Here is a 72089-nt window from a genome sequence, read left to right on the forward strand (position 1 = left end):
TCTATTCAGTTCGTGATCCCTTCATTCTCATGTATCTAGTTTGTCTCAAGCACTTTCGTTCATTTGCTAATTCTTACCGGTGATTCACCCCTACTTCCATCATTTTAATTCTTACGGTGGTTCGTTCAAGAGTTTTCTTCCTTCGTGTATCATATCTATGCATTCGTGCTTTTCAAATTCTACCGGTGGTTCTTGGAAGACCTTCTCAAGTTGGCGCTATATCTCTCTTAATCCTTGATACGAGAATAAGTAGTGTGCCAAATCCGTTGATTGTCATCAATTTAATTGGTGAAGGATAAGCATAATGTAATTATTATTCTTGTTTCATCGAGTTTGTTCAATTCCTGCTTTCCGGAGTGGTTCATCATATCACATTCTCGGTTCGAGATGCTTTATCTTTTCTTTCCCGGAGTTCCTAGCCCTCGCAATTTTATCACCACAGAGATCCATCTAAATCATTGCGAGGCTTCAATCTCATTCTTTCTACCAGTCAATTATTTTGGAGCATTCTTTTATTACCGGAGTTTTTCATAGATGTTCTACATGATGGATTCATCAAGGATTTAATTCCTTCTCAAAGTGTTCATTGAGATTCTTTTCTAAGGAGCTCAAGCTTTCTTCATATTGTAATAGGGAGTGCAATTCTCTCTTCCGTATCATTTGAGGTGATAATATATCATTCTTCTTTCACAAGAATGGGATATTTTAAATCCATCAATCTTGTCATTGGAGTTATCTGGAGTTATATTTCACCTAAAGCTTTTCCTAAGGATTAATGCTATTAAAGGTGATAATATATGATCCAAGTTCTTCATTTATTCTCCCGGTGCGATAGTTTCTCGTATCCTTCTTGATATCAAGCCAATTTATTGTTTCGTTAGTGGCAGAATTTCACCTCATAATTTTGAGATGTCTTCCATAAGCCCACTACCAGCTTACTCTTTTCGTTGTTGGTTTTTCCAACAATTCCATTCGACCCTTCTCCTAAAAGATGCCTTGTCAAGCTCTTTTGTGACAGAACTTGGCATTTTCTTCTCCATTCCTTTCTTTCAATTATCTATCTTCTATTATTTTGTTCCGGAGGCCTTGTGTTGTTACCCTTTTCAGTCATCATCTCGAGTTGTGAAGATCATGATCTTTTCATGCTTATCCTTGTAACCGGAGTGTCGTGTCCTCTGCTCAAGTTCTTTTCATCTTATCAAGTCTTGTATCACTTTTCAACCGGAGTGCTGACCGAAGTTGTTCTTCCTTGTTCCTCTTTGCTAACGGAGTGCTTTCAACTTCATTTATCTCCGTTGTATTCTTTTCTCGAAGTGGCTTAACCTCTTCAAGGTTCGTGGTTTCACTCGTTTGTCAAAGAAGCAACTTAGTTTTACCTCTCCTCTTCCTCTTCCGTTTCCCTCTGGTGCCATTCTAGATCTCGGGACGAGATCCTCTCGTAGTGGTGGAGTGTTGTAACACCCCAAGACCGGAGCTTCAGATGCCTTCCATGTTTCCGGGTTTCGTCGTGTGATTTGTTTGGTTCATCATTTTCATCTTTGCATCATGAGCATTTGCATCATGTCATCATGTCTTTAATCTTTGCATCTCAAATCAAATAAATAAATCATATGGAGTTTCAGTCCATTTAAATCAAGGGAGTTCACCTGGTGATTTCTCTATATAACATATACTCCCAATATTATTAGGGAGCTATAATAAATATTCCATTCTTTTGGAATTCACCTTAACACACTTGCAAAATCTGTTGGGAATATGCCCTAGAGGCAATAACAAAAGCATTATTATTATATTTCCTTGTTCATGATAATTGTCTTTATTCATGCTATAATTGTGTTATCCGGAAATCGTAATACATGTGTGAATAAAAGACACCAACATGTCCCTAGTAAGCCTCTAGTTGACTAGCTCGTTGATCAACAGATAGTCATGGTTTCCTGACTATGGACACTGGATGTCATTGATAACGAGATCACATCATTAGGAGAATGATGTGATGGACAAGACCCAATTCTAAACATAGCACAAGGTCGTATAGTTCGTTTGCTAGAGTTTTCCAATGTCAAGTATCCTTTCCTTAGACCATGAGATCGTGTAACTCCCGGATACCGTAGGAGTGCTTTGGGTATACCAAACGTCACAACGTAACTGGGTGACTATAAAGGTATACTATGGGTATCTCCGAAAGTGTCTGTTGGGTTGACACGGATCAAGACTGGGATTTGTCACTCCGTATGACGGAGAGGTATCACTGGGCCCACTCGGTAATGCATCATCATAATGAGCTCAAAGTGACCAAGTGTCTGGTCACGGGATCATGCATTACGGTACGAGTAAAGTGACTTGCCGGTAACGATATTGAACGAGGTATTGGGATACCGATGATCGAATCTCGGGCAAGTAACATACCGATTGACGAAGGGAATTGTATACGGGGTTGCTTGAATCCTCGACATCGTGGTTCATCCGATGAGATCATCAAGGAGCATGTGGGAGCCAACATGGGTATCCAGATCCCGCTGTTGGTTATTGGCCGGAGAGTCGTCTCGGTCATGTCTACATGTCTCCCGAACCCGTAGGGTCTACACACTTAAGGTTCGGTGATGCTAGGGTTGTAGGGATATGTATATGCAGTAACCCGAATGTTGTTCGGAGTCCCGGATGAGATCTCGGATGTCACGAGGAGTTCCGGAATGGTCCGGGGGTAAAGAATTATATATAGTAAGTGCTATTTCGGCCATCGGGACAAGTTTCGAGGTCACCGGTATTGTACCGGGACCACCGGAAGGGTCCCGGGGGTCCACCGGGTGGGGCCACCTATCCCGGAGGGCCCCATGGGCTGAAGTGGGAAGGGATCCAGCCCAAAGTGGGCTGGGGTGCCACTTCCCCCTAGGGCCCATGCGCCTAGGGTGGGGGAAAACCCTAAAGGAAGAGTCCTAGGAGGGGAAGGCACCCCCTAGGTGCCTTGGGGAGGAGGGATTCCTCCCCTTGGCCGCACCCCCTAGGAGATTCGATCTCCTAGGCCCCCCCCCCCTTGGCCCTCCTATATATAGTGGGGAGATGGAGGACTTCTCACCCCACGCCTTGGTGCCTCCCTCTCCCTCTCCAGCACATCCTCCTCCTCCATAGTGCTTAGCGAAGCCCTGCCGGAGTACTGCAGCTCCATCACCACCACGCCGTCGTGCTGCTGCTGGAGCCATCTTCCTCAACCTCTCCTTCCTCCTTGCTGGATCAAGAAGAAGGAGACGTCACGCTGACCGTACGTGTGTTGAACGCGGAGGTGCCGTCCGTTCGGCGCTAGGATCTCCGGTGATTTGGATCACGTCGAGTACGCCTTCCTCATCCCCGTTCTTTGAACGCTTCCGCGCGTGATCTACAAAGGTATGTAGATGCAATCCGATCACTCATTGCTAGATGAACTCCTAGATGGATCTTGGTGAAACCGTAGGAAAATTTTTGTTTTCTGCAACGTTCCCCAACAGTGGCATCATGAGCTAGGTCTATGCGTAGTTCTCTTGCACGAGTAGAACACAATTTGTTGTGGGTGTTGATGTTGTCAACTTTCTTGCCGCTACTAGTCTTATCTTGCTTCAACGGTATTGTGGGATGAAGCGGCCCGGACCAACCTTACACGTACGCTTACGTGAGACCGGTTCCACCGACTAACATGCACTAGTTGCATAAGGTGGCTGGCGGGTGTCTGTCTCTCCCACTTTAGTTGGAGTGGATTCGATGAAAAGGGTCCTTATGAAGGGTAAATAGAAGTTGACATATCACGTTGTGGCTTTCACGTAGGTAAGAAAACGTTCTTGCTAGAACCCTGTTTCGGCCACGTAAAACTTGCAACAACAATTAGAGGACGTCTAACTTGTTTTTGCAGCAAGTGCTTTGTGATATGATATGGCCAAAGTTGTGATGAATGATGAATGATCTATATGTGATGTATGAGATGTTCATGCTATTGTAATAGGAATCACGACTTGCATGTCGATGAGTATGACAACCGGCAGGAGCCATAGGAGTTGTCTATATTTTTTGTATGACCCGCGTGTCATTAAGAAACGCCATGTAAATTACTTTACTTTATTGCTAAATGCGTTAGCCATAGTAGTAGAAGTAATAGTTGGCGAGCAACTTCATGGAGACACAATGATGGAGATCATGGTGTCATGCCGGTGACAAGATGATCATGGAGCCCCAAGATGGAGATCAAAGGAGCTATGTGATATTGGCCATATCATGTCACTATTATTATTTGATTGCATGTGATGTTTATCATGTTTTTGCATCTTGTTTGCTTAGAACGACGGTAGTAAATAAGATGATCCCTCATAATAATTTCAAGAAAGTGTTCCCCCTAACTGTGCACCATTGCGACAGTTTGTTGTTTCGAAGCACCACGTGATGATCGGGTGTGATAGATTCTAACATTCACATACAACGGGTGTAAGACAGATTTACACATGCAAAACACTTAGGTTGACTTGACGAGCCTAGCATGTACAGACATGGCCTCGGAACACAGAAGACCAAAAGGTCGAGCATGAGTCGTATAGAAGATACGATCAACATGAAGATGTTCACCGATGTTGACTAGTCCGTCTCACGTGATGATCGGACACGGCCTAGTTAACTCAGATCATGTTATACTTAGATGACTGGAGGGATGTCTATCTAAGTGGGAGTTCATTATAATTTGATTAGATGAACTTAATTATCATGAACTTAGTCTAAAATATTTACAATATGTCTTGTAGATCAAATGGCCAACGTAGTCCTCAACTTCAACGCGTTCCTAGAGAAAACCAAGCTGAAAGACGATGGCAGCAACTACACGGACTGGGTCCGGAACCTGAGGATCATCCTCATAGCTGCCAAGAAAGATTATGTCCTACAAGCACCGCTAGGTGACGCACCTGTTCTCCCTGCAGAACAAGACGTTATGAACGCTTGGCAGGCACGTACCGATGACTACTCCCTCGTTCAGTGCGGCATGCTTTATAGCTTAGAGCCGGGGCTCCAAAAGCGTTTTGAGAGACACGGAGCATATGAGATGTTCGAAGAGCTGAAAATGGTTTTCCAGGCTCATGCCCGGGTCGAGAGATATCAAGTCTCCGACAAGTTCTTCAGCTGTAAGATGGAGGAAAATAGTTCTGTCAGTGAGCACATACTCACTATGTCTGGGTTACATAACCGCTTGACTCAGCTGGGAGTTAATCTCCCGAATGACGCGGTCATTGACAGAATCCTCCAGTCGCTTCCACCGAGCTACAAGAGCTTTGTGATGAACTTCAATATGCAGGGGATGGAAAAGACCATTCCTGAAGTATTTGCAATGCTGAAATCAGCAAAGGTAGAAGTCAAAAAGGAGCATCAAGTGTTGATGGTGAATAAAACCACTAAGTTCAAGAAGGGCAAGGGTAAGAAAGCCTTCAAGAAGGATGGCAAGGGAGTTGCCGCGCCCGGCAAGCAAGCTGCCGGGAAGAAGCCAAAGAATGGACCCAAGCCCGAGACTGAGTGCTTTTATTGCAAGGAAAGTGGTCACTGGAAGCGGAACTGCCCCAAATACTTAGCGGACAAGAAGGCCGGCAAAACGAAAGGTATATGTGATATACATGTAATTGATGTGTACCTTACCAGTACTCGTAGTAGCTCCTGGGTATTTGATACCGGTGCGGTTGCTCACATCTGTAACTCAAAACAGGAGCTGCGGAATAAGCGGAGACTGGCAGAGGACGAGGTGACGATGCGCGTCGGGAATGGTTCCAAGGTCGATGTGATCGCCGTCGGCATGCTGCCTCTTCATTTACCTACGGGATTAGTTTTAAACCTCAATAATTGTTATTTAGTACCAGCTTTGAGCATGAACATTGTATCAGGATCTCGTTTAATACGAGATGGCTACTCATTTAAATCCGAGAATAATGGTTGTTCTATTTATATGAGAGATATGTTTTATGGTCATGCTCCGATGGTGAATGGTTTATTCTTAATGAATCTCGAGCGTAATGCTACACATATTCATAGTGTGAGTACCAAGAGATGTAAGATTGATAATGATAGTCCCACATACTTGTGGCACTGCCGCCTTGGTCACATAGGTGTCAAACGCATGAAGAAGCTCCATGCTGATGGACTTTTAGAGTCTCTTGATTATGAATCATTTGACACGTGCGAACCATGCCTCATGGGTAAAATGACCAAGACTTCGTTCTCAGGAACAATGGAGCGAGCAACCAACTTATTGGAAATCATACATACTGATGTGTGCGGTCCAATGAGTGTTGAGGCTCGCGGTGGCTATCGTTATGTTCTCACCCTCACTGATGACTTAAGTAGATATGGGTATGTCTACTTAATGAAACACAAGTCTGAGACCTTTGAAAAGTTCAAGGAATTTCAGAGTGAGGTTGAGAATCAACGTGACAGAAAAATCAAGTTCCTACGATCAGATCGTGGAGGAGAATACTTGAGTCACGAGTTTGGCACACACTTAAGAAAATGTGGAATAGTTTCACAGCTCACGCCGCCTGGAACACCTCAGCGTAATGGTGTGTCCGAACGTCGTAATCGCACTCTATTAGATATGGTGCGATCTATGATGTCGCCGATTTACCGTTATCTTTTTGGGGCTATGCTTTAGAAACTGCTGCATTCACTTTAAATAGGGCTCCGTCGAAATCCGTTGAGACGACACCGTTTGAATTATGGTTTGGGAAGAAACCTAAGCTGTCGTTTCTAAAAGTTTGGGGATGCGATGCTTATGTCAAGAAACTTCAACCTGAAAAGCTCGAACCCAAGTCGGAAAAATGCGTCTTCATAGGATACCCTAAAGAAACTATTGGGTATACCTTCTACCTCAGATCCGAAGGCAAGATCTTTGTTGCCAAGAATGGATCCTTTCTAGAGAAAGAGTTTCTCTCGAAAGAAGTAAGTGGGAGGAAAGTGGAACTTGATGAAGTATTACCTCTTGAACCGTAAAATGGCGCAACTCAGGAAAATGTTCCTGAGGTGCCTGCACCGACTAGAGAGGAAGTTAATGATGATGATCAAGATACTTCTGATCAAGCTCCTACTGAAATTCGAAGGTCCACAAGGACACGTTCCGCACCAGAGTGGTATGGCAACCCTGTCTTGGAAATCATGTTGTTAGACAACGGTGAACCTTCGAACTATGAAGAAGCGATGACGGGCCCGGATTCCGACAAATGGCTAGAAGCCATGAAATCCGAGATAGGATCCATGTATGAAAACGAAGTATGGACTTTGACTGACTTGCCCGTTGAGCGGCGAGCCATAGAAAATAAATGGATCTTTAAGAAGAAGACAGACGCGGATGGTAATGTGACCATCTATAAAGCTCGGCTTGTCGCTAAGGGTTATCGACAAGTTCAAGGGATTGACTACGATGAGACTTTCTCACCGGTAGCGAAGCTAAAGTCCGTCCGAATCATGTTAGCAATTGCCGCATTCTATGATTATGAAATATGGCAAATGGACGTCAAAACGTCATTCCTTAATGGTTTCCTTAAGGAAGAATTGTATATGATGCAGCCGGAAGGTTTTGTCGATCCTAAGAATGCTGACAAGGTATGCAAGCTCCAACGCTCGATTTATGGGCTGGTGCAAGCGTCTCGGAGTTGGAACATTCGCTTTGATGAGATGATCAAAGCGTTTGGGTTTATGCAGACTTATGGAGAAGCCTGCGTTTACAAGAAAGTGAGTGGGAGCTCTATAGCATTTCTCATATTATATGTAGATGACATACTTTTGATGGGAAATGATATAGAACTCTTGGACAGCATTAAGGCCTACTTGAATAAAAGTTTTTCAATGAAGGACCTTGGAGAAGCTGCTTATATATTAGGCACCAAGATCTACAGAGATAGATCAAGACGCCTCATAGGTCTTTCACAAAGCACATACCTTGATAAGATATTGAAGAAGTTCAATATGGATCAGTCTAAGAAGGGTTCTTGCCTGTGTTGCGAGGTGTGAAATTGAGCTCAGCTCAATGTCCGACCACGGCAGAAGATATAGAAGAGATGAGTGTCATCCCCTATGCCTCAGCCATAGGTTCTATTATGTACATGCTGTGTACCAGACCTGATGTAAACCTTGCCGTAAGTTTGGTAGGAAGGTACCAAAGTAATCCCGGCAAGGAACACTGGACAGCGGTCAAGAATATCCTGAAGTACCTGAAAAGGACTAAGGAAATGTTTCTCGTTTATGGAGGTGACGAAGAGCTCGTCGTAAAAGGTTACGTCGATGCTAGCTTCGACACAGATCTGGATGACTCTAAGTCACAAACCGGATACGTGTATATTTCGAATGGTGGGGCAGTAAGCTGGTGCAGTTGCAAGCAGAGCGTCGTGGCGGGATCTACATGTGAAGCGGAGTACATGGCAGCCTCGGAGGCAGCGCATGAAGCAATTTGGGTGAAGGAGTTCATCACCGACCTAGGAGTCATACCCAATGCGTCGGGGCCGATCAAGCTCTTCTGTGACAACACTGGAGCTATTGCACTTGCCAAGGAGCCCAGGTTTCACAAGAAGACCAGGCACATCAAGCGTCACTTCAACTCCATTTGTGAAAATGTTCAAGATGGAGACATAGGTATTTGTAAAGTACATACGGACCTGAATGTAGCAGATCCGTTGACTAAACCTCTCCCTAGAGCAAAACATGATCAACACCAGAATTCCATTGGTGTTCGATTCATCACAATGTAACTAGATTATTGACTCTAGTGCAAGTGGGAGACTGTTGGAAATATGCCCTAGAGGCAATAATAAAAGCATTATTACTATATTTCCTTGTTCATGATAATTGTCTTCATTCATGCCATAATTGTGTTATCCGGAAATCGTAATACATGTGTGAATAAAAGACACCAATATGTCCCTAGTAAGCCTCTAGTTGACTAGCTCGTTGATCAACAGATAGTCATGGTTTCCTGACTATGGACACTGGATGTCATTGATAACGAGATCACATCATTAGGAGAATGATGTGATGGACAAGACCCAATTCTAAACATAGCACAAGGTCGTATAGTTCGTTTGCTAGAGTTTTCCAATGTCAAGTATCCTTTCCTTAGACCATGAGATCGTGTAACTCCCGGATACCGTAGGAGTGCTTTGGGTATACCAAACGTCACAATGTAACTGGGTGACTATAAAGGTATACTATGGGTATCTCCGAAAGTGTCTGTTGGGTTGACACGGATCAAGACTGGGATTTGTCACTCCGTATGACGGAGAGGTATCACTAGGCCCACTTGGTAATGCATCATCATAATGAGCTCAAAGTGACCAAGTGTCTGGTCACGGGATCATGCATTACGGTACGAGTAAAGTGACTTGCCGGTAACGAGATTGAACGAGGTATTGGGATACCGACGACCGAATCTCGGGCAAGTAACATACCGATTGACGAAAGGAATTGTATACGGGGTTGCTTGAATCCTCGACATCGTGGTTCATCCGATGAGATCATCAAGGAGCATGTGGGAGCCAACATGGGTATCCAGATCCCGCTGTTGGTTATTGGCCGGAGAGTCGTCTCGGTCATGTCTACATGTCTCCCGAACCCGTAGGGTCTACACACTTAAGGTTCGGTGATGCTAGGGTTGTAGGGATATGTATATGCAGTAACCCGAATGTTGTTCGAAGTCCCGGATGAGATCCCGGACGTCACGAGGAGTTCCGGAATGGTCCAGAGGTAAAGAATTATATATAGGAAGTGCTATTTCGGCCATCGGGACAAGTTTCGGGGTCACCGGTATTGTACCGGGACCACCGGAAGGGTCCCGGGGGTCCACCGGGTGGGGCCACCTATCCCGGAGGGCCCCATGGGCTGAAGTGGGAAGGTATCCAGCCCAAAGTGGGCTGGGGCGCCACTTCCCCCTAGGGCCCATGCGCCTAGGGTGGGGGAAACCCTAAAGGAAGAGTCCTAGGAGGGGAAGGCACCCCCTAGGTGCCTTGGGGAGGAGGGATTCCTCCCCTTGGCCGCACCCCCCTAGGAGATTGGATCTCCTAGGGCCAGCACCCCCCCCCTTGGCCCTCCTATATATAGTGGGGAGATGGAGGACTTCTCACCCCACGCCTTGGTGCCTCCCTCTCCCTCTCCAACACATCCTCCTCCTCCATAGTGCTTAGCGAAGCCCTGCCGGAGTACTGCAGCTCCATCACCACCACGCCGTCGTGCTGCTGTTGGAGCCATCTTCCTCAACCTCTCCTTCCTCCTTGCTGGATCAAGAAGAAGGAGACGTCACGCTGACCGTACGTGTGTTGAACGCGGAGGTGCCGTCCGTTCGGCGCTAGGATCTCCGGTGATTTGGATCACATCGAGTACGCCTTCCTCATCCCCGTTCTTTGAACGGTTCCGCGCGTGATCTACAAAGGTATGTAGATGCAATCCGATCACTCGTTGCTAGATGAACTCCTAGATGGATCTTGGTGAGACCGTAGGAAAATTTTTGTTTTCTGCAATGTTCCCCAACAAAATCCCAATGCTTTAGTCATCACATCTCTTGGCCTTTAACTTTGCCATATGTCTTTTCGTCATTTTCCGGAGCTCCACCTAAATTCTCAATATTTTTGGGCACTTTGAAAAACCTGTCCTAGTTCAAACCTTTTGAATTAAATTCAAAGGAATTTGAATTTAATCTTTCAAACTTGACCTTTTCTATTTTCCCGGACCGCGCACATTTTTCCGAGTCCGTGAAAATTATCCCCATGTCCAAATTCTTGTCCACTCATTTTGCTTTTCTGTTTTTGGAAGAGATTTGAAGAAGGGAGAGAAGAAGCCCATCAACCGCATGCCACTAGGCCCATCCAGCACCGGCCCACCTAACTGCTCTAACCCTAGCCCAACCCCCACTCTCCCTCGCCTCCTCCTCTAGCACCGCCAACGCACGCGCCCTCTGCCCGATCCCATCTCCCTCTCCTCGATCTCCCTCTCGATTCCCAGGACCACGCCATCCCCATCTCCCTCGACCCCTCTGCTCGATACCTCTCCCTCTCATCCTCCCTCCAGCGCCGTCAAGGAGGAGCCCTCACTTGCCTCTCCTTGCGCCGCCCTCTCTCTCTCGTTCTCCTCCCTCACGCCGCCAGCGAGCGCCCTCGCTCAGCCCAGCCTCCTTGCTAGCTCCCCATCTCTTCCTCCTGGCCAGTCGTGCCCCTCCATGGCGCTGCCTTGCTACTCCCTCCGGCGAGCACCGTGTCGTCTCCCTGCCTTGCCTGCTCTTGCGGCGTCACCAACAACAGCGGTCCGGCGCCCAAGCTCCTCTGCCGCCCCGCCCATTCCCGGCCGGATCCCGCCGGCAGGGCCTCGTGCCCCCGCTTCAGACGACCGTCGCTGCGTCACGACCTCAGCTCCACCTGCGAAGCCCGGTGCCCCTCGGCGCGTCAGCTTCGACCTCGATCAGATGCGCCCGAGGAGCTCCCCGAGCGAGCTCGCCGGCGGCCCCTGCGTTCCCCGTGACCTCTACTGCCTGCCGGCCCCTTCTCCGCCTCGCCGTCGTTTTGCTGCAGGAGTCGAGGTGTCGCCTCCTTCAGTTCATCAGCCGACATCGCGGCCTCAACCTCCATGGACGGCCTCCTGTACTTCGAACGGGAGGAGAACTGCTGCGTTGACTGGATCGGTGCCGCTCCAGGCCACTGCACTGTACAACTGCTTTGAGAGAACACGGATACGCCAAGACCCGGGCCGACAAGTACCACGACGTCCGTCGATCGCCAAGTACCCCTTCGGATACGCAAGTCCCTCGAAGGTCCACCGATGCCTAGTACGACTATAGGACCGGAACGAAGTACCATGATGACCATTGACATGTACCACTACACCGCACCGAAACGTCAAGACCGTCCCGGATATTGTCAAGTACCACTTCGGTTTCGGAACGCGACGAGTACCACGACTACCCTCGTGGACTTTGATTCCATCAAGTTCGACTACAACGTGTGACAACTACCGCCGCCGTGATTTTCGACAAGACGTCGTGTGCCTCTACTTCCACTACCGAACGTCCCAAGAACGTCTACATCCCCGACACCGCTTTGAACTCGAACCGCTCCGATAACGCACGCTTCGAAGGTATAACCCCGAGACGATGCCCGTGAACGAATGCTTGTGATGTTTGAAATGCTCGTTTTTGCTCCGTGTCGGAGCTGTTCGGTGCACGTTCCCCTCTTTTGCCTTGCCACCGACATGTGGGAACCCCGTAATCGGGAGCACCCCACCATCCTTGCATGACACGCCCCCGTCACTTCCTTTTGCACCGGTATCCCCGTGGGCTACCGGAGAACCGATATGTTGTCGTGGCATCATTTTCGGATTCGTCGTCGTGGCACCCTTTTCCTTTCCACCATGATGTCAAATGCTTCATAATAATGCTCTTGTCAAGTTTTAATAAAAATTGCATAAACTTGTTCATGTCATCTGCATCATGATAACAACAATTAAAAATATTTAAATTGTTGTTTGCATTAATTTACTAATGCATATGGGGATTTACCGGATTTGTTGTTTGCTATATCCGGCCCCATTTAAATTGTTTAGATAGACAATCCCTTTATGTTTCACCTCTTGACATGCTTAACAACATTTAATATTGTTGGGTACATAAACAAGATCGAACTAAATAACTTGTCGTGGTGTTTCGTCAATATGCACCGTTGCATATTGAGCTCCACTTAATTTGTAGGATTGTTTGTGCACTTTGCCATGCCATGCTTCATTAAACCGGACATGCATCATACTTGATTGTGCATCATGCCATGTTTATGTGGTGGTTGTTTACCATGATTGTTTGCTTCTTTCTGGTGTTGCTTCTTCGGGTTGGTTCCGATAACGTCGCGTTTGTGAGGATCCGTTCAACTTCGTCCGTTTGTCTTCTTCATGGACTCGTTCTTCTTCCTTGCGGGATCTCAGGCAAGATGATCATACCCTCGAAATCACTACTATCTTTGCTTTGCTAGATGCTCGCTCTTTTGCTATGCCAATGCTACGATGCCTACCATTTGCTTTCAAGCCTCCCAAATTGCCATGTCAAACCTCTAACCCACCATGTTCCTAGCAAACCCTTGATTGGCTATGTTACTGCTTTGCTCAGCCCCTCTTATAGCGTTGTTAGTTGCAGGTGAAGATTGAAGTTTGTTCCATGTTGGAACATGGAGATGGTGTTCCTTGTTGGAACATGTTTACTTGTTGGGATATCACAATATATCTTATTTAATTAATGCATCTATATACTTGGTAAAGGGTGGAAGGCTCGGCCTTATGCCTGGTGTTTTGTTCCACTCTTGCCGCCCTAGTTTCCGTCATATCGGTGTTATGTTCCCGGATTTTGCGTTCCTTACGCGGTTGGGCTATTATGGGAACCCCTTGACAGTTCGCCTTAAGTAAAGCTTTTCCAGCAATGCCCAACATTGGTTTTAAAATTTGCCACCTAGCCTTTTCTTTTCCCTTGGGGGTCGCGCGCCAAATGGTCATCATTATTTTACCCCCCCCCCCCCCGGGCCAGTGCTCCTCTGAGTGTTGGTCCACCTGTCAGCTGCCGGTGGCCACCAAGGGCAACTCTGGGCTGGCTTACCCGTACCTAGGACAATCTGAGTGTGCCCTGAGAAAGAGATATGTGCAGCTCCTATCGGGATTTGTCGGCATATTCGGGCGGTGTTGCTGGTTTAGTTTTACCCTGTCGAAATGTCTTGTTGTATCGGGATACCGAGTCTGATCGGAATGCCTCGGGTGGAGGTCTATTCCTTCGTTGACCGTGAGAGCTTGTGATGGGCTAAGTTGGGACACCCCTGCAGGGATTTGAACTTTCGAAAGTCGTCCCGCGGTTATGGGCAGATGGGAATTTGTTAACGTCCGGTTGTAGAAAACCTGAAGTTGACCTTAATTAAAATGAATCAATCGCATGTGTAATCATGATGGTCTCTTTCCGGCGGAGTCTGGGAAGTGGACATGGTTGTTGGAGTTTTGCTTGACGTAGGTTGCTATAGGATCACTTCTTGATCATAGTTTCTCGACCGTGCTTTGCCTTCACTTCTCGCTCTCATTTGCGTATGTTAGCCACCATATATGCTAGTCGCTTGCTGCAGCTCCACCTCATACCTTTACCTTACCCATAAGCTTAAATAGTCTTGATCGCGAGGGTGCGAGATTGCTGAGTCCATGTGGCTCACAGATACTTCCAAAACCAGCTTGCAGGTGCCGATGAGTCCGTGCAAATGACGCAACCAAGCTCAGGAGGAGCTCGATGAAGATCTTGTCCTTTGTGTTATTTCCATTCTAGTTGATCAGTAGTGGAGCCTAGTTGGGGTCGATCGGGGACCTTTGTCGCATTTGGGGTTCTTCTTTTATTTTGGTTCCGTAGTCGGACCTTGATTGTATTTGTATGATGTAATGCTTTATTCTCGTAATTTTGTGAAGTGGCGAGTGTAAGCCAACTATGTATCTCTTTCCCTTATGTATTACATGGGTTGTGTGAAGATTACCTCACTTGCGACATATGCCTTCAATGCGATTATGTCTCTAAGTCGTGCCTCGACACGTGGGAGCTAGAGTCGCATCGAGGGTGTTACACATCTGACAGGTAAACGGATCGCGTATTCTTATTTGTCTCGTCGTTCTGAGCAACTTTCATGTAGGAAGTATTTTGATCTGAGCTACGGTTTATTTTATATCAATTATCAAAGATTTAAAGATTTTCTGGAATATTTTTAGTTAATGTAATCCAAATTTGACCAAGTCAAAATGATTAGTCAAAAAGGGGGATGTGGCCCACATGTCATTGGTACATAATTTAATTGATGGCTAAACTAAAATGGAGGGGTTAAAATTAACATAGGGGGCCACATGACATAGGCTAGCAATTATCCTAAGTAGTACTAATTAGTCTAACTACTCTGACCACTAAGTATTTAATCAGCCTAAACTAATCAGGGCCATCCCCACTTGGTATTGAGCCAGCCCTGCCTCCCACGCACACACACAACACACTCACGCACACAGCTCTGTTTCTGCTAACAAAAGATAGCATTTTGTGGTTTTCGTCGAATTTAATGCATGCACCAAATGGATTTGGCCCTGGAAACATTTGAGCATTGTCAAGTGTACTACCTCCCCATAATAGTTTTGCTCCAGTTAAAAGTCGTTTAGTCGCTGTTTAGGGGCCGTCCAGAGGGTTAGTCGTGGTAGAAAATGAAAAGCTAGCAATAGCTACAGTAACTGAATGTTACTGAAGCTGTGCAACATTGCAGCAGGCACCGGCTACGCGCGCCCGCGTGCGGCAGCGTTAGTGGTGGTGAGCAGCGCGGCTGCAGGAAGCAGAGTAGCGGGGCGAGAGGGCGCGAGGCAGGGAACGCCGGGAGCAGCGGCTAGCAACGGGCGGAGCAGCACGCTGGGCGAGAAGCGCCCGAGGAGCAGCGAGGGCAGCGGGCGATGAGCTGCAGCGGCGAGGGCCGCGCGGCTGCGAGCGGGGCTGCTGGCGGAGGAGGGCCGTGGCGGCTGGGCGCGCGCGGCAGAGCGGTCGAGGGGGCAGAGGCACAGCGGGGCAACGATGGCAGAAGCAGACAGCAGTAGCGCAGCTCATAGCAGGTAGCAGCGGCATCGGGCGTAGGCAGGCGCAGGGCGTGCGCCGGAGCGCGTTAGGTTCGCAGGCTTCGCGCGGTGGGCACGGACGCGATGCCAGGAGGGCACGACGACGACTACAGGGGGCCGCGGGACGCATGGGGGCGGCCAACACGAGCACGCACGGGCGGCAGAGCATGGCGCAGTGGCGGCGTGGTTACGGCTACGGGGAGAGGGAGGAGAATCGGGGGCTCACGACCGTTGCAGAGAAGGCCCGGGGAAGACGTGCGGCGGCCAGAGATGAAGAAGGCGACGGCGACCCAATCGAGGCGGACGGAGGGGTAGAAGAAGACGACATCGAGGCGTCCCGTCATCTTCAACCCCGCGACGCAGGCGATGTAGTCGATGCCGAGGACCTCCCGGGACATGAGCGGACGAAGTACAAGGGACGGTGGCCACGCACACGGCGCGGCAACGACGACAAGCCCGCTCGGGCGAGCACATCTCGGCGGATCTGAGAAGGGGAGGGGAGAGGGAGATATTTGTGCGAGGGGAGCTGACGAGGCCGAGGGGGAGGGTCGCGTCGTTCTTATCCCCTCCGGGGCAACACCGACGATGTGGTGCGGCGGGGACGCGCGGGAGGAGCCCTGGTCCGATGAACAGGGAAAGAGGAGGATGACCGGGGAGGTGGGCTACGGGGTTGGGCCGCCAGATGGCTAAGGTCCAGGGGGTAGTGGGCCTCTCTCTCACGTTTGTTTTCTTTAACAGTTTTCTTTTCCTTTTAAACTTTCTGTTTATTAAAATTTAGCCTCGGCTCCATATTTTCTTTTAGTAACAGATGAGTTTTGTTTTGAACGAAACTTGGCACCTAATTCTAACACAATATAATGAGATGGAACAAAAAGTATGGAGTGAAAAGGAGATGTCTAACCATTATAGAAATTGAGAAGGCCAATTTTAAATGTTGCTGGACCACTAAATAATTTCCAGGGGCACTTTGGGAATCCAAAAGAGATTGTTTCCAACATGAAAAATATACATGGATTATTTTCCACACCTTGAACATTTTTATTTTGAAGTTTGACGAATTTGAAATTTTGACTTTAGATTGGATTCGAATTTGAATTGCGATTTGGATCAAGTGAAGATTAGCAACAGTAACATGATGTCATGGCACCATTAACAGGGGAGTACTGTAGCATGACACTGGGGGTGTTACAAATCTCCTCCACTAAAAGAAATCTCGTCCGGACATTTAAGTGGGGATGTAAAGAGTAACTTCGGGAGAACTGACCCTTAAAGGGTTAATTATCTGGTGAACAATTCAGGGAAAGAGGCAAAAGTATCTCTCGAGTCGAAACTTAATAAAACATCGAGAGAAAAGTATGAAGGTACAATAGGAAGTTTCAACTGAATGGACAAACAATTGATACCTGAACAAAGTGTGAGAAAGGGGGTCTAAAGCATCGGGAATAGATCATCTCTCGGAAGGTGGCTCGTGACAACACACAAAGCCAAGAGCATATGATACTTCAAATAAAAGATATACAGGAGAGTCGGGTTCCGATCCTGTGGAACTGTGGGTTATGGGCCCACCATGTGGGTTAAAAGTAGGAAGGGTGTTGGCATCTTGCACGGTTATGATAGCAAGGTATGTCAGAGGGTAGCCTATCAGTTATGTCGGCAACAACGTTGGTACCAAGGGCGAGGGACAAAGAGAACCATTATCCTGCTCGTTGAACGAGGCAGGCCAATAGGCAAAGTTCTCGTCCATCGGTGGCTACCAGAAAGTCGTCCACAATAGTAATAGGGTCTTACGGACAGTTTGTACACCGAGGTGTTTACATAAGCAGGGAAATATTTCTGCTTATATCATATAGATCACTAGAAAGGTCAAACAAACCAATGAAAAGGAAAATGTGATCTTCAGGTTAAGCAGAACAATGGAAAGGAAAAATGTGTCTAAACACATATTTCAGGGGTATATCCTTCCCAAGGACAAGTAGAGCATGATATCCATGACAGGATAGAAGTATAGAACCATTTAGGTAAGGGGGAAGAAAATTCCTGACATTACCCATACAATGGTGTTTGGATAATTGATAAAAAAAATTAGTATCGTGCTTCAAATGTTCTCATTGGAGATCGGATCACCACAGACATGCTTTGACATAGCATTGACATGGTTTCAAGCAAAGGTTGGACTTTGGATACACCAAGGATCCATCGGGAATTTCTAGAACATAACATGTTATTTTATCAGGAAAAATATGAGGAGGTGACCGATGGGTTTAGTAGCAATCCATCGACATGTCAACAAGGATGTATTTCCAAAATTATATGAACTAGTTTGTGTTGGGGAAGGCAAGAATGTTATCGATGATAACATAAATCATTGAGGGGAAGGATTGTATTTCTCATCATGAATTCGATTGATATCCTAGAAAAGCTCAGAATGTTGATGATGATCACGACACATTTGTCGAGATATTTCATGAAGAGGTAATTGATCAGCGATGACATTCAGTCAAAGAAATGATGAAGCAAAAGGTTATTGGAACCATGGGTATGACACAAGCTCAAAGTCAAGCTTGTTGTTCGAGGTGAAATGCTAAGATGAGGAAGATCGACGTAAGCTTAGCTCATCGTCGAAAGTTGCTCTGGGCATACGGATCAGGTAGCCCAGTTAAAAAGTTGACATGATAAAAATATAGCCGATCAGGCTAGGAATGATGTGATGAGGTGTAAAGCTTCCCAGTATCAAGTACTAGGTGTAATGCCAGAAGGTAAATCGGACTAGAGGTTGGACGGGGGAAATGATTTGCAGAGGATAAGTATTTTAACTTATCTAGTAAATGGAATCAAGGAGGAAATATGGTCGGAATGACGATAGCAAGGATCAATTCATGGATACAAGATGAGCTTGTACCCAAGAAATAATTATTTTTATGAGCAGCTTCCATGATAAGTTCTACATCGGGTCCATGGGCATGAACACAAAGGTTCAAGGTCGACTCCCACTTCTTCAATGCATAACCTTTCATTCACTCCTCGTTCTCGAAGAAATTGTAGTGCAGAAGATTTATCTGGTGAAGTACCAGAAGAGTAAGACTCACATCTCTTTTGAGTTCACATGGGTTAGGGAAGGAATATGATCAACCCGTAGGGGTATCTTAGGAACACCTACCACTAACTTCGAGAGCATATAACATCAGCTCAATAGCAGAGCATGGTTTACAATAAGCAGAGGATACAATTTACCAAAGGCAATATGTATCAGGGGAAGAGTGCATGAGATTTTGAATATGAAAGACATTGCTGGATAACAATCCCACAAAGGATTGAGCGGTCCTCAATGGATCTGATGTGAGTATTAGTACTCAATCAGAAGGGGAAAAGAATGCAAAGGCAACAGATTATAGAAATAGCTGAATAATTCGACATTCAAGTTGAAGGGAACTAGGTGGACAATCATTACAACATGATTGGCCGATATCCAACTCATGTCTAGAATGACGTATGAGCAGGAAGGTCAAATTTCAGGGTTCGACTGATGATTGCGAGCAATCGCAACATAAAGAATCAATAGGCTTAGGATGACAAGGACAAAGGATGTTAATGAATATTGCTAGACATATGGATTTAACCATAATGCAGGCAGACAAGACTTTCGGGAGCACTAGGCTGCAGAGGATCTTTGGGAGATCGAATTGCATTCGAAGAAATTTGGTGAGACATAATATCAACTGGGATGAACGAATCTCCGATAAGTATGAGGAATTTTTCGTAGGGTTATTCAGGCGGAAAAGAGCTACAAGGCAATCGGAAAAAGGATTCTAGAAAGTCAAAGAATACTTTCAGGTATCTTGTAACAACAAGAATGACTAGGGATGGAAGTAAGAACAGTGAGGGTACACGTTTATCCATAAGGATTCAACGGTGTTAAGGGGTTGCAAAAGAAATAAACACAAGTTGTCGGGAGTAGATCAGAGAGTATCTTCGAATTCTTCTGGTGAAGCAGGCAACCATCCGGAATGAAGGGGCTCTCCGGGGAAAGTCGTTACGAGAACCTAATGTAGTTAGTAAATTCATTTAACCCTGAATAGAAGAGAGAACAGAGTCCCAGAGTATAGACGAGGAGTAAAAGATCCTAATACCACCCATATGGCGACGCGGGCCCGTACGGCACACATCCATGTTAGTAAAAAGTTTTGTAATGTCTAGACTCAACTTCGGCCAAGGAGTGTGGAAGGGGGATTCCTACAGGCAGTCGGCTCTGATACCAACTTGTGACGCCCTCGATTCAATCGTACACTAATCATACACGCAAATGTGTACGATCAAGATCAAGGACTCACGGGAAGATATCACAACACAACTATAGACACAAATTAAAAAGATACAAGCTTTATATTACAAGCCAGGGGCCTATAGGGCTCGAATACATAAGCTCGTAAACACAAGAGTCAGCGGAAGCAACAATATCTGAGTACAGACATGAGTTAAACAAGATTGCCTTAAGAAGGCTAGCACAAAAGCAACAACGATCGAAAAGGCAAGGCCTCCTGCCTGGGAGCCTCCTAACTACTCCTAGTCGTCTACGGTCTTCACGTAGTAGTAGGCATCCTCCGGGTAGTAGTAGTCATCAGTGGCGTCGTCTGGCTCCTAGGATCCATCATCTGGTCGCAACAATCGGGTATGGGGGAAAAGAAGTAGCAAAGAAACCGTGAGTACTCATCCAAAGTACTCGCAAGACTTACATCAGATCTAAACTAAGTATGCATCTGTATCAAAGGAATGGGTTGTATCTGTGGACTAAACTGCAGAAAGCCAGAAGGGAAGGGAAAAGCCTAGCCTATCGAAGACTAGCATCTTCTGGAGACAACCATCTTGTAGCAACAGGAGGGAGTAGAGAAGCATAAAGTAAGGCAGTAGAAGTGTTATCAACCTCGGCCAGAGATCCTTTCTCGACTCCCTGCGAGAAAGCAATCCCAAAGCCATACTATCCAGTTATCATCACAATCCAGTTCTCATCATCATCCAGTTCTCATCACAAGTATTCAGTTCTAGTTGTATCGATCGGGATACAACTCCAAGTGTCCGTTACCGTAGGACAGGCTATCGATAGATGTTTTCTTCCCTGCAGGGGTGCACCAACTTACCCACCACGCTTGATTAACTCCGGCCGGACACACTTTCCTGGGTCATGCACGGCCTCGGCCAAACAATACGCCGCAACCCGACCTAGGCTTAATAGAGAGGCCAGCACGCCGGACTAAACCTATGCCCCCAGGGGTCATGGGCCATCTCCCCGGGAACTCCTGCATGTTGCGTGGGCGGCCGGTGAGCAGACCTAGCTACCTCCTTCAACAAGGTAGGTGCTTTCCAGTCCAAGGCGGCGCGCGCCGCTCAGTCGCTGACATCTATTAAGCTTTGGCTGATGTATACGACGCTGAATGCCCATACTATGCCCACATGATGGTTAGTGCTATCAGGCTAGAGGCCCCTCGGATCAAATATCCAAATCGTAGTGGATTAGGAACGCGCGGTAATGAGCAGAGACTCACGATTGATGTGACCCCGTCTCCCCGTCTCGAGTACTTGCGACAAGGGCTAAGAATTCCCGGCCACGCCTCGTAAGTATCTCGTGGGCACCTTCCAGGTCAACCTGACTCCACATCACTCACTATTAAGCTCGCGCGGGTACCCCTCAGGGTCGTCCTGTATTTAGTAACATGGCTCAGTGTAAAGTCATAGTAATCATAGTAACTATGTGTCTAACAACAAAGGGAAAACCCGAGGAATCACCCTCGGTGAATTCCACTCAATGTTGTCATCAAGGTGAACGTAAGAGGATCCACCCTCGAGGTTCACACTTGAGGGGTTGCAGGATAGAGCCGTACCGGAGGTGGTTAAGGAGGAAATCACCCTCGGTGACCACAATCAGATAGCTACACTACAAAGATCTCATCCGGAGTGATGTGAGAGGTTCCACCCTCGGCACTCGATGGTAACTCTGCAGAGTCGTACAACTAGGGGGGGTGATGTGAAGTGTCGGGGCCTGGACGTTGACCGTCTTGATCGAGTCATCAAACATAAAGCAAGGCAACTGGGACAAGGTGGGGGTCACTGATGGATCATTAACCATCCTATACTAAGCAGTTTAGGATAAGCAGGTAAGGTATGAAAGCAGGTAAGAACAACAGGCTATGCATCAGAGTAGGATCATACAGAAAACAGTAGCAGTTCTAATGCAAGCATGAGAGGGAAAGAAATGGGCGATATCGGAATGCTCAAGGGGGGTTTGCTTGCCTGGTTGCTCTGGCAAGGAGGGAGGTCGTCGTCGACGTAGTCGATCACAAGGGCAACATCGGTCTCGGGGTCTATCGGAGAGGAGAGGGGAAAGAAACAGTAAATATAAAGCAAACATAGCATCACAAAGCATAATGTGGCAATATGATGTGCCGGGTGTGACCTAACGTATGGCAACACGATATAGGTGAAGGGGGAATTCAACCGGGAATGTTTTCCCGGTTCCGGACCTGTGTCAGACAGATGACCGGAGGGGGAATGTTCAAGGTTCAGATAGTTAGAGGCATCTGTCAGGTAAACGGACCGCATATTCGTATTCGTCTCATCGTTCTGAGCAACTTTCATGTAGGAAGTATTTTGATCTGAGCTACGGTTTATTTTATATCAATTATCAAAGATTTAAAGATTTTCTAGAATATTTTTAGCTAATGTAATCCAAATTTGACCAAGTCAAAATGATTAGTCAAAAAGGGGGATGTGGCCCACATGTCATTGGCACATAATTTAATTGATGGCTAAACTAAAATGGAGGGGTTAAAATTAACATAGGGGGCCACATGACATAGGCTAGCAATTATCCTAAGTAGTACTAATTAGTCTAACTACTCTGACCACTAAGTATTTAATCAGCCTAAACTATTCAGGGCCATCCCCACTTGGCAGTGAGCCAGCCCTGCCTCCCACGCACACACACAACACACTCACGCACACAGCTCTGTTTCTGCTAACAAAAGATAGCATTTTGTGATTTTCGTCGAATTTAATGTATGCACCAAATGGATTTGGCCCAATGGAAACATTTGAGCATTGTCAAGTGTACTACCTCCCCCATAATAGTTTTGCTCCAGTTAAAAGTCGTTTAGTCGTTGTTTAGGGGCCGTCTAGTGGGTTAGTCATTGTAGAAAATGAAAAGCTAGGAATAGCTACAGTAACTGAATGTTACTGAAGCTGTGCAGCATTGCAACAGGCACCGGCTACGGGCGCCCGCGTGCGGCAGCGTCAGCAGTGGTGAGCAGCGCGGCTGCAGGAAGCAGAGTAGCGGGGCGAGAGGGCGCGAGGCAGGGCACGCCGGGAGCAGCGGCTAGCGACGGGCGGAGCAGCAGGCTGGGCGAGAAGCGCCCGAGGAGCAGCGAGGGCAGCGGGCGACGAGCTGCAGCAACGAGGGCCGCGCGGCTGCGAGCGGGACTGCTGGCGGAGGAGGGCCGTGGTGGCTAGGCGCGCGCGCGGCAGAGCGGTCGACGGGGCAGAGGCACAGCGGGGCAACGACGATAGAAGCAGACAGCAGCAATGCAGCTCGTAGTAGGTAGCAGCGACATCGGGCGTAGGCAGGCGCAGGGCGTGTGCCGACGCGCGTTAGGTTCGCACGCTTCGTGCGGTGGGCGCGGACGCGACGCCAGGAGGGCACGACGGCGACTACAGGGGGCCGCGGGATGCATGGGGGGCGGCCAACGCGGGCACGCACGGGCGGCAGAGCATGGCGCAGTGGCGGCGTGGCTATGACTACGGGGAGAGGGAGGAGAATCGGGGGCTCACGGCCATTGCAGAGAAGGCCTGGGGAAGACGCGCAGCGGCCAAAGATGAAGAAGGCGACGGCGACCCGATCGAGGTGGACGGAGGGGAAGAAGAAGACGACGTCGAGGCGTCCCGTCATCTTCAACCCCGCGACGCAGGCGACGTAGTCGACGCCGAGGTCCTCCCGGGACATGAGCGGACGAAGTACAAGGGACGGTGACCACGCGCACGGCGCGGCAACGACGACGAGCCCGCTCGGGCGAGCGCATCTCAGCGGATCTGAGAAGGGGAGGGGAGAGGGAGATATTTGTGCGAGGGGAGCTGACGAGGCCGATGGGGAGGGTCGCGTCGTTCTTATCCCCTCCGGGGCAACGCCGACGATGTGGTGCGGCGGGGACGCGCGGGAGGAGCCCCGGTCCGATGAACAGGGAAAGAGGAGGACGACCGGGGAGTTGGGCTATGGGGTTGGGCCGCCAGATGGCTAAGGTCCAGGGGGTAGTGGGCCTCTGTCTCACTTTTGTTTTCTCTAACAGTTTTCTTTTCCTTTTAAACTTTCTGTTTATTAAAATTTAGCCTCGGCTCCGTATTTTCTTTTAGTAACAAATGAGTTTTGTTTTGAACGAAACTTGGCACCTAATTCTAACACAATATAATGAGATGGAACAAAAAGTATGGAGTGAAAAGGAGATGTCTAACCATTATAGAAATTGAAAAGGCCAATTTTAAATGCTGCTAAACCACTAAATAATTTCCAGGTGCACTTTGGGAATCCAAAAGAGATTGTTTCCAACATGAAAAATATACATGGATTATTTTCCACACCTTGAACATTTTTATTTTGAAGTTTGACGAATTTGAAATTTTGACTTTAGATTGGATTCGAATTTGAATTGCGATTTGGATCAAGTGAAGATTAGCAACAGTAACATGATGTCATGGCACCATTAACAGGGGAGTACTGTAGCATGACACTGGGGGTGTTACAGGTTTGTAGGACAGTAGAAAATTTCCCTCAAGTGGATGACCTAAGGTTTATCAATCCGTAGGAGGCGTAGGATGAAGATAGTCTCTCTCAAGAAACCCTGCAACCAAATAACAAAAAGTCTCTTGTGTCCCCAACACACCCAATACAATGGTAAATTGTATAGGTGCACTAGTTCGGCGAAGAGAGGGTGATACAAGTGGTATATGGATAGTAGATAAAGGTATTTGTAATCTGAAAATATAAAAACAGCAAGGTAACTAATGATAAAAGTGAGCGTAAACGGTATTGCAATGATAGGAAATAAGGCCTAGGTTTCATACTTTCGCTAGTGCAAGTTCCCTCAACAATAATAGCATAATTGGATCACATAACTATCCCTCAACATGCAACAAAGAGTCACTCCAAAGTCACTAATAGCGGAGAACAAACGAAGAGATTATGGTAGGGTACGAAACCACCTCAAAGTTATTCTTTCCAATCAATCCGTTGGGCTATTCATATAAGTGTCACAAATAGCCCTAGAGTTTGTACTAGAATAACACCTTAAGACACAAATAAACCAAAACCCTAATGTCACCTAGATACTCCAATGTCACCTCAAGTATTCGTGGGTATGATTATACGATATGCATCACACAATCTCAGATTCATCTATTCAACCAACACATAGAATCTCAAAGAGTGCCCCAAAGTTTGTACCGGAGAATCACGACGAAAACGTGTGCCAACCCCTATGCATAGGTTCATGGGCAGAACCCGCAAGTTGATCACCAAAACATACATTAAGTGAATCACGTGATATCCCATTGTCACCACAGATACGCACGGCAAGACATACATCAAGTGTTCTCAAATATTTAAAGACTCAATCCGATAGGATAACTTCAAAGGGGAAACTCAATCCATTACAAGAGGGTAGAGGGGGAGAAAACATCATAGGATCCAAGTATAATAGCAAAGCTCGCGATACATCAAGATCGTATCACCTCAAGAACACAAGAGAGAGAGAGAGAGAGAGAGAGAGAGAGAGAGATCAAACACATAGCTAGTGGTACATACCCTCAGACCCGAGGGAGAACTACTCCCTCCTCATCATGGAGAGCACCGGGATGATGAAGATGGCCACCGGAGAGGGATTCCCCCTCCGGCAGGGTGCCGGAACGGGACTAGATTGGCTTTCGGTGGCTACGGAGGCTTCTGGCGGCGGAACTCCCGATCTACTGTGCTCTCGGATGTCTTTAGGGTATATGGAGATATATAGGTGGAAGAAGTACATCAGGGGAGCCAAGAGGGGCCCACGAGGGTGGAGGGCGCGCCCGGGGGGGGGGGGGGGGGGGTGGGCGCGCCCCCTACCTCGTGGCCTCCTCAAAGCTTCCCTTACGTGCACTTCAAGTCTTCTGGGCTTCTATCCTTTCAAAAATGAGTTCCGTGAAGTTTCAGGTCAATTGGACTTCGTATGATTTTTCCTTTTCTTCGAAACCCTAAAATCGGCAAAAAAACAGAAACTGGCACTGGGATCTGGGTCAATAGGTTAGTCCCAAAAATAATATAAAAGTGTATAATAAAGCCCATAAACATCCAAAACAGTAGATAATATAGCATGGAGCAATCAAAAATTATATATACGTTGGAGGCATATCAATGCCCTATCTTATTCACCCATCAAGGTATTTGATCTAACTTTTCAAGGTTACATTGCTCGTACATATCCTTGCAACTGATGCTTTGCATTGCTTCTACTTTGTTGAACTGACATTAGCTTAGTTTACACATCGTGTATGTGAACACGCCCTGCCTATCCATTTTCAGTACATATTCCATCTGTCATCATACCATATTTATCCATTCAGATGTTGTTCTTGTGTATCAGACGTTCAAAAGGAAGAGGGCGATTGTTGATCGTGGAGGAGCACAAGAAAAGTATTTGGAAAAGGTAGTGGCACCTAATAAATCAAATAGCCCATTAGGTGTAGTTGCAATATCACCTGACCCACAAAATACCCCAACTCTAGCAGACTCTAGCCCTACTACACTGGTCATTTCTGATGCCCCAGCTCAGCAGACCCCAACTGCAGCAAATAGTATGATTATGCCAGTTGACATAGCACCAGCTGTACGACGCAAAACCCCCATTCCAGCAAAGAGTACACCAAATCCAGTTGCCAAATCCCTTTTCGAACCAGAGAGAGCCCCAATTGCAGCAAATAGGACCCCTGTTCCATTTCTTCCCAGTTTAGAAGACGAAGCTTATGTTGTTGTCAGGAACTTTGTGCGCATCTTTCCTTCATGGAAAGATTATACCATAGACACAGAACAAATTCCAGTCTTCCTCCGCAACTTACGCGTAAGTAATGTACTAATGTTATTCATGGTCATTACTGCATATGTTTCTACTGACAGAAGACACAAGATTTCATTCTTTTAAATAGGCGAGGAGCAAACTGGATTGTGATGACGAGCAAGGGTTGGTTGCGCTTTTCAAGCACTCGTTGATGAAGTATCGTTCCTACCTGAGGCAAGCGCACTTCGATGGCAAGCCTCTGAACGAAATTTCTGTAAAGTCTCCGGTGCTACATTTATCCAACGGTGACTGGAATAATCTTGTTACACATTGGTCTCGGCTACAGCGTAAGGTACTGTCTATGATATCACATCACAATTTGAACTACATTTCTGCATTCGCCTTAATGTCTCACTTGTATGAAAACTGTTAGCAGAAGAACATTCGTTCTCAAGGGACCATATAATCTCGCAACTACACTCCACATTGCATTGCTCTTGTGAGTACCTCTTGCCCTGTATGACCATACTTACTTTCATAGATGTTTGATTATGTAGCATCACTGCACATGTTAGCCTTGTAATCGTCCATTTGGTGGACATTATAAGATCCGTATGGACTCTTACATAAATTTAGAATCAACCCAATGCTTTTGAAGAGGTTCAGCTCTGCAGTCCTCTTGTAAGGACTGAACGTGGTCTATCACTGTACTTACATTAACAGCTACTCCCTCCGTCCCATAATATAAGAATGTTTTGTACAGTACACCAGTGTTAAAAACACTCTTGTATTATGGGAAGAGGGATTGGTTCATTTTGTAGCATTCTGCATCTTATCTCCCTCACCCACCATTTACTAAAAAAGATCACATATGTATTTAATCATACCAACAAGTAGAATACACAGACAATGCCAGTGCAGAAGTGTAGCCCATTGCTCTTGTCAGTACATTTTGTCCTATGACGCTTGTACTTTCAGGGGTTGGTAGTTGATTATGTAGCATCAATCTGCATATTATCTTCATTATCCTCTATCCCTTCCAGTATTATCATATCTATAATTACTCTCTACAAAATGTAGAGTACGGGCAATGCTTATGAAGAAGATTTTGTGCTGAAATTCTTGAGTTATCCTTCCCTTGACATGGAGAAGGGCATTATAAAGCCGGTGTTAACTGTTAATGTAAGTAAGTCCTTCTAAAGCCTTTATCCTCAACTGTTGTTTAATTTGCTCATACTCCCTATCGTTTACTGCTGTTTAGTTTGTTGTTTCTACCAAAATGCATGTTCGTAAGAATCGTAAGTTCTAAGTTTTACTTGTAAAACCAAATTCCTTATTCATACCATGCACATTACTTAATACTCCCTATATTTATGCTTGTTTTTGTGGATCTATAATCCAGTGTGTGGTGAAGCAGCCCACGTTTGCACCTTGTCATCTCCTGTTTTATCTTACTGATGTGGTTGATGATATGAACAACATGCCATGCACATTATCCAAAATAGATACAATGATTTTCTTTGCCCTTCATCTATGCTTGTTATGTTGACATGGTAATCCAGTAGTGTGGTGAAGCTCCCCGCATTATGAACAATGCCAAATTATGCTATTGATATTTTGAACTTACTTTTTATTTTCTAATTTGAAATTGGATATAATTGACAGAATAGTTATCATCTTTGTTTATACACGTGCAAAACCTGTCATTTGTTTCAGGGTGATATGCTTGATGGCATGCACAAGTCTGCTGAAGGCTGTGAGACAAACCCAACATATATGGCAGCAAAGAAGGCAAAACATCTTGAAGATAGCGAGGCAACCCCAAAGTCTTGTCTTGATGCAGTGTTCAAGTTACTTGAGACTAACAGTCAGACAAGCTCACAGAATTTGTTGTCTGAATCAGTTTGACTTCTTCAGTCCCAAGTTCTAGCAGAAAGGCATTCTGCAACTCAACTTCGACTTGAAGTCCTATCTCTAAGAAAGATTGCGGAGAACACTAATGAGAACCTCATCACTAAACAGCTACACCTGGAAGCTGTGACTGACATGCTAGGCCGGTCTCACAGCCTTGCTCAGCATCTTGCGCAACAGTTACCCCGCAAGGCTAACCTTTCTTGAACTGTCTTGAAAGTGGTCTCGGTTCAGTATTATTTTGTTACGCTGCAATGGTGCCCAGTTTTTGTAATCTGCTTCTTCGTTGCGCTTTATGATCACTGGTGGCGAACTTCGATGCCCAGTGGATGTAATATACCTTAAATCCTTTATTGTATAGTGTAGGTTTATTCTTCGTTACTATGCCGTAATTTATTTATTGTATAGAGTAGGTTTGTTCTTAATTCCTACTAGTTACTGCCATCATTCGCTATCTGAAAAAAATCAGATGTAGTCGATCGGACCGAAACATTCGACTCTAACGGGCCAAGTTTTTAGCGGGCCACAATTGGGCCGGCCTGCGTCTTCCTTGGGCCCGAATGATTGGGGCCTTCATACATTGCGCCAGGCCCAAACTTACACCGGCCTATATTTTAGTTGGGCCTTTTGTCGACCCAGCGCTTAGTTTGGCCCAGGTAGCGTTGGGCCATTAACAGGCTGAATATTGTACTGGCCTGTTACGGCCGATATGAAACCACGAGCCTTTAGTAGGCCAAAATGCATGTTGGGCCTCCATTTTCACTAGTTATCGACGGGCCTTCAGCAGGCCGAAATGTAGACCGGGCCGTTTTGGGCCCAGTTAGCTCACGGGCTATTACCAGGCCAAAACATATCTCAGGCCTTAGTTGGCCCACTGATATCATGGGCCTTTAAGAGGCCGAAAGCTTAGCACAGACATCAACGGGCTGAATTACGCGACAGGCCTTTAACAGGCCCAAAGTCACATTGGGCTTAACTGTTGCCACCTTTAGCACGGGCCGTTAGTGGGCCCGATGTCCCGTCGAACCATATATGGCCCATGGGCAGCACGGGCTATTCCCAGGCCAAAAGTCACACCGGGCTGAAATGGGCCCATGTCTACATCAGGCCTCTAACAGGCCGAAAGTCACCGGGCTGTAGTTGGGCCCAAATATTCGATGAACAATTAACGGGCCAGATCTGGCTTCGGGCTGCAAATGGGCCCAAATATTGGGCGAACAATTAACGGGCCAGATTTGGCTTCGGGCCGTAAATGGGCCCAAATATTGGGCGAACAATTAACGAGCCAGATCTGGCTTCGGACCGTAAATGGGCCTTTATTAAGCAGGCTGTTATTGAACTGGCCCACTAATACCTGATTAAGTTCTACGGGCCTTTGCCTGGGCCGGCCTTTTTAACCTATATGGGCCTCTATTAGGCCCAGCCACGTGTCGACGTATCATAGGCATGTCTCCTCCAATGGACGGGCGACATCTGGCCCACTGACGAGCTGACAGGTGTTCCCTTCGGCCAATTAGAATTTTACACGTCGAAATTTCCCATTGGTCAGGGTTGTTAACGGGTTATCGGATCCAAAATTCGACCCGATAGCTTAACGGTGTTTCGTTACGGCGGATGCCATGTGTCGGTCACCTTGACGAAAGCACTTCTGTGACTGATAACCCACAAGTATAGCGGATCGCAACAGTTTTCAAGGGTAGAGTATTCAACCCAAATTTATTGATTCGACACAAGGGGAGCCAAAGAATATTCTCAAGTATTAGCAGCTGAGTTGTCAATTCAACCACACCTGGAAACTTAATATCTGCAGCAAAGTGTTTAGTAGCAAAGTAATATGATAGTGGTGATAACGGTAGCAAAAGATAACAGTAGTAAAAGTAATGTTTTTGATATTTTTTAGTGATGATAGCAATAGCAACGGAAAAGTAAATAAGCAAAGAACAATATATGGAAAGCTCGTAGGCAATGGATCAGTGATGGAGAATTATGCCAGATGCGGTTCATCATGTAACAGTCATAACCTAGGGTGACACAGAACTAGCTCCAGTTCATTGATATAATGTAGGCATGTATTCCGAATATAGTCATACGTGCTTATGGAAAAGAACTTGCATGACATCTTTTGTCCTACCCTCCTGTGGCAGTGGGGTCCTTACGGACTAAGGGATATTAAGGACTCCTTTTAATAGAGAACCAGAACAAAGCATTAACACACAGTGAATACATGAACTCCTCAAACTACGGTCATCACCGGTAAGTATCCCGATTATTGTCACTTCGGGGTTAACGGATCATAACACATAATAGGTGACTATAGACTTGCAAGATAGGGTCAAGAACACTCATATATTGATGAAAACATAATAGGTTCAGATCTGAAATCATGGCACTCGGGCCCTAGTGACAAGCATTAAGCATAGCAAAGTCAAGCAACATCTATCTCAGAACATAGTGGACACTAGGGATCAAACACTAACAAAACTAACTCGATTACATGATAGATCCCATCCAACCCATCACCGTCCAGCAAGCCTACGATGGAATTACTCACGCACAACGGTGAGCATCATGAAATTCGTGATGGAGGATGGTTGATGATGACGATGGCGACGGATTCCCTCTCCGGAGCCCCGAACGGACTCCAGATCAGCCCTCGCGAGAGGTTTTAGGTCTTGGCGGCGGCTTCGTATCGTAAAACGCGATAATTTCTTCTCTCTGATTTTTTTTCTCCCCGAAACTCAATATATGGAGGTGGAGTTGGAGTCGGAGAGGCAACAGGGGGCCCACGAGGTAGGGGAGCACGCCCCCACCCTCGTGGCAAGGTGGTGGCCCCCCTGGCCTTCATCTTTGGCAGGTATTTTTCTTCTTTTCTGAAAAGTGTCTCCCACATAAATAACACCATCCTAATTCTGCTGAAAACAGCGTCAGTCCGGGTTAGTTCCATTCAAATCATGCAAGTTAGAGTCCAAAACAAGGGCAAAAGTGTTTGGAAAAGTAGATACGTTGGAGACGTATCAACTCCCCCAAGCTTAAACCTTTTCTTGTCCTCAAGCAATTCAGTTGACAAACTGAAGTGATAAAGAAAAACTTTTACAAACTCTATTTGCTCTTGTTGTTGTAAATATGTAAAGCCAGCATTCAAGTTTTCAGCAAAGATTATAACTAACCACATTTGCAATAACGCATAGGTCTCAAGTTTACTCATATCAATAGCATAATCAACTAGCGAGCCATAATAATAAAACTCGGATGACAACACTTTCTCAAAACAATCATAATATGATATAACAAGATGGTATCTCGCTAGCCCTTTCTGAGACCGTAAAACAAATGTAGAGCACCTTTAAAGACCAAGGACTAACTAGACATTGTAATTCATGGTAAAAGAGATCCAGTCAAGTCATACTCAATGTAAACTAACAGTAATGAATGCAAATGACAGCAGTTCTCTCCAACTAGTGCTTTTTAATAAGAGGATGATGACTCAGCATAAAAGTAAATAGATAGGCCCTTCGCAGAGGGAAGCAGGGATTTGTAGAGGTGCCAGAGCTCGGTTTTGAAACAGAGGCGAATAATATTTTAAGCGGTATACTTTCATTGTCAACATAACAACCAAGAGATGGCGATATCTTCCATGCTACACACATTATAGGCGGTTCCCAAACAGCATGGTAAAGTTTGTACTCCCCCTTCCACCACAAGCATCAATCCATGGCTTGCTCGAAACAACGAGTGCCTCCAACTAACAAGAGTCCCAGGGGGAGTTTTGTTTGCAATTATTTTGATTTAGTTTGCATAAAGCATGGGACTGGGCATCCCGGTGACCAGCCATTTATCTCGTGAGTGAGGAGCAGAGTCCACTCCTCTTGAGAATAACCTGCATAACATGGAAGATACAGACAACCCTAGTTGATACATGAGCTATTCGAGCATACAAAACAGGATATTTATTTGAAGGTTTAGAATTTGGCACATACAAATTTACTTGGAACGGCAGGTAGATACCGTATATAGGTAGGTATAGTGGACTCATGTGGAATAACTTTGGGGTTTAAGGGATTTGGATGCACAAGCAGTATTCCCGCTTAGTACAGGTGAAGGCTAGCAAAAGACTAGGAAGCGACCAGCTAGAGAGCGACAACAGTCATGAACATACATTAAAATTAATCAACACCGAATGCAAGCATGAGTAGGATATAATGCACCATGAACATAAATATCATGAAGGCTATGTTGATTTTGTTTCAGTTACATGCGTGAACATGTGCCAAGTCAAGTCACTTAAATCATTCAGAGGAGGATACCACCCTATCATACCACATCATAACCATTTTAATAGCATGTTGGCACGCAAGGTAAACCATTATAACTCATAGCATGGCATAAGAAACTATGATCTCTAGTTGTCATTGTAAATATTTTTATTCATAATAGGTTGAATCAGGAACGATGAACTAATCATATTTACAAAAACAAAAGAGGTCGAGTTCATACTACTACAAGCATGGAAAGTAAACTAATTAAAAGCTACAGCTAATTTTTTTGGTTTTTCTTAAGGTTTATTAAACACACAAGAAGAAAGCATAAAAAGGAAAGTAAACTAGCATGGATGATACAATGAAAAAGTATGAGCACCGACATCTAGCAATGAGTGTGTGAACATAAATGTAATGTCGGTGGGAAATGCGTACTCCCGCAAGCTTAGGCTTTTGGCCTAAGTTGGTCTATGGCCAAGGCTGGCCTGGCTGATATCCATAATAGTAACTGGGGTCGTACTGTGATGCAGCAGCTATCGCCTGCTGAGCCACATCGTGGCGACGAGCGGCCTCCTCTCTGGTAATGGTATATCCTCCTCTTGCCTGATAATCAAAGAAAGCAAGAGCAGGGAGAGTAATACGGACAGCACGGCGTCTGCCAAAGATTAGTTGATACTGGAGAGGTGATTCGTTCCTCTCGACAAACTGGTGTTGAACCATAGCATTAAAATCTAGGTAGGCGGGAGGTAATTCAATATCATCTTCGCGTATATCTATACCAAGAAAATTAGCTATGTTGGTTGCATAAATTCCACCAAAGAAATATCCATTACGTCTATTAAGATGCAACCTACGTGCAACAATGGCTCCCAAATTATATGATTTATCTCCTAACACAACACTCCTAAGAATACTGAGGTCAGGGACACACATGTGACATGCCTCATCTTTACCATTTATGCATCTACCTATGAAGAGAGTAAAATAATGTATAGCTGGAAAGTGAATGCTCCCTATAGTAACTTGTGTAATATCTCTAGATTCTCCCACAGTTATATTAGCAAAAAATCTCTAAATTCAGATTTGTGAGGATCCCTTATACTACCCCATTGTGGAAGTTTGCATGCGGTGGTAAAATCCTCTAAGTCCATGGTATAAGATTTATCATAAAGATCAAACAGGACAGTTGGAGAATTACGTGAAGTTGAAAATTCAAACCTCCTCACAAAGGAACCAGTGAGATTATGATACTGACTGCACTTCTCTTCCTCGAAGCTCACAAGATCAGCGTTACGCAAATATGCGTTGAATTCTTCTTTTATTCCCACTTGATTCATAAAATTTTCAGAAGGCCACTCACAAGGACGCACTGGAGCGTCTCTTGGTGGCTCTTTGTCAGCATCACGCATTGCAAGTCTGGGTCCTTACTTCCTTGAAGAACCACCTTGGAACATTTTCCTAAGCATTTTTCTTCCTCTGAAAAATTCTGAATTTTTTTTAGTAACTTCAAAATAGAAGTAAACCAAACTCAATAATATTGATAGTAACTACTCCTACAAGTGCCTAGGGCCTATATCATGCATCAAAACTACTTTTGACCATATAAATTTGACATGCAAGCTCAAGAACAGGGTCACCTAAGCAGCAAAAATTTGCAATGAATAAAGCACTAGAACAAAAACTAATTGGACCAATGGATGAGTCATGATATGTCTCCATCGTATCTACTTTTCCAAACACTTTTGCCCTTGTTTTGTACTCTAACTTGTATGATTTGAATGGAACTAACCCGGACTAACGCTGTTTTCAGCAGAATTGCCATGGTGTTGTTTTATGTGCAGAAAACAAATATTCTCGGAATGACCTGAAACTCCACGGAACATCTTAGAAAAAATAATAAAAAATCCTCGCCAAAGATGAAGACCAGGGGGCCCACACCCTTCTCACGAGGGTGGGGGGTGCCCCTCCCAAGGGCGTGCCCCCTACCTCGTGGGCCCCCTAGATGCCCTCCGACACCAATTCCAACTCTATATACTTGCTTTCGGAGGGAAAAAATAAGGGAGAAGAAATCATCACGTTTTACGATACGGAGCCGCCGCCAAGCCCTAAAACCTCTCGGGAGGGCTGATCTGGAGTCCGTTCAGGGCTCCGGAGAGGGGGATTCGTCGCCGTCGTCATCATCAACCATCCTCCATCACCAATTTCATGATGCTCACCGCCGTGCGTGAGTAATTCCATCGTAGGCTTGCTGGACGGTGATGGGTTGGATGAGATTTATCATGTAATCGAGTTAGTTTTGTTAGGGTTTGATCCCCACTATCCATTATGTTTTGAGATTGATGTTGCTATGACTTTGCTATGCTTAATGCTTGTCACTAGGGCCCGAGTGCCATGATTTCAGATCTGAACCTATTATGTTTTCATGAATATATGTGAGTTCTTGATCCTATCTTGCAAGTCTATAGTCACCTACTATGTGTTATGATTTGGCAACCCCGAAGTGACAATAATCGGGACCACTCCCGGTGATGACCATAGTTCGAGGAGTTCATGTATTCACTATGTGCTAATGCTTTGTTCCGGTTCTCTATTAAAAGGAGGCCTTAATATCCCTTAGTTTCCAATAGGACCCCGCTGCCACGGGAGGGTAGGACAAAAGATGTCATGCAAGTTCTTTTCCATAAGCACGTATGACTATATACGGAATACATGCCTACATTACATTGATGAACTGGAGCTAGTTCTGTGTCAACCTAGGTTATGACTGTTACATGATGAACCGCATCCGGCATAATTATCCATCACTGATCCGGTGCCTACGAGTTTTCCATATACTGGTTCTCGCTTATTTACTTTCCCGCTGCTACTGTTACAATCACTACAAAATACCAAAAACATTACTTTTGCTGTCTTTACTTTTGTTGCTGCTACCACCACTATCATATTACTGTGCTACTAAACACTTTGCTGCAGATACTAAGTTTCCGGGTGTGGTTGAATTGACAACTCAGCTACTAATACTTGAGAATATTCTTTGGCTCCCCTTGTGTCGAATCAATAAATTTGGGTTGAATACTCTACCCTCGAAAGCTGTTGTGATCCCCTATACTTGTGGGTTATCAAGACTAATTTCTGGCACCGTTGCCGAGGAGCATAGCTCTATTCTTTGAGTCACTTGGGATATATATCTGCTGGACACTATGAAGAACTTGAGAGATCCAAAAACCAAGATTTATCCCTCAACTACGAGGGGAGGTAAGGAACTGCCATCTAGCTCTGCACTTGATTCACCTTCGGTTATGAGTAAGTTTGCGACACCTACACCTGCTTCTGCTATTCGTTCTGATATGTCGCATGTTATTGATGATGCCACTTTTGCTATACATGATACTTATGATGAAACTGCTTCTATTCCTGATACTAATGTGCCCCTTGGTGAATTTCTTGATGAACAAATTGCTAGGGCTAGAGAAAAAGAAATCATTGAATCTGAATACAATGATGATAGTGATGATGAAAATATGCCTGTTATTCCTGAGGGTTATCTTTTTGATATGGAATCTTCTGCCGCTATTTTAGCTTGCAAAGATAGATATGAGCTTAATAGGTTATTAGTTAAATGGAATAAAGAATCACTTAGAGATAAAATGAAACCTGACCCTGCTTTTGCTACTTCACCTATTTGTGTTCCTAATAAGGATTATGAATTCTCTATTGATCCTAATATAATTACTTTGGTTGAATCTGATCCGTTTTATGGGTATGAATCTAAAACTGTTGTGGCACATCTTACTAAGTTAAATGATATAGCTGCCCTGTTTACTAATGATGAGAGATCGCGTTACTTTTATATACTCAAAATATTTCCGTTCTCATTAAAGGGTGGTGCTAAGACATGGTTTAATTCTCTTGATCCTGGTTGTGTGCGTAGTCCCCAGGATATGATTTATTACTTCTCTGCTAAATATTTCCCTGCTCATAAGAAACAAGCTGCTGTGAGGGAAATATACAACTTCGTGCAAATTAAAGAAGAGAGTCTCCCACAAGCTTGGGGGAGGCTTCTCAAGTTACTTAATGCTTTGCCTGATCATCCTCTTAAGAAACCCGAAATACTTGATATCTTTTATAATGGACTAACCGATGCTTCCAAAGATTACCTGGATAGTTGTGCTGGTTCTCTTTTTAGGGAAAGAACACCGGATGAAGCTGAAATTCTATTGAATAATATGTTGACAGATGAAAATAATTGGGCACCTCCTGAGCCAGCTCCTGAGCCAGCCCCTGCTCCAATTACTGAGCCTATTCCTAAACCAACTCCGAAGAAGAGAGGTGTTCTATTCCTCAGTCCCGAAGATATGCAAGAGGCAAAGAAATATATGAAAGAAAAATGTATTAAAGCTGAAGACGTTAAGAATTTACCTCCTATTGAAGAAATACATGGTCTTAATATACCGCCTGTTGAAGAAACATATGATCTTAATTCTTTATTTGTTGAAGAACCTCCTGATCCCGATATCCCGACACAGGTAGTAAAGGTAAATTCTCTCTATAGATATGATAAAGCTGAAGTCCCTCCTACTAAAATTGCTAGTTATTGCTTGGATAAGTTTGATAACTTTATGTTTAAGCAAGACGACTTCAATGCTTATTTTGGTAGAAAATTAAAAGAAAATGCTTATATGATTAGACGCTTGGGTGATTATATGGCTAATATTAAAGGTGAACTTAAACTTGTTAGCAAACATGCTTCTATGGTTACCACTCAAGTAGAACAAGTACTTAAGGCTCAAAAAGAAGTGCTTGATGAAATGAATAGTAAGAAAAATGATTATGCTGTTAGAGTGGCTACTAGAACTGGTAGAATGACTCAGGAACCTTTGTATCCTGAAGGCCACCCTAAGAGAATCGAGCAAAATTCTCAAAGAAATAATATTGATGTTCCTAGTTCTTCTAAAAAGAAGAAGAAGAAAAATGATAGAACTGTGCAAACTTCTAGTGAACCTATTGCTGAACCACCTGATAATCCAAATGATATTTCTATGTCTAATGTTGAAACACAATCTGGTAATGAACATGAACCTAATGAAAATATTAATGATGATGTTCATGATGATGCTCAACCTAGTAATGACAATGATGTAGAAGTTGAACCTGCTGTTGATCTTGATAACCCACAATCAAAGAATCAACGTTATGATAAAAGAGACTTTGTTGCTAGGAAATATGGTAAAGAAAGGGAACCTTGGGTTCAGAAACCCATGCCTTTTCCTCCAAAACCATCCAAGAAAAAGGATGATGAGGATTTTGAGCGCTTTGCTGAAATGATTAGGCCTATCTTTTTGCGTATGTGATTAACTGATGTGCTCAAAACAAATCCTTATGCTAAATATATGAAGGATATCATTACTAATAAAAGAAAGATACCGGAAGCTGAGATTTCCACCATGCTTGCTAATTATACTTTTAAGGGTGGAATACCAAAGAAACTTGGAGATACCGGAGTACCTACTATACCTTGCTCCATTAAAAGAAATTATATTAAAACCTCTGTTTGAAAAGGCAGTGCCTAGGAGGCGCTTAGGCATGCCTAGGCGCTAGGCAATGGCTCAACGCCTCACCTAGGGCATAAGCAGAAGTCTAGGCAGAGCAAGTAAGAAATTGTCTACCCAAGCGAGAAATCATGCCATATTGCACTGATATGCCAAAAGGGCCATATTCCAATCATAATAGCTGATCGTTAACGTACTTATATGCCCTAAATTAATAGAATACACATATAATAACCACATATACACCCTAATAGTAAAAATTATATAATCGCCTAGGCTATGCCTAGGGCGTTTAAGCACCGCCTAGGCACTAAGTGAAGGACAACCGCCTCGCTTACGCCTACCGCTTTTTCCAACCTTATGTGATCTTGGAGCCGGTGTTAGTGTTATGCCTCTCTCTTTATATCGTAGACTTGACTTGAATAAGCTGACACCTACCGAAATATCTTTGCAAATGGCTGATAAATCAACTGCTATACCTGTCGGTATTTGTGAGGATGTGCCTGTTGTGGTTGCAAATGTTACTATTTTAACGGACTTTGTTATACTTGATATTCCCGAGGATGATAGTATGTCTATTATTCTTGGAAGACCTTTTCTTAATACTGCAGGGGCTGTTATTGATTGCAACAAAGGCAATGTCACTTTTCATGTTAATGGTAATGAGCATACGGTACACTTTCCGAGGAAACAACCTCAAGTTCATAGTATCAACTCTATTGGAAAAATTCCATCGATTATATTTGGAGGTTTTGAATTTCCTCTTCCTACTGTCAAGAAGAAATATGATATTCTTATTATTGGGGATGTGCATATCCCCATTGAGGTAACATAATGTTATTCGAAATTTCTCCGGTTCCATGTTATTCGGAATGAGTTCGTTAACAAGACTTGATCAACCTTGTTAGTGGATTCCTTTTGATGAGCATGAGATGGATGAAACTAGAAGCACAACCTTCTGTACCCTCTCTATATTTTCTGTTAATTAGTAGAAATAAAGTAAAAATAGTATTTTTCTGTCTATTTCCTGACTTATCCGTGCAATATAAAAATATCCCGAAAATAAAAGTCCTCGGAATGACATGCCAATTTAATATGATTTTTTCGGGAATATTTGGTACTATGTAAAAATTACCGCGGGAGGAGCTGCCACCTGGCCATGAGGGTGGTGGGCGCCCCCCCCCCTCTAGGGCGCGCCCCCTGCCTCGTGGGCCCACGGTGGCCCTCCTCCACTTATCCCAGCACCCATCTTCTTCCTCTGTCTCACACAAACCCGAAAAACCAACTCAAGCACGAGTTCCAGCCACTTTTGCTGTGATTTTCGATCTCCTTGCTCAAAGCACCTCTCGCAAAACTGCTTGGGGAGATTGTTCCTTGGTATGTGACTCTTCCATTGGTCCAATTAGTTTTTGTTCTAGTGCTTTATTCCTTGCAAATTTGTGCTGCATAGGTGACCCTGTTCTTGAGTTGCATGTCAAATTTATATGGTCAAAGGTAGTTTTGATGCATGATATAGGCCCTAGGCACTTGTAGGAGTAGTTGCTATCAATATTATTGAGTTTGGTTTACTTTTATTTTGAAGTTACTAAAAATTTCAGAATTTTTCAGAGAAAAACAATATGCTTAGGAAGATGTTCCAAGGTGGTTCTTCTAAGAAGCAAGGACCCAGGATTGCTATGCGTGATGCTGACGAGGATCCACCAAGAGACGCTCCAGTACGGCCTTGCGAATGGCCGTCGTAAAATTTTATGGACCGTGCGGGAATTAAAGAAGAATTCAAAGCATATTTGCGCAATGCCGGTCCTGAGGATTTTGAGGCTAACAAATGCCCCCAGTATCATGATCTCACAAGTTCATTTGTGAGGAGGTTTGAGTATTCATCTTCGCGTAATTCTCCTTCAGTCATGTTTGATCTTTATGACAAATCTTATACCATGGACCTAGAGGATTTCACTCTTGCATGCAAACTTCCATCATGGGGCAGTATTAGGGATCCCCCTAAATCTGAATTTAGAAACTTTCTTGCTAGTATAACTGTGGGGGAATCTAGAGATATAACGCAGGCTATCATAGGGAGCATTCACTTTCCTGCTATACATTATTTTGCTCTCTTCATCGGTAGATGCATAAATGCTAAGGATGAAGCATGTCACATGTGTGTCCCTGATCTTAGCATTCTTAGTGTTGTGTTAGGAGATCAATCTTATCATATGGGAGCCATTGTAGCTCGTAGGTTGCATCATAATAGACATAATGGAGATTTCTTTGGAGGAATTTATGCAACCCGCTTAACTCATTTTCTTGAAATAGACATTCATGAGGGTGATACGGAGTTGCCTCCTGCATATTTAGATTATGACTCTATGGCTTCGCACCAGTTTGTCGAGAGGCCTGAATCACCTCTCTTATATCGTTTAATTTTTTATAAACGACGTGTTTTCCGTATTACTCTCCCTGCTCCTGCCTTCTTTGATTCACATACAAAAAGAAGATATGTTATTACCAGAGAGGAGGCAGAAGAGTACGAGAGGAGAGCGGAGGTAGCTCGACTCCACGCTGCAGCCCAGCAGGCAATAACCGCTGCACATCAGTATGATCCCAACTATTCTTCGTAGCAGTACGACCCCAACAACTATTATTATGGATATCCGCCAGGCCAGCCATGGCCATAGACCAACTTAGGCTAAAAGCCTAAGCTTGGGGGAGTACGTATTTCTCACCGACATTACATTTATGTTCACACACACTCATTACTAGATGTCGGTGCTCATACTTTTTCACTGTAATATCCATGCTAGTTTGTTAAACCTTAAGAAAAACCAAAAAAATTAGTAGTAGTTTATTTTTCTGCTATAGTAGTAATAATTAAAAAGAAAACCCAAAAATATTTCATGTTCTTCTTTTGCTTGTTGGGAGCTTTCCCGTGTAAATAGTTTTATTTCTTTTCTTTGGAGGTCAGTAGGAGAAGACCATTATTAAATTGTTGAAGTGGCTCTTTTATGCATTATTGTTGATTTAACCCAGAGCCCATATTGCCTTGTCTTCTCCTGTTTATTGAATGCTCGCAGATTCTAGCTTAGTCCAATGCACGTACACTCTTATTATTATTCGCACCGTTCGGTCGTGCAAGTGAAAGGCAATTATGATGATATATGATGGACCGACTGGGATGAGAAAAGCTGGTATGAACTCGACCTCTTTTGTTTTTGTAAATATGATGAGTCCCTCGTTCTTGATTCAGCTTATTATGAATAAACATTTGTGTAATGACAATTAGAGATCATAGTTGCTTGTGCCATGCTTGATTAGCTATGAGTTATAATGGTTTACCTTGTGTGCCAACATGCTATTGAGATGATTATGATGTGGTATGATGGGGTGGTATCCTCCTTTGAATGATTTAAGTGACTTGACTTGGCACATGTTCACGCATGTAGTTGGAACAAATCAACATAGCCTTCACGATATTTATGTTCATGGTGGATTATATCCTACTCATGCTTGCATCCAATGTTTATTAATTTTAATGCATGTACATAGCTGTTGTCGCTCTCTAGTTGGTCGCTTCCCAGTCTTTTGCTAGTCTTCACTTGTACTAAGAGGGAATACTGCTTGTGCATCCAATCCCTTAAACCCCAAGGTTATTCCAGATGAGTCCACCATACCTTCCTATATGCGGTATCTACCTGCCGTTCCAAGTAAATTTGTATGTGCCAAACTCTAAACCTTCAAATAATCATTCTGTTTTGTATGCTCGAATAGCTCATGTATCAACTAAGGTTGTCCTTATCTTCCGTGTTAGGCGGGTTATTCTCAAGAGGAGTGGACTCCGCTCCTCATTCACGAGATAAATGACTGGTCACCGGGATTCCAGTCTCATGCTTTATGCAAACTAAATCAAAATTAGTTGCAAACAAAACTCCCCCGGGACCTGATGTATGTTGGAGGCACTTGTTGTTTCGAGCAAGCCATGGATTGATGCTTGTTGGTGGAGGGGGAGTATAAACTTTACCATTCTGTTTGGGAATCGCCTATAATGTGTGTAGCATGGAAGATATCGCCATCTCTTAGTTGTTACGTTGACAATGAAAGTATACCGCTCAAAATACAATTTATCTCTATTTCAAAACCGAGCTCTGGCACCTCTACAAATCCCTGCTTCCCTCTGCGAAGGGCCTATCCATTTACTTTTATGTTGAGTCATCACCCTCTTATTAAAAAGCACTAGCTGGAGAGCACAGCCGTCATTTGCATTCATCATTGTTAATTTATATTGGGTATGACTATGATTGGATCTCTTTTACCATGAATTACAATGTCTAGTCAGTCCTTGATCTTTAAAGGTGCTCTGCATTTATGTTTTGTGGTCTCAGAAAGGGCTAGCGAGATACCATCTCGTTATATCATATTATGATTGTTTTCAGAAAGTGTTGTCATCCGAGATTTATTATTATGACTTGCTAGTTGATTATGCTATTGATACGAGTAATTATGAGACCTGAGAATTATTGAAAATATGGTTAGTCATGATCTATACTGAAAACTTGAATGCTGGCTTGACATAGTTACAACAACAAGAGCAAACAGAGTTTGTAAAAGTTTTACTTTCTTTCAGTTTGTCAACTGAACTGCTTGAGGACAAGCAAGGGTTTAAGCTTGGGGGAGTTGATACGTCTCCGTCGTATCTACTTTTCCAAACACTTTTGCCCTTGTTTTGGACTCTAACTTGTATGATTTGAATGGAACTAACCAGGACTGACGCTGTTTTCAGCAGAATTGCCATGGTGTTGTTTTATGTGTAGAAAACAAATATTCTCGGAATGACCTGAAACTCCACGGAACATCTTAGAAAAAATAAAAAAAATCCTCGCCGAAGATGAAGACCAGGGGGCCCACACCCTTCTCACGAGGGTGGGGGCGCCCCCCCCCCTAGGGCGCGCCCCCTACCTCGTGGGCCCCCTGGATGCCCTCCGACGCCAACTCCAACTCTATATATTTGCTTTCGGAGAGAAAAAATAAGGGAGAAGAAATCATCGCGTTTTACGATACGGAGCCGCCGCCAAGCCCTAAAACCTCTCGGGAGGGCTGATCTGGAGTCCGTTCGGGGCTACGGAGAGGGGGATTCGTCGCCGTCGTCATCATCAACCATCCTCCATCACCAATTTCATGATGCTCACCGCCGTGCGTGAGTAATTCCATCGTAGGCTTGCTGGACGGTGATGGGTTGGATGAGATTTATCATGTAATCGAGTTAGTTTTGTTAGGGTTTGATCCCTACTATCCATTATCTTCTGAGATTGATGTTGCTATGACTTTGCTGTGCTTAATGCTTGTCACTAGGGCCCGAGTGCCATGAATTCAGATCTGAACCTATTATGTTTTCATGAATATATGTGAGTTCTTGGTCCTATCTTGCAAGTCTATAGTCACCTACTATGTGTTATGATCCGGCAACCCCGAAGTGACAATAATCGGGACCACTCCCGGTGATGACCATACTTCGAGGAGTTCATGTATTCACTATGTGCTAATGCTTTGTTCCGGTTCTCTATTAAAAGGAGGCCTTAATATCCCTTAGTTTTCGTAAGGACCCCGCTGCCACGGGAGGGTAGGACAAAAGATGTCATGCAAGTTCTTTTCCATAAGCACGTATGACTATATATGGAATACATGCCTACATTACATTGATGAACTGGAGCTAGTTCTGTGTCAACCTAGGTTATGACTGTTACATGATGAACCGCATCCGGCATAATTATCCATCACTGATCCGGTGCCTACGAGTTTTCCATATACTGGTTCTCGCTTATTTACTTTCCTGCTGCTACTGTTACAATCACTACAAAGTACCAAAAACATTACTTTTGCTATCTTTACTTTTGTTGCTGCTACCACCACTATCATATTACTGTGCTACTAAACACTTTGCTGCAGATACTAAGTTTCCAGGTGTGGTTGAATTGACAACTCAGCTGCTAATACTTGAGAATATTCTTTGGCTCCCCTTGTGTCGAATCAATAAATTTGGGTTGAATACTCTACCCTCGAAAGTTGTTGCGATCCCCTATACTTGTGGGTTATCAAGTCACATACCAAGGAACAATCTCCCCAAGCAGTTTTGTGAGAGGTGCTTTGAGCAAGGAGATCGAAAATGGCAGCAAAAAGAGCTTGGACTCAGGTTTGAGCTGGTTATTCGTGTTTGGGGGAGGAAGATGAAGTGTATGGGTGAAAGGATAAGTGGAGGAGGGCCACCGTGGGCCCATGAGGCAGGGGGGCGCCCTAGAGGGGTGGGCGCGCCCTCCACCCTCGTGGGCAGGTGGTTGGCCCCCCTGGTATGTTCTCAGCTCCATAAATCCTCAAATATTTTAGAAAAAATCATATTTAATTTTCAGGGCATTTGGGGAACTTTTATTTTCGAGGTATTTTTTATATTGCACGGATAATCAGATAACAGACAGAAAAATATTTATTTTTATTTTATTTAATATAAATAATAGAAAGTAAAAGTGGGGTACAGGAGGTTGTGCCTTCTAGTTTCATCCATTTCATGATCATCAAAAGGAATCCACTAACAAGGTTGATCAAGTCTTGTTAGCGAACTCATTCCGAATAACATGGAACCGGAGAAATTTCGAATAACATTATGTTACCTCAATGGGGATATGCACATCCCCAATAATAAGAATATCATATTTCTTCTTGACAGTAGGAAGAGGAAATTCAAAACCTCCAAATATAATTGATGGAATTTTTCCAATAGAGTTGATACTATGAACTTGAGGTTGTTTCCTCGGGAAGTGTACCGTATGCTCGTTACCATTAACATGAAAGTGCCATTGCCTTTAGTGCAATCAATAACAGCCCCTGCAGTATTCAAAAAGGGTCTTCCAAGAATAATAGACATACTATCGTCCTCGGGAATATCAAGAATAACAAAGTCCATTAAAATAGTAACGTTTGCAACTACAACAGGCACATCCTCACAAATACCGACAGGTATAGCAGTTGATTTATCAGCCATTTGCAAAGATATTTCAGTAGGTGTCAACTTATTCAAATCAAGTCTACGATATAAAGAGAGAGGCATAACACTAACACCGGCTCCAAGATCACATAAAGCAGTTTTAACATAATTTATTTTAATGGAGCATGGTATAGTGGGTACTCCTGGACCTCCAAATTTCTTTGGTATTCCACCCTTAAAAGTATAATTAGCAAGCATGGTGAAAATTTCAGCTTCCGGTATCTTTCTTTTATTTGTAATAATATCTTTCATGTACTTAGCATAAGGATTGGTTTTGAGTATATCAGTTAATCGCATACGCAAAAACATAGGTCTAATCATTTCAGCAAAGTGCTCAAAATCCTCATCATCATTTTTCTTGGATGGTTTGGGAGGAAAAGGCATGGGTTTCTTAACCCAAGGCTCTCTTTCTTTACCATGTTTCCTAGCAACAAAGTTTTTCTTATCATAACGTTGATTCTTTGATTGTGGGTTATCAAGATCAACATGAGGTTCAATTTCTATATCATTATCATTACTAGGTTGAGCATCATCATGAACATTATTATTAACATTATCACTAGTTTTAGTTTCATTACCAGGTTGTGTTTCAGCATCAGAAATAGAAATATCATTTGGATTCTCAGGTGTTTCAACAATAGGATCACTAGAAGCATGCAAAGTCCTATCATTTTTCTTTTTCTTCTTTTTAGAAGAACTAGGTGCATCTAAATTATTTCTCTGAGAATCTTGCTCAATTCTCTTAGGGTGGCCTTCAGGATACAAAGGTTCCTGAGTCATTCTACCAGTTCTAGTAGCCACTCTAACAGCATAATCATTATCTTTATTATTCAATTCATTGAGAAAATCATTTTGAGCTTTAAGTACTTGTTCTACTTGAGTGGTAACCATAGAAGCATGTTTACTAATAAGTTTAAGTTCACCTTTGATATTAGCCATATAATCACCCAAGTGTCCAAGCATATTTGAATTATATTTTAATTGTCTACCAAAATAAGCATTAAAATCTTCTTGCTTAGCCATAAATTTATCAAACTCATCTAAGCATGGGCTAGCAAACTTAGTAAATGGGATTACAGCTTTATCATATCTATAGAGAGAATTTACCTTTACTACCTGTGTCGGGTTATCAAGACCATGAGTTTCTTCAATAGGTAAAGGATTTGGATTATATGTTTCTTCAACAGGCGGTAAATTAAGATCATGTATTTCTTCAATAGGAGGTAAATGCTTAACATCTTCAGCTTTAATACCCTTTTCTTCCATAGATTTCTTTGCCTCTTGCATATCTTCAGGACTAAGAAATAGAATACCCCTCTTCTTCGGAGTTGGTTTAGGAATAGGCTCAGGAATTGGCTCCGGAGGTGTCCAATTATTTTCATTTGTCAACATATTATTCAATAGAATTTCAGCTTCATCCGGTGTTCTTTCCCTGAAAAAAGAACCAGCACAACTATCCAGGTAATCTCTGGAGGCATCGGTTAGTCCATTATAAAAGATATCAAGTATTTCATTTTTCTTAAGAGGATGATTAGGCAAAGCATTAAATAATTGGAGAAGCCTCCCCCAAGCTTGTGGGAGACTCTCTTCTTCAATTTGCACAAAATTATATATATCCCTTAAAGCAGCTTGTTCCTTATGAGCAGGGAAATATTTAGCAGAGAAGTAATAAATCATATCCTGGGGACTACGCACACAACCAGGATCAAGAGAATTAAACCATATCTTAGCATCACCCTTTAATGAGAACGGAAATATTTTAAGGATGTAAAAGTAACGAGTTCTCTCATCTTTAGTGAACAGGGTGGCTATATCATTCAGTTTAGTAAGATATGCCACAACAGTTTCAGATTCATAACCATGAAAAGGATCAGATTCAACCAAAGTAATTATATCAGGATCAACAGAGAATTCATAATCCTTATCAGTAACAAAGATAGGTGAAGTAGCAAAAGCAGGGTCAGGTTTCATTCTATCATTTAGAGATTGCTTACTCAGTTCTATTTCTGCAAGCTAAAATAGCTAAAGAAGCATCTTGATCAAAAACATAACCCTTGGGAATGGCAAGTGGTTCTTCATCATCACTCTCATCAGTATCACCAGATTCAATATTTTCAATTTCTCTAGCCCTAGCAAGTTGTTCATCAAGAAAATCACTAAGTGGCATAGTAGTATTAGGCATAGAGGTAGTTTCATCATAAGTATCATGCATAGCAGAAGTGGCATCATCAATAACATGCGACATATCAGAACGAATAGCAGAAGCAGGTGTAGGTGTCGCAAGCTTACTTAACACAGAAGGTGAATCAAGTGCAGAGCTAGATGGCAGTTCCTTACCTCCCCTCGTAGTTGAGGGATAGATCTTGGTTTTTGGATCTCTCAAGTTCTTCATAATGATAAGCAAATATATATCCCAAGTGACTCAAAGAATAGAGCTATGCTCCCCGGCAACGGCGCTAGAAAATAGTCTTGATAACCCACAAGTATAGGGGATCGCAACAGTTTTCGAGGGTAGAGTATTCAACCCAAATTTATTGATTCGACACAAGGAGAGCCAAAGAATATTCTCAAGTATTAACAGCTGAGTTGTCAATTCAACCACAACTGGAAACTTAATATCTGCAGCAAAGTGTTTAGTAGAAAAGTAATATGATAGTGGTGATAACGGTAGCAAAAGGTAACAGTAGTAAAAGTAATGTTTTTGGTATTTTTAGTGATGATAGGCATGTATTCCGAATATAGTCATACGTGCTTATGGAAAAGAACTTGCATGACATCTTTTGTCCTACCCTCCCGTGGCAGCGGGGTCCTTACAGAAACTAAGGGATATTAAGGCCTCCTTTTAATAGAGAACCGGAACAAAGCATCAACACATAGTGAATACATGAACTCCTCAAACTACGGTCATCACCGATAAGTATCCCTATTATTGTCACTTCGGGGTTAACGGATCATAACACATAATAGGTGACTATAGACTTGTAAGATAGGATCAAGAACACTCATATATTGATGAAAACATAATAGGTTCAGATCTGAAATCATGGCACTCGGGCCCTAATGACAAGCATTAAGCATAGCAAAGTCATAGCAACATCAATCTCAGAACATAGTGGACACTAGGGATCAAACCCTAACAAAACTAACTCGATTACATGATAGATCCCATCCAACCCATCACCGTCCAGCAAGCCTACGATGGAATTACTCACGCGCGGCGGTGAGCATCATGAAATTGGTGATGGAGGATGGTTGATGATGATGATGGCGACGGATTCCCCTCTCCGGAGCCCCGAACGGACTCCAGATCAGCCCTCCCGAGAGGTTTTAGGGCTTGGCGGCGGCTTCGTATCGTAAAACGCGATGATTTCTTCTCTCTGATTTTTTTTCTCCTTGAAACTCAATATATGGAGGTGGAGTTGGAGTCGGAGAGGCAACAGGGGGCCCACGAGGTAGGGGGCGCGCCCTAGGGGGGCAGGCGCGCCCCCACCCTCGTGGCAAGGTGGTGGCCCCCTGGCCTTCATCTTTGGCAGGTATTTTTCTTATTTTCTGAAAAGTGTCTCCGTGAAATTTTAGGTCATTCCGAGAATGTTTGCTCCTGCACATAAATAACACCATGGTAATTCTGCTGAAAACAGCGTCAGTCCGGGTTAGTTCCATTCAAATCATGCAAGTTAGAGTCCAAAATAAGGGCAAAAGTATTTGGAAAAGTAGATACGTTGGAGACGTATCAGTGACGCGCAATTTATCGTCATGGAAGTGGACACTTCCGTGATGATAATTTTGGTAATGTCATGGAACACTTCTACGACAGCACATGTATGACTATCTTGATTCTGTCATAAAATCGTCATGGATGTACATGCATGACAAAAAAGGCGACCTACTGTGACAAACACGTATCATCATGGAAGTGTATTTTTTTTGTAGTGTCAACACCCTTAGAGCCGATGAAAAAACCCAAGAAAACAAGCTTATCAACACCAAAAGTGCATTTTCCCATGTTCACATAAAGTCGCTCATTTCTAAGAATTTGCAATACTTTTCTAATATGGGTGATATGATCTTCAAGAGATTGACTAAAGACAAGTATATCTAAAAGTATATCACAACACAAATGCCAATGAGTTTCCGAAGAACATAGTGCATGACCCTCATAAAAGTGCAGGCGCTTGAGATAATCCCATAGGCATGACCAATCATTCATATAGACCAATTTTTGTTTGAACGCCGTTTTCCATTCATCACCTTCTTGCATGCGAATTTGATAGTAGCCACTTTTAAGGTCAATTTTTAGAAAATGGTGGCTCCACTAAGTTCACCTAGCATGTCACCTAGGCGTGGACTTAGGGTGACGATAACGAACGGTGATAGCATTAATGGGATGTCAGTCAAAACACGTGCGATAACTACCATCTTTCTTGGGCACAAGTATGACCGGAACGGCACATGGACTTAAACTCTCGCACACATACCTGTTTTCCATGAGGTGTTGCACTAGCCATTGAATCTCTTTGGTCTCGTCGGGGTTGACGCGATAAGGTGCCTTGTTCGGGAGGGGTGCACCGGGAATGAGGTCGATGTGGTGTTCAATTCCGCGCAAAGGAGGTAGGCCCAGAGGTAGCTTGTTGGGGAACACATGCGCAAATTCCTGTAATAGATGAGACAAAACCAAAGGAAGATGTTCTGAAGTATTAGTCCGCACCACATCATCTTTCACGCAAATACAAAGTGAAGAACACTCGATGGGTGCTACTTGTGAGGTACGTTGAGATTTTCCCCGAAGAGGAAAGGTGAAGTAATATAGTAGCTGGTAAGTATTTTCCTCATTGAGAACCAAGGTTTATCGAACCAAAAGGAGAACCACGTAAATCCTAGAGCACCTGCACACACAAGAGCAAATACTTGCACCCAACATGGACAAGAGGGTTGATAATCCCCTTGAACTTGTTACTTGCAAGGATCAAATCTGGTAGTGATAGATAGTAAATTGTAAAACAAAAGAAAATTAAATAAATTGCAGCAAGGTATTTTTGGTTTTAGTAATATGATAAAGATAGGCCCGGCGTCATAGTTTTCACTAGATGCTTCTCTCTCAAATAAATAACATACAATGGGTAGACAAATTACACATTACACATTCACAAAAAATGTGCCGCCTCTCCTTGTCATAACTCATGGGAGAGGTGAGGCCACGAGAGGAACAGAAGGCGCCGACGTCACTACTCGCTATGGAAAGTAGGGTACTGGACATCGAGGATGGGGCTTTGGGGAAGTTTGGCTAGGTGATTGGGTGAGATGGTGTGATGAGTTGATTTGGACCGAGCTTAACGAGTTAAATGAACGCTCGTTGAATTTGTTATGTAAGCCATCTCATATTAGAGCTCAGTTCTTACTCGTTAGCCATCGAAGCTACTTGTTTAACTCATGAATTTCAAGTTTTAATTCTAGCTCTACCCTATCCTAACCATTAATGACGAAGATTTTCTTCCTTGGATCTATACCACTTTTCATTTTGACCGTGTGACCAACAACTCCATCTCATAATTCACTAGTGCTTAAGGTTGGGTTCAACTATGTATTCTAAGAAAAGGAGTCATCACGTGCTACCAGGGATGGAGCCAGGAACCATTGAAGGGGGGGAGGGCAAACACTAATTTGAAGGGTGTATATGCAATTTTTTCAGGAAATTTGAGGGGTATATTAGCAAAATTTTCAACCATGGTGTGGCCCCCTCGCGCTTGGATCTGTCGTTGTGTGCTATAAAAAATGCCAAAAAAAGGGCTGCAATATCTACAACGTTCCCTGGAAGAATTTCCTAACGAATGCTCAAATTGACATGCAATTTGAGGAGAAGTCGCTATGATTAAAAGTAAAAAAATTGACGTGTATCTAAAAAAAGCAAGCGATCTTTTTTCTTTTTGCTATCCACGTGATCTGAATCCAATGCTTGTGGGGGCGTTTTCTAGAACCTCCTAACAAGAGAACACTCCTCAGTCATCGTTTTCCAAAAATAGTGTTGGAGATGCTTAGTTAGATACCAAAAGTTGGCTCGCCAACATTTCAACATGCGACTGTTTAAAATTTGCCAGAATTTTTCTAACATTTTGAAAGGCTGACATAATAATTTGGTAACTAAATTGTTGGCTTTGCCCGAAACAATGGCAAAGCCAAAATTGATGTCAACCCAAACATACCCCCCCCCCCCCCCCACACACACACACACAAAATCTTTTCTATCGGCGTTAAACCATCACTTTACAGGTGCTTTTGTGCAAAATCACTCACTAGCGTCCAAAGCAACTCGTCGCACCTCGTTCCCTTTCGTCCATACACCTTTCGTCTCGCCGCCGGTCGGGGTCCCGCTCCGGCTAAGCCAGACTAATGGCCACCGCCGCCGTCCCCAACGGCCACCCCTCCGCCGCCGGCGACGATAGTCCTCCGCCCCCACCGCAGTCCTCGTCCTCGTCCTCGTCCTCGCTGGTGTTTCTGGGCACGGGCTGCTCCAGCGCCGTCCCCAACGCGCGGTGCCTGATTCAGCCCTCCGACCCGCCCTGCGCCGTCTGCTCCCAGTCCCTCTCCGTGCCCCCGGAGCTAAACCCCAACTACAGGTATCGTCTCCCTCCCCCTCCCCCTTCCCCCTCCCCACCTCTGCACGTCGTCGGTATCGGGGTGCTCTGTTGCCGTGCGGCGACGTGGGGTTATCAGTGGTTTCTCGCCGATGGCGCGGATCCTAAGGCGGGCTTTAGGTTGGGTCGTTTCTGTGAATCGCGTACATGGTCAATCAATCATGCATTTCTCCGGGCGAGTAGGGTGGTTGTCGCCTGGATCTGGAACGTCTGCTAGTTTGGCGCCATCAGTAGGAAGCTGTTGTTCCGTGCTTCAGATTCAGAACCGGACACCTCTGCTCTGCGTGATGTTGTTCCCTATAAGGCTATAAGCGGTGCATTCTCGTGGTATGTAGTGTCAATTTTGAGGCATAGGAGCATTTTAGCAGTAACTGTTATCATGTGATTGAGGAAAAATGTTGGGATGTGCTGGACACTATACTACATGGTAATGCTCTGAACTGTTTTCAGTTTGAATGGGACTGAGACTGAAGTATTGCCCTGTTGTGTTCCAATAACACTTGAGCTAGCCGAGGGGAAATATATGTTGGATTTATGAACAAGTGGATTCAGGTTTAAGACTTTGCATGCCAACATGGAGTTATTTACCTGGTATTGTGTGTTTCATTCAAAGCTAGTAGTGAGTATAGCCTTTTCTTTCATACAGGCACAGGGAATACATGAAATTTGGTTGCACGGTACTAGATCAATGCTGTATTTAATGCTGGGAAATTAGTAACTTATAAAAAATCAACTTACATGGTAACATCATCTATTGATGAGATAAAAAAAAAGATATGTTTAGCACCTCGAATGAGGGACACAAGTTCTACATGCTGCTTCGCGATGTCATGGAAATAGGATCAGTGATTGGTCTGTTTGGTTTGATGATATCTTGAAGAACTTTGTACTGCATATTGAAGGCTACCTATCTCATGCAACAACCTTTAGTTTAAAATGTTTTTTGGGAGATGAGCCACTTTGATAGGATTATAAGCTAGCATGCTACATGCTCAATTGCTCATATATGCAATTTGATGTTCTTGTTCAAAACCTTCTCTGTGACTAGATATATTGTCCTGGTTGATCTAGGCAGGATGCTACCAAAGTTATTTCTGTATATTTGGAGCCAAGTCGATTTCAACTTCTTTCTTTCGCCTTTCGAGATGAATGTAGCTGCTTTAATATATAATTGCTTGGCACACTTCTTTCCAAATATTTCCAAGTATTAATGCACCCGTGATAGTTTGTACTCCCTCCTTCCATCTATATAGGGCTTAATGCGTTTTTTGAGGCCAACTTTGACTAAATGTTAGAGCAATAATATATGACATGCAAGTTACACAAAGCATACCGTCAAATTCGTATGTGATAGGAGATTCCAATGATATAATTTTCACATTGTACATCTTATGTATTATTAATCTTATCAATAGTCAAACGTTGTCTTAAAAAACGCATTAGGCCCTATATAGATGGAAGGAGGGAGTAGCTATAATCATGCTTATGTATGCATTTTCTGGGACTACATTGTCACTTGGTTTTGTGCAGGTGTAATACTTCTCTTCTGATTGATTATTGCCAAGATGAAGGTGCACACAAGTATATTATAATTGATGTTGGGAAGACATTCCGAGAACAAGTTCTGCGGTGGTTTGTTTGCCACAAAATCCCCTGTGTTGATTCTGTGAGTTCTTGATTGTGTTCTTGTTTCATTTAGCTTATCTGATATGGTTTATTGGATGACCAAAGTGCCAACAGTTAGATATCTGCAATAGTAAACAAAAAACTGCCATGGTTGTGTATGCATTGACATTTGACACCTTTAATTTATTATAATTTATTTATTACAGATTATTCTGACTCATGAGCACGCAGATGCAATCTTGGGACTTGATGATATTCGGGTTGTACAGCCATTTAGTCCTACAAATGATATTGATCCAACCCCTATTTATCTCTCCCAATATGCCATGGACAGGTACTTAGTTCTTGCTGACATTTTAGACTTTCATGTTAGTCTATTGTAAGAGAGCCTTATCAGTGGTACATGTCATGTACTCTTTTAGTTCTGACATGCCATAATATACTACTTTATGATTTATGCTACATTAACTATTTAGCTCTGTGTACTCTTTATACCATTTACCTTGATTTGTACTATCTAGTAGGGTCTTAAGTGAGAATTTGTACTATCAAACTCACATGCTTAGTTTGAAACAGCATTTCCCAAAAGTTTCCATACTTGGTCAAAAAGAAACTAAAGGGAGGGGAGGAGGTCAGGCGGGTTGCTCAACTTGACTGGAGAATAATTGAGAGTGATCTTCAGAAACCGTTTACTGCCTCAGGCCTACAGTTTGTTCCCTTGCCGGTAAGAAGTGCATTTTTCTATCAACTTTGTGTTTTCTTGCTTCGTCCCTGTCTCTTAGTTTTGTATATCTCTCAGGTGATCCATGGAGAGGACTACATTTGTCTGGGTTTCCTTTTCGGAAGAAAATCTAAAGTTGCTTATATATCCGATGTTTCACGGTTTCCTCCTAGCACAGAAGATGGTAAACCTTCTTCCCCTCCTAATGCTACTCGATCAACTGTATTTTATAATTAGCTCTGTGTTTCACAGCGCATGTGCTGATTGTTTGCATTTTAGAACAAATTTTTATCACAACATGAAAACATATCACACTATTCACTTAATATATATTTTTGAAATGAAATCCACTACAACGAACCTTTTTAGAGTGATCAGTAAATTCTCTCTGTGTGGTGTTCGCCATAACACACAAGTACCCTGCAGCAGAAATTATAGTGCAATCTTGATTTATGGACCTGTATACTTGAGCATAGAGTTTTTGAATTAAATATTTATCCATAAGCTTGGCATGAATGAATTGTGAGCTCTTTCTTTGCTATTCTGTCCTTCCTCTGTTAGGGAGGCATTATTTTCTTTGATGAAAGCTGTTATCTGGTAGATCCATTTGTGCCCTCTCTTGCTTGTTTTCACTATCTAGAAACCTTCATTAAGGTGTTCATGTACACATGCTTTTCAGCAATTTCAATGTCTGGAGGGGGGCAGCTAGATTTGCTCATCTTGGACTGCCTATACAGGGTTAGTTTCTTGAGTTCCTCAGTTATATACACGTATTTTTTCCTTTGGGTTGCTTATATAATTTGGTTCTGGGCAAGTGATATGTTCTATCTTATTTCTCATTCTTGACTGCTGAGTTTGTTAACCAATTCCTTCAATTTAACTGGCTTTGCTCGTTACACATTTGACCTTTCTTTTCTGTAAAACAAGGGAACTTTTATTAAATCCCATCTTACTAGGGAGGCTGACTAATAACGCAAGTATATCAATGCCCATGTACCACCAGCCCAAAAATACCAGTAGCCAAAAGTTTGCTGGCCCAAAAACAGCAAGGACAAATACATATCAGAATATTGAGGGGACCATACATGATAACATATACTCCATCCGTCTCATAATATAAGAGCGTTTTTTACATTAGTGTAGTGTCAAAAACGCTCTTGTATCATGGGACGGAGGGAGTATATACTATATATCAAGGATCTAACACCGTAAACTACCATGCCTTTTTCCTGATGCTTGAATTAACAAATATACGCAGGAAATCTCGGTTCTCTGACTGTATTGGGTGAGACCTATTTCTTCATGGGCTACATAACTGTGTTTGAGATGTTGCAAAGATGTAGTCAAATTGTTCGAAGTAGGGCGCTGAATGTGCAACATGCTGATACTGTTTGTATATTAAAAATCACAAATATGTTCTAATGCCCATAGGGGTGTGCACCCTTGTTTACAGAAAGAGTTTATATTCTAAATGTTTCCAAAAGCACGTACTCAAAAGATGCAAATGCCAAGACTTGCACATACTGTGATGCTGCTTTTTATATGATAAGTAAAAATATACGGCTGATTCTCCATGTGATTCGTAATCTTCAGTCACTGTTGGAAGCAATCCTTCTCTGTTTGATTAATTGACAGCAATTTGATAAAACCAGAGGTTGCTTGAGAGCATGTAATATTACATTACTTAGCCATGTTTGGTTGTTTCATTCTGATGAGTGACATATATACTTGTGTTGGGCTCTGACATTCTTCTCTATGTGTGAACAGACTGGTTCTCATAACGTGCATCTTTGTTGGGATCAGGTTAGTTTCCTCTTGCACAACTCAAGGAATTTGAACGTTCTCCTCCTATTTTTTCTTGTCAAATTTCTTGCTCTCCCTTTTTGGCTAATATTGTGCCATGCAGACACTGGATGCTATTAAGAGGATATTCCCCAAGAAGGCATTGCTCATTGGGTTGACTCATGAGATGGACCATCACAAGGACAACCAGACACTGGAAGAATGGTCCAGAAGGTAGGCCTTCTCGCAGGATTGTTTCAGCTATTACATCCACAAGCTCATCCAGTCATGCCCCAAATAAGGCGGCATGAACCACACAACTGTACTTGCACACTTTCGTGAATGTTACAAGCGATGCTGTCTTAAAATAGTCACTACTCATTTCACTCTGCTGTAACTGTAAGTTCCTAAAGTGCATGCATGCTCATGGACTGTACTCTGCATGCAGAGAGGGGATTGATGTGCAGTTAGCTCGCGATGGCTTGCGTGTCTACATTGATCTGTAAACGTGTTGAGGTACAATTCTACATGTTTACTCAACACTTTCTTGAGATGTTTATTGACACTTCGAGGAATACAAGTCTATAGGGATCAAACATATTGCCTGTTCATTATTACCCGCTTGTGGGACTCGCTTCTTTTGTGCTTAATGTACCTGCACAATCATGTTACTGCTTTTTGCTCCACTTCACCCTCATGATTTTCCTTGACATTTTAATTCAGGACCATCGTCGAAGCAGCGGCCTGTACCACCCAGTTTGCAGTTGCTGTTACAATCCAGCCCCTATCGAGAAGAAAATGGAGGAAACATCAAATGTTCGTGCATTCAAAATGATTGAATCATTTACAAACCGGATTCAAAATGAATAACAAGCAAGAAATACCTCGCAGATTCTGTTTCGATTTTATTTGGGTAGTCCCACGTTTGAATGTTCTCATTATCTAGAGGCTTCCTACACCGGACACATCTTGGTGCAGACGGTACAACGAACACTCGACTCATCAAAGTTTAGAACGCAGGAAAATAGAAAACCATAGAATGTATCTTGGTTTCTTGTAGGAACCAAGACCATAGGTGGACTTGTGAGACACAAAGAAAGGAAAAAAAAACATGAGGCAAGACCTCATGTTTGGTTCCCTCTGAAATTCAATTAATCTAAGGAAGAAGACGACCAATATGGGTTTTGATGTGGTATGTTTTTTCTGGTAGTTTTGTCTCCTGCTATATTTTCATTGTACTCCCCCCCCCCCCCCCCCCCAAAAGAAATACTATAAGAGTGTTATCTAAACGCTTTTATATTTCTTTACGGAGAGAGTACTTACTACTGTACCATTTTACTTATTAATTGCGTATCAGATATAAGATGACTTTTCGGTGTCTTTTCTCAAAAAGAAAAAAAATGATGTTTTATATAATAATCGTTTCTTGAAAAAAATTGTGTTCCCCCCTTTGTCCCAAATGGGGCATCTATGTTCCCGGTTATCCTTAACCACATCAGCTGCAACATCAAATCTTCGAGAGTTGATTTTGTGGTTGTTCGGTCAGTTGGCCGTTTAATCTGTGCCTGATCCCAAGGGCATACCATACTGCCTCTTTCCATCTGGATTTCCTTTTTCTCGAGCAACTCCGCCTCTTCGAAACCGACCGTGGATGTCATTTGAAACAGAGAATTCAAACGAGGCAGTTCAATCTCTAACACGACGGCCTGTATATAAGTAGTTGAGCATTTTTCTTTTCTTTCAAAAATGCTCCAAAACTTTTAATCAAACCAACGACACAGAGAGATGGCGCTCCCCATCGCCTGAGCTAGCCGGTCGTTTTTTACCGCGCATGGGAAGTCATCAAGGACGCGCTACTGTCGGACCATCGCCGTGGAGAAGAAACCTCAAAGTCATCGCCCCTGAAAGATCCATAAATCCAAGATCATAATCTTGAAAAAAAAAACTCACAAACCTTAGGCCGGCAGCAGAGGCCGCATCATTGTGATGAAGAGGAAGACAGATGACCATTTTCATACGTCTATTGGAGCATTTCTTGAAGCTACAGTCAATCCTTGATATTCCCTCCGTTCCTAAATATTTGTCTTTTTAGAGATTCCAACAAATGACTACATACGAAGCAAAATGAGTGAATCTACACTCTAAAATATGTCTATATACATCTGTATGTGGTAGTCCATTTAAAATCTCTAAAAGACAAATATTTAGGAAACGGAGGGAGTACTTTCGTCCTTTTCTCGTTACCATTTGGGGGAGGGTTCGCCTTTGCATGGGAATTCTGGTGGAAGCCCATTTCCATAAACAACAACGCAAACAATATGTGTATGTATCGCCCGAGACGGGAGCCCCTGTATCTCGCCTTCAGCGAGTCTAGGTTCTGACTCGCTGAAGGGGACGACCGAGATGGGTCGGCCCACGCGCACGGGAGGCCACAGCCTCTTTTTCTGTTTTCTGTTTTCGTTGTTTTCTTGTTTTTATACTTCTGCTTATAGTTTAAAATATTTTAAATATATATTACACAAAACACTCTACAAAAAAACATTTGGAAAATGTTGAACAAGTATATGAAAAATGTTAATCAAGCATTCGGAAAATGTTGAACAAATATTTAAAAAATATTGAAAAAAGTATTTGAAAAAGTTAATCAAGCATTAGTAAAATATTGAACAAGTATTTGAAAAGTGCTGAAAAATAATTGAAAAAAATGTTGATCAAGCATTCGAAAAATGTTGAATGTGTATAGAAAAATTGTAGATCATTTATTAAAAATGATGGGTTTTTTATCATGTATATAAAAAATTTAGTCAATAATTTGAAACACAAATGTTGAAAAATTATTTGAAAAATTTAATCAAATATTTGAGAAATATTAAATGTGTATATAATAATGTTGATCATGTATTAAAAAATAATGAATTTTTTTATCATGTATATAAAAATGCTAATCGAGCATTTGAAAAAATGTTGAACAAGTGTTTGAATAATGTTAATCAAGCGTTTGAAAAATGTTAAATGTGTATAGAAAAAATGTTGACCATCTATTAAAAAATATTAACCTTTTTATTTGAAAACTGTTAATCAAGCATTTTTTAAAAATGTATAAAAAACTGTTGACCATGTATCCAAAAAAAGTTAATCTTGTATATAAAAATTGTTAAACAAGCATTTGAAAATTGTTAAAAAAATGTGTATAGAAACAATGTTGACAATATATATTAAAAATGTTAGTTTTGTATTGAGGAATGTTAAACATGTATTGGAAAAATGTTGCTGATATATAGAAAAAAAGTAGAATAAAATGTTAGTTTTGTATTGAGGAATGTTAAACATGTATTGGAAAAATGTTGCTGACATATACAAAAAAAGTAGAATGAAACCAAAAGAAACATAGAAAACCAAAAATAAAAAAGGAAAACTAATAAACCAAAGAAAGAAGAAAATGAAAAATAAAATCTGAAGAAACAAATGCAAAAAATGAAAAAAGAATTAAAAACTAGAGAAGAAAAAGAGAAAGAAACAAAAGAAAACAAAAGGAAGAAGAACAAGCCAAGAAAAGCTTGATAAAACAGAAAAACGATGAAGAAATTCGGCTCTTTTACCTTAAGGTCTCCTTTAGTTTGTAGGATTTTTGTAGGAATTCTATAGGATAGGATTTGCAAAAGAAAAATTCCTTTGAAGCCCTTTGGTTTGTAGGAATGGATTCCTATTCAATCCTTCACGTTTTGGAGGAAAAAAACATTAGCCTAGACTTAATGAAAAAAAATCTATCCTATGCACATGCATGTCATCTCATTTTCTATGATTTCCTTATTCCTATAAAATTCCTATCCTATGAATCAAAGAAGGCCTAAAAAGAGGAGGTCGCACCCTACAGGTCATCACAAACCAGACCTGGTGGTTGTGGCTAGCGTCGCTACCTCCTATTCAGGAGACCCGGGAGACAAAAGAAAGTCCTTCAGCAAAAGTTGCTACCGTCTCGCTTAATGTGAGACATAGTTCTCACGGACCAAGACACCACAAGGGATAAAAAACATCTGCCGGTTAATTTGCTCACCAATTTGAGTGTCATTGTTAGAGCAACTCTAGCAGACCCCGCATCCCGACCCGGCATGCAAAATAACCGCCAAAGTGCGGGTCGGGGCGGGAAAACCTGTCCGATCAGACCCCGCATTCCGACCCGGCCCGCAAATATTTTTGCGGGAAATGGCAAAACTCCTCCCCTAATCTCTAGTTTCACGGGTTGGGAGGCCGACCCGAGCTCAGTCCTTATCCGCAGCGAGATTTGGTGGGAGGGACATTTCCGTGCGCCCTTTCCCGCTCCTCCCACCCTCCATCACCATTGCCATGCATCCGCATGCTCCGGTGCTTCCTCCCCGGCCGTCCCTCGCCGCCATGGACGACTCCCTGCTATCCCCCGTCACCGTCGAGGTCGCGCATGCTCCTTCCCCTCGGGCGGATCTTGTCGCCAGCCATGTTGGCCCCGCCGCCGCCGCCCAAGCTAACGCCGCGCTTGCCCGCAAGCGGCAGGGCAACATGGTCGTGCAGGGCAGGAATCCGGCTGCCCCCGCCGCAAAGGCCCACGCTCCGGGCGCCAACGCCGCAGCGCGATCCCAACTGGTGGCGGAGAAGGTCGCCAAGGTCGCCGACGTAAAGTGGAGGAAGATTCCAGCTACAAAGAAGCCGCCTTCTTCATCCTCTCACTCCATCCCGGAAAGAGGTGCCCCGGCAATGCCGTTCAATGGTGCTGCTCCCCCCGCAAGCGAGGTGCTCAACGAAATGGCCGGAAGGTATGCATCTTCGATCATGGCGATTTCCTTTCATTTTTCGCCATTTTTTGCGATAGCTCATGACTTGTTATCGTTCACTATAGCGGTGGTTCGAACAATGCAACTGTCGAGTTCGTGAACTTGTTGGACACCAACGCTGTTGACATTGATCAAGCCCCGTTCGCCGCATTCGACTACAATGAAACGGAGGGCGGCGTGAACGATCATGGTTGTGAGAAAGAATTGGAGGAGATCGAAGCGGAAGCGTATGAGCAATCGCAAACAAGAACTGGGAAAAGCCAAAGATCGAAGAACTACACGATCTTGGAAGATCAAGCTTTGATCAAAGCATGAAGTGTGGTGTCTCTTGATGCATGCATGGGTACTTCTCAAATCGCCAAGAGATATTGGCCTCATTATGGCAAAGCATCCCAATAGGACTCCACGCACATTTCGGTCACTTCAAGAGCGTTGGGAGAATATCAAGCCTATGTGCAGCCGTTGGGCTGCTTGCTTGGAGCAAGTACGCAATGCACCTCCAAGTGGAACCGTGGAATCCGACTATGTGAGTTTGTTTTGCCTTTGTTCAAGTTGTGCATCATCATATTTGCATCATGGAAAATGATTGCATCACTTTGTTCACATTGTGTAGGACAAGATTGCTCAATATAGATACAAGGACATGGAAGCTTCGGAAGGTAGATTTTTCAAACTAGAGCATTGTTGGGAGTTGCTCCAAAAGTGCGAGAAGTGGAAGTTGATCGACAAAGAATCCCCACCAAAAAGAGGCTCACTTACAAACATGGATGAAGATGAGGATGATGATGACCCAAGAAATTTTCACAAGCCCGATGGCGAGAAGAAGACTAAGAAGAAGATGAAGAGAGAGCAAGAAGCATCGATCTTGAGGGAGAAGATTGATGCCATGGTGCAATCAAACGAGTTGATGTTATTGAAGTCGTTGGAGATCAAGAAAGAGTTGGTTGAGAAGAAGGCAAAGGAGAAGCAAGAAAAGGGGCAATTGCTCAAGGAAAAGGGGCTGCGCAAAACTGCCATTGAGGAGAGAAGAGCACGCGCTGCAGAAAACAAAGCCATGTCCAAACTTCTCACCGAAGAGAACAAGATCATGTCAATGAAACCGCAATGACATGGACGATCTCACCAAAACATGGCATGATATGGCAAGGAGAGAAATCTTGAAGAGGAGAATGGTTGCGTCGGCCGGTGCGTGCTATAGTTCCAGAGATGTTTTCTCTACTCCATATGGTGGCAATGTTGATGATTTCGGGGCGGGACTTGAAACAAGCGCCAGAGGTGGATTCGTTGGTGGCGATGAACTTCAAGATGGACTCGATGGCGCGGACTGAAGTTCGACCAAGATGGTGCTGGACATGGGCGCAAACTCTTGCATTGCCCTTTTTTGTGTTTGACCTACTGAACTTGACTTTTATTTGCGCGTAAAACTGTGTTATGTCATTTGAATTTGAACTTATTTGTGGAAACCTATGTCAAATACGAGAACTGTTGTTTTCTGTTTGCGGGTCGTCGCGGCGGTGTCCGAGGAGAAGCCGCAGAAGCCGACCCGTAAAAAGTATATTCCGGGAATATACTTTTTACGGGTCCGTTTGGGGGGGAGGGGTCTGCATCTGTGGCAGCCTGAGCCAGCCCGTAAAAGCGGTTTTCTATGAACTGCAAACACGTTTTGCGGGCCGGCCGGATGCGGGGTCTGCTAGAGTTGCTTTTATGTTACCAGCTCAATTGGACAAAAGGCTTACCATCTTAGTCTTGATTTATTAGCCCCCTCGTAATTAGGGTCATATTTTGACCATGATTTGAACTAATAAAATATAAGCTATACGTAGTAAAAATAATATCATCGAAAACTATGTTCAAATGCGAGTCCAATGATATAATTTTTTGTGACATGCATTAACATTTTATTAATTAAAGCGATGGTCAAAATTTGACATAAAATACGAAGAGAAGTAATAAACTAGGACGGAGGTAGTAATATTTTAGTATCTCACCTATCTAAGTTTTGTGGGCCGATCTGCAGCTTGTCTCTACTCCGACCACCTATATATTCACTACCCGGTGAGAATCCCGTCGCAACCACCCATCACAACTCAACTCAATGCATGACCACTGGAGAGCATTGTCACTGAATTGAGGATTCCTGCAGTCAATCAATCCTTTCCTTTCAACGTCATGGAAAATACAATCTCCATCATGATTAACTGTATAGTAGAACTAATAAGAAGCATGCATCGGAGAAGTGCTTAGAGCAAGCTTGTTGTCATGTGCCATTCTATCCAGCATGGCCTCGGTATTGGTAAGTCATTATGCGGTGTATTTAGTCTAAATAACATATTACCGAATAATATTTAATACAAATATCATTTATTTAGACTAAACTTTTTTTACTTCTTTATAATCACAATTCATATTTTTGACACATAATCTTAGGACATGTTTTGAAACTCTCCCAACTCCACCAAATCCGCAACTTCAGCTTCTCGAGTTAGCTTCTCGCTTCATCCGGCGATCGAAAACCGTTCGGGAGCAATGCTGGCTTTTCCCAATGTTGCATCCCAGCTGGGAGGCAAGAAGCTCATTGGGTTCCCTTTTGGGTTAGCTGGAGGCAGCCTAGGAGAGGGAAAACGATTCGATCGGGAGGGAGGACTCGGTCATGTGCACAAGCATGGGTGTACGTCGAAGGTCTAGCGCGAAACATTTTCCTTGGCGGTGGTGACATTTTGTAAATAGAGGACTGATACGTCTCCGTCGTATCTATAATTTTTGATTGTTTCATGTCAATATTATTCAACTTTCATATACTTTTGGCAACTTTTTATACTATTTTTTGGGACTAACATATTGATCCAGTGCCCAGTGCCAGTTTCTGTTTGTTGCATGTTTTTTGTTTCGCAGAATATCCATATCAAACGGAGTCTAAACGGAATAAAAACCGACGGAGATTTTTTTTGGAATATATATCATTTTTGGGAAGAAGAATCCACGCGAGATGATGCTCGAGGGGCCCACGAGGTAGGGGGCGCACCCCTGACCCTCGTGGCCACCCCGTAAGGCGGTTGGTGCCCTTCTTTCGCCGCAAGAAAGCTAATATCCGGATAGAGATCGTGTTAAAATTTCAGCCCAATCGGAGTTACGGATCTCTGGGAATATAAGAAATGGTGAAAGGGAAGAATTTGGGATCGCAGAAATAGAGAGAGACAGAGAGACAGATCCAATCTCGGAGGGGCTCTTGCCCCTCCCATGCCATGGAGGCCAAGGACCAGAGGGGAAACCCTTCTCCCATCTAGGGAGGAGGTCAAGGAAGAAGAGGAAGAAGGGGGCCCCTCTCCCCCTCTCCTCCGGTGGCACCGGAACGCCGCCGTGGCCATCATCATCATCACCGCGATCTTCACCAACACCTCCGCCATCTTCACCAACATCTCCATCACCTTCCCCCCTCTATCTACAGCGGTCCACTCTCCCGCAACCCACTGTACCCTCTACTTGGACATGGTGCTTTATGCTTCATATTATTATCCAATGATGTGTTGCCATCCTATGATGTTTGAGTAGATTTTCATTGTCCTATCGGTGGTTGATGAATTGCTATGATTGATTTAATTTGCTTGTGGTTATGTTGATGTCCTTTGGTGCTCATCATATGAGCGCGCGCGTGGATCACACCATAGGGTTAGTTGTATGTTGATAGGACTATGTATTGGAGGGCAAGAGTGATAGAAGCTTTAACCTAACATAGAAATTGATGCATACGGGATTGAAGGGGGACCAATATATCTTAATGCTATGGTTGGGTTTTACCTTAATGAACATTAGTAGTTGCGGATGCTTGCTAATAGTTCCAATCATAAGTGCATAGAATTCCAAGTAAGGGATGACATGCTAGCAGTGGCCTCTCCCACATAATACTTGCTATCGGTCTAGTAAAGTAGTCAATTGCTTAAGGGACAATTTCGCAACTCCTACCACCACTTTTCCACACTCGCTATATTTACTTTAGTTGCTTCTTTACCTTAACAGCCCCTAGTTTTATTTTCGTGCTCTGTACTTTCTTGCAAGCCTTTCCGAAAACACCTACAAAGTACTTCTAGTTTCATACTTGTTCTAGGTAAAGCGAATGTCAAGCGTGCGTAGAGTTGTATCGGTGGTCGATAGAACTTGAGGGAATATTTGTTCTACCTTTAGCTCCTCGTTGGGTTCGACACTCTTACTTATCGAAAACTGTTGCGATCCCCTATACTTGTGAGTTATCAAGACCTTTTTCTGGCGCCGTTGCCGGGGAGCAATAGCGTGGGGTGAATATTCTCGTGTGTGCTTGTTTGCTTTATCACTAAGTAATTTTTATTTATTGTTCTTAGTTGTTTTCTATCTTTAGTTATGGGTAGAAAACGCAAAATACCAAAAAATTTGGTTGTACCTACTAAACCAATGGTTGAAGAACCACTCAAAATCTATCACATTGCTGAAGCTTATTACTTGGATCATCTTTGATCCCTATGTGCTCGTGCTGAAACCCCCACTAGCTTAGTTGAGAGCAAATCTTTAGATGAACATGCTTGTTTTGTGCGACACCGAATATCTGAAAAAGGGAAAACTTTACTGGATCAAATTCATCGTTTGCAATGCTATGCTTGGAATTTATGTGAAATATATGATTATACTTGTTGTTCTGAAGACCCTAAGAAACACCTTCCCTACCAATGTTTGTTTAGTGATAATGGAATTGTATCTTCTTATGCTAAGGGTGTTTATAGTTACTATGATGTTCAACAAATTGAAGAATTTATTGCGTTTAAGGGTGCTTACGAAATTGCTTCTTTGATTGAAAAGTATGATGTTACTCTTTACAAATCTGAAAATTTTGCCATACTTAAATATTGCTATGATAATTATGCTTCTAATGCCTATGTTGAACCATATATTGAGTACTACTCCGCTGTCCAAGAAGAGACTAATATTTTGCAGAAGTCTATGAAAGAAGAAACTGATGAAACTGTGAGCTCATTGGATGAAAAAGATGAGGAGGAGAGCGAAGAACAAAAGGAGGAAGAGCGGATTAGCTACCCGTGCCCACCTTCTAATGAGAGTAACTCTTCAACTCATACATTGTTTAATTCCCCTTCGTGCTTACCGAAGGATGATTGCTATGATGACTATTATGATCCCATTGATTATCTTGAAATATCCCTTTTTGATGATGCTTGCTATGCTTTTGGCCAAGATGCCAATATAAATTATGCTTATGGAGATGAACTTGCTATAGTTCCTTATGTTAAACATGAAATTGTTGCTATTGCATCCACGCATGATAGTCCTATTATCTTTTTGAATTCTCCAAACTACACTATATCGGAGAAGTTTGCACTTATTAAGGATTACATTGATGGGTTGCCTTTTACCGTTGCACATGATGATTTTAATGGGTATAATATGCATGTGCTTGCTGCTCCTACTTGCAATTATTATGAGAGAGGAACTATATCTCCACCTCTCTATGTTTCCAACATGGTAAAATTGCAAGAAACTGTTTATACTATGCATTGGCCTTTACTTTGTGTGCATGAATTGTTCTTTTATGACATGCTGATGCATAAAAAGAGAGTTAGACTTCGTTGTTGCATGATATATGTTGCTTTGTGCTCACTACTAAATGCCAAATCATTGCTAATTAAAATTGGCTTTGATATACCTTGGGATCCGGGTGGATTCACTACTTGAGCACTATATGCCTAACTTAATGGCTTTAAAGAAAGCGCTGCCAGGGAGACAACCCGGAAGTTTTAGAGAGTCATTTATTTCTTTTGAGTGCTTTTATATAGTTTAAAAATAACAAAAATAAAGAGGGGAACCCAAATTTTTTCCAAAAAGGAAAGTGAAAGTGATAGAGACGAGCATTGTGAAAATGGGGGACGTCCTTGAACTTTGTTCATGCCCATGGGAACTTTGTGAATCTTAATTACAGAAACTTTTTAACAAAAATAATTATCCCCTTGTACAATTTCATTGTATTATAAAAATAATGTGCCAAGGTTTGCCTTTAGGATGTTTACGATGCTTGTTGGTTTGTGTGGTGTAGGACAGAAACTTTAGCTGTAGTGCGTGAATTTTAATTTTTTATTGAAACGTCAAATGGTTCTGATTTTTTTTGAACTGTCTTGCTGTACAAATTGTTTATTTTTCCTAATTTTGGCAGAATTTTTCAAGTGTCAGAAGTATGGTGAATGTTCAGATTGCTACAGACTGTTCTGTTTTAGACAGATTCTGTTTTTTGATGCATAGTTTGCTTGTTTTGATGAAACTATCAATTTATATCAGTGGATTAAGCCATGAAAAAGTTATATTACAGTAGACACAATGCAAAAACAAAATATGAATTGATTTGCAACATTACTTAGAGTAGTGATTTGCTTTATTATACTAACGGATCTTACCGAGTTTTCTGTTAAAGTTTTATGTGGATGAAGTGTTCGATGATTGAGAAGGTTTCGATGTGAGAAGAAGGAAGAGAGGCAAGAGCTCAAGCTTGGGGATGTCCGAGGCACCCCAAATAAATATTCAAGGAGACTCAAGCGTCTAAGCTTGGGGATGATGGGGAGGCATCCCCTCTTTCTTCAACAAGTATCGGTATGTTTTCAGATTCGTTTCGTTCATGCGATATGTGCAATCTTGGAGAGTTTTTTGTATTTAGTTTTCATTTTTCTTTTATGCACCATGCTGGTATGAGATAGTCCTTGGTTGATTTATAGAATGCTCTTTGCACTTCACTTATATCTTTTTGAGTATGGCTTTATAGAATGCTTCATGTGCTTCACTTATATCATTTGAAGTTTGGATTGCATGTTTCTCTTTACATAGACAACCGCCATTTGTAGAATGCTCTTTTGATTCACTTATATTTGTTAGAGTGTGGACATACCTTTTGTAGAAAGAATTAAACTCTCTTGCTTCACTTATATCTATTTAGAGAGATGATAGGAACTGGTCATTCATATGGTTAGTCATAAAATCCTACATAAAACTTGTAGATCACTGAATATGATATGTTTGATTCCTTGCAATAGTTTTGCGATATAAAGATGGTGATATTAGAGTCATGCTAGTGGGTAGTTGTGGATTAGCAGAAATACTTGTGTTGAGGTTTGTGATTCCCGTAGCATGCATGTATGGTGAACCACTATGTGATGAAGTCGGAGCATGATTTATTTGTTGATTGTCTTCCTTATGAGTGGCGGTCAGGGACGAGCGATGGTCTTTTCCTACCAATCTATCCCCCTAGGAGCATGCGCGTAGTACTTTGTTTCGATGACTAATAGATTTTTGCAATAAATATGTGAGTTCTTTATGACTAATGTTGAGTACATGGATTATACGCACTCTCACCCTTCCACCGTTGCTAGCCTCTCTAGTACCGCCAACTTTCGTCGGTACCATAAACTCACCATATACCTTCCTCAAAACAGACATCATACCTTCCTATTATGGCATTTCCATAGCCATTCCGAGATATATTACCATGCAACTTCCATCATCATCATATACATGACTTGAGCATTTATTATCATATTGCTTTGCATGATCGTAAGATAGCTAGCATGATGTTTTCATGGCTTGTCCGTTTTTTGATGTCATTGCTACGCTAGATCATTGCACATCCCGGTACACCGCCGGAGACATTCATATAGAGTCATATCTTTATTCTAGATATCGAGTTGTAATATTGAGTTGTAAGTAAATAAAAGTTTGATGATCATCATTATTAGAGCATTGCCCCAGTGAGGAAAGGATGATGGAGATTATGATTCCCCCATAAATCGGGATGAGACTCCGGACTTCACAAAAAAATAAAAGAGGTCAAAGAATCCCAAATAAAAAAAGAGGCCAAAGAAGCCCACCAAAAAAATAAAAAAAATTAAAAAAACAAAAATGAGAGAAAAAGAAAGAAGGGGTAGTGCTATTGTCCTTTTTCCACACTTGTGCTTCAAAGTAGCACCATGTTCTTCATATAGAGAGTCTCTTGAGTTATCACTTTCATATACTAGTGGGAATAATCATTATATAACTTAGCTTGTATATTCCGATGATGGGCTTCCTCAAATGCCCGAGGTCTTCATGAGCAAGCAAGTTGGATGCACACCCACTTAGTTTCAGTTGGAGCTTTCATACACTTATAGCTCTAGTGCATCCGTTGCATGGCAATCCCTACTCACTCACATTGATATCTATTGATGGGCATCTTCATAGCCCGTTGATACGCCTAGTTGATGTGAGACTATCTTCTCCTTTTTTGTCTTCTCCACCATCATATTCTATTCCACCTATAGTGCTATGTCCATGGCTCATGCTCATATATTGCGTGAAAGTTGAAAAGGTTTGAGAACGTCAAAAGTACGAAACAATTGCTTGGCTTGTCATCGGGGTTGTGCATGATGTGAATATTTTGTGTGGTGAAGATGGAGCATAGCCAAACTATATGATTTTGTAGGGATAACTTTCTTTGGCCATGTTATTTCGAAAAGACATGATTGATTTATTAGTAGGCTTGAAGTATTATTGTTTTTATGTCAAATGATAGACTATTGCTTTGAATCACTCGTATCTTAATATTCATGCCATGATTAGACATATGATCAAAATTATGCTAGGTAGCATTCCACATCAAAAATTATCTTTTTTATCATTTACCTACTTGAGGACGAGCAGGAATTAAGCTTGAGGATGCTGATACGTCTCCATCGTATCTATAATTTTTGATTGTTCCATGCCAATATTATTCAACTTTCATATACTTTTGGCAACTTTTTATACTATTTTTTGGGACTAACATATTGATCCAGTGCCCAGTGTCAGTTCCTGTTTATTGCATGTTTTTTGTTTCGCAAAATATCCATATCAAACGGAGTCCAAACGGAATAAAAACTAACGGATATTTTTTTTGGAATATATATGATTTTTGGGAAGAAGAATCCACGCGAGACAATGCTCGAGGGGCCCACGAGGTAGGGGCGCGCCCCAGGGTGTCAGGCGCGCCCCTGACCCTCGTGTCCATCCCGTAAGGCGGTTGATGCCCTTCTTTCACCGCAAGAAAGCTAATATCTGGATAGAGATCGTGTTAAAATTTCAGCCCAATCGGAGTTACGGATCTCTGGGAATATAATAAACAGTGAAAGGGAAGAATCTGGGAACGCAAAAACAGAGAGACAGGTCCAATCTCGGAGGGGCTCTCGCCCCTCCCATGCCATGGAGGCCAAGGACCAGAGGGCAAACCCTTCTCCCATCTAGGGAGGAGGTCAAGGAAGAAGAGGAAGAAGGGGGCCCCTCTCCTCCTCTCCTCCGGTGGCGCCGGAATGCAGCCGTGGCCATCATCATCATCATCACCATGATCTTCACCAACACCTCCGTCATCTTCACCAACATCTTCATCACCTTCCCCCCTCTATCTACAGCGGTCCACTCTCCCGCAACCCGCTGTACCCTCTACTTGAACATGGTGCTTTATGCTTCATATTATTATCCAATGATGTGTTGCCATCCTATGATGTTTGAGTAGATTTTCGTTGTCCTACCGGTGGTTGATGAATTGCTATGATTGATTTAATTTGCTTGTGGTTATGTTGATGTCCTTTGGTGCCCATCATATGAGCGCGCGCGTGGATCACACCATAGGGTTAGTTGTATGTTGATAGGACTATGTATTGGAGGGCAAGAGTGACAGAAGCTTCAACCTAGCATAGAAATTGATGCATATGGGATTGAAAGGGGAGCAATATATCTTAATGCTATGGTTGGGTTTTACCTTAATGAACATTAGTAGTTGCGGATGCTTGCTAATAGTTCCAATCATAAGTGCATAGAATTCCAAGTAAGGGATGACATGCTAGCAGTGGCCTCTCCCACATAATACTTACTATCGGTCTAGTAAAGTAGTCAATTGCTTAAGGGACAATTTCGCAACTCCTACCACCACTTTTCCACACTTGCTATATTTACTTTAGTTGCTTCTTTACCTTAACAGCCCCTAGTTTTATTTTCGTGCTCTGTACTTTCTTGCAAGCCTTTCCGAAAACACCTATAAAGTACTTCTAGTTTCATACTTATTCTAGGTAAAGCGAACGTCAAGCGTGCGTAGAGTTGTATCGATGGTCGATAGAACTTGAGGGTATATTTGTTCTACCTTTAGCTCCTTGTTGGGTTCGACACTTTTACTTATCGAAAACTGTTGCGATCCCTATACTTGTGGGTTATCAAGGACAACTCCAGATTCTATAAAACGTCGAGCTTGGTTTTTGCCGCTTCTCAAAAATACACTGCGAGCCGAAACAACTTCGTGAATTAGCTTATAGGAGCTAATCGTTGGCTGCGTTTTGACTCTGGAGTGTGTGAAGTTGCGAGCTGGAGAGTTTCAAAACAAGCCCTTAATCACTACAACTCTATATTATACTGCCACTATGTAATGGTACATCCAAATATTAGGATACATCATTTCTATTATATCACTTTAATATAATTCATGAAAAAATTGATTATTTTGCTAAATTGGAAGAATATACTGCAAGGAATTTGACATACTTATTTTCTTTTCGAGGCACGCCTCTTTATCTATTTTTTAAATAAATTGTTCTAAATAAGAGGGAAAAAATAACAAACACATAAACTTTCACACATTTATTTATGTCATTTAGATGAATCGCAAATATGTCTTGTTTTTTGTATCCATTAGAGTTTCCTTGAATATCATGCCAAATAGGTATAAATTTGACCGAGGCTTTTAGAATGCATGATTGCCTATTTTGTGCGCAAGTAAATAAAAGGAATAATATCTACGTACTAAATAGAAAATTCTAGAATGTGAAAAATATCTTTCAATGGTTCTGTTGCATTGCTTGTTTACTAGTTCTTCCACTGTTAAGTATGCCTTCCATGTTCTTGGGTCAACAATCAACTGGGATTTCATGCATACTTTGCACTCGGTAGATAGACAACATTTTGATCTGGAAAATCATGTGTGGCGGCACAACATTTTTGTATTTGTTGGCCCATCTACGATACATTTGAGTACCTTTGACACATAAAAGTTGGGTTCCATTAATGATAGTTCATAGCTCGGCATCCTTATTGTATTTCCC

At 42.9% G+C, this 72089-nt stretch overlaps 1 protein-coding gene across 1 annotated transcript; it reads left to right on the plus strand.

Moving 5' to 3' along the window:
* Positions 1-51691: 51691 nt before the first annotated feature.
* On the plus strand, positions 51692-57362 carry LOC123102138 (putative hydrolase C777.06c). The gene is made up of 10 exons (XM_044523436.1): positions 51692-52020; positions 53569-53704; positions 53871-53998; positions 54241-54388; positions 54464-54569; positions 55065-55123; positions 56153-56188; positions 56292-56401; positions 56616-56683; positions 56891-57362. Exons 1-9 carry the CDS (start codon positions 51794-51796, stop codon positions 56671-56673), a joined length of 1008 nt encoding a protein of 335 aa, XP_044379371.1. The 5' UTR covers positions 51692-51793; the 3' UTR covers positions 56674-56683; positions 56891-57362.
* Positions 57363-72089: the final 14727 nt, after the last annotated feature.

Source organism: Triticum aestivum, chromosome 5A (genome assembly GCF_018294505.1).
Source record: "Triticum aestivum cultivar Chinese Spring chromosome 5A, IWGSC CS RefSeq v2.1, whole genome shotgun sequence".
Lineage (NCBI taxonomy): Eukaryota > Viridiplantae > Streptophyta > Magnoliopsida > Poales > Poaceae > Triticum > Triticum aestivum.

Excerpts from the sequence above, each read along its gene's own strand:
- LOC123102138 (XM_044523436.1), top strand. The coding sequence starts at position 51,794 with ATGGCCACCGCCGCCGTCCCCAACGGCCACCCCTCCGCCGCCGGCGAC. Across the intron at positions 52,021-53,568 it reads GAGCTAAACCCCAACTACAG|GTGTAATACTTCTCTTCTGA; the intron begins GTATCGTCTCCC and ends GGTTTTGTGCAG. Across the intron at positions 56,189-56,291 it reads TGCATCTTTGTTGGGATCAG|ACACTGGATGCTATTAAGAG; the intron begins GTTAGTTTCCTC and ends TGTGCCATGCAG.